The sequence below is a fragment of the Carassius gibelio genome, chromosome A5 (assembly GCF_023724105.1).
Source record: "Carassius gibelio isolate Cgi1373 ecotype wild population from Czech Republic chromosome A5, carGib1.2-hapl.c, whole genome shotgun sequence".
Classification (NCBI taxonomy): domain Eukaryota; kingdom Metazoa; phylum Chordata; class Actinopteri; order Cypriniformes; family Cyprinidae; genus Carassius; species Carassius gibelio.
Window position 1 is genome coordinate 11,363,011 of NC_068375.1, and position 60,948 is coordinate 11,423,958.

At 37.8% G+C, this 60,948-nt stretch overlaps 2 protein-coding genes across 8 annotated transcripts in view; both read right to left on the reverse strand.

Moving 5' to 3' along the window:
* The window catches only part of slc30a5 (solute carrier family 30 member 5), an 11,664-nt gene extending 7,170 nt beyond the window's left edge, over nucleotides 1-4,494 (reverse strand). The window contains exons 1-9 of the mRNA XM_052591716.1: nucleotides 4,097-4,494; nucleotides 3,430-3,552; nucleotides 3,275-3,341; nucleotides 2,486-2,571; nucleotides 2,303-2,390; nucleotides 1,350-1,437; nucleotides 556-632; nucleotides 233-403; nucleotides 1-2 (exon numbers count right to left, since the gene is read on the reverse strand). The exon at nucleotides 1-2 is cut by the window's left edge and continues 287 nt beyond it. Coding sequence (XP_052447676.1) covers nucleotides 1-2; nucleotides 233-403; nucleotides 556-632; nucleotides 1,350-1,437; nucleotides 2,303-2,390; nucleotides 2,486-2,571; nucleotides 3,275-3,341; nucleotides 3,430-3,552; nucleotides 4,097-4,167 — 773 coding nt within the window. The 5' untranslated portion in view covers nucleotides 4,168-4,494. The remainder of the gene's footprint in view (nucleotides 3-232; nucleotides 404-555; nucleotides 633-1,349; nucleotides 1,438-2,302; nucleotides 2,391-2,485; nucleotides 2,572-3,274; nucleotides 3,342-3,429; nucleotides 3,553-4,096) is intronic.
* A 23,800-nt stretch (nucleotides 4,495-28,294) lies between these two features.
* On the reverse strand, nucleotides 28,295-52,504 carry LOC127993415 (phosphatidylinositol 3-kinase regulatory subunit alpha). 7 transcript variants are annotated; one of them, XM_052591718.1, is made up of 16 exons: nucleotides 52,137-52,504; nucleotides 50,446-51,026; nucleotides 40,530-40,625; nucleotides 40,363-40,437; nucleotides 38,421-38,552; nucleotides 36,760-36,961; nucleotides 36,589-36,671; nucleotides 32,035-32,137; nucleotides 31,847-31,945; nucleotides 31,549-31,729; nucleotides 31,324-31,449; nucleotides 31,063-31,205; nucleotides 30,808-30,984; nucleotides 30,613-30,687; nucleotides 30,356-30,526; nucleotides 28,295-30,218 (listed from the first exon to the last, which is right to left on the reverse strand). In XM_052591718.1, the coding sequence occupies exons 2-16, from the start codon at nucleotides 50,774-50,776 to the stop codon at nucleotides 30,029-30,031; spliced, it is 2,184 nt and encodes a 727-aa protein (XP_052447678.1). In that variant the 5' UTR covers nucleotides 50,777-51,026; nucleotides 52,137-52,504; the 3' UTR covers nucleotides 28,295-30,028. The 7 variants fall into 7 exon arrangements, with proteins under 7 accessions (XP_052447678.1, XP_052447679.1, XP_052447680.1 ...); XM_052591719.1 differs by having other exon boundaries at nucleotides 31,847-31,941; nucleotides 32,031-32,137; nucleotides 52,137-52,456; XM_052591720.1 differs by lacking the exons at nucleotides 38,421-38,552; nucleotides 40,363-40,437; nucleotides 40,530-40,625 and having other exon boundaries at nucleotides 52,137-52,454.
* Nucleotides 52,505-60,948: the final 8,444 nt, after the last annotated feature.

Below are 60,948 nucleotides of genomic sequence, written 5' to 3' on the forward strand. Positions count from 1 at the left end.
CTCTGAGGATTTTCAGTCGAAAAAGATCAAGAACTTATAGAAATGTCTGTATACTTTAAAATGTTTATATTAAGATCAATATATTGCAATATGATACACAATTAAGATTGAAAACTGATTTACACTCTCAGGCACTACGTGATTGCCACTCAATTCAGAATTGAAGTTTTGTGGCTTTTAGTCCCAAGTTGAGAACCACTACATAATGAAGAAAGCTTCTGCTGGTCCTTACCTCAGTGGTTGCAGACAGCACTATGACCCATGGCAGTAGAACTACAGCAGAAACCAGGTTAGATAAAGCATAAAGGCGTTTTGTGCCCCCAATCTCCACTGATAATTTTCTAGATGCAGTGTTGAAGGCCACCTTCAGGCACAGAGCTAGAACCAGAAGAACCACTCCACCCTGCTCAGAAAATGAAAGTTAATCGCCATGATCTCACTGATCCTTTATCTGAGCATAACATCAGTGAGTAGATGAGTCTGTACTGCAGTAAACAATGACACAACACTCAGGATCAGCATTTAAAGGTAGGAAAATAGGGATCAAAAACAAACCTTGTGATCTGCCACACCTAAAAATGCAATTCCTGTGAACAGCGCATGGGTAAGAGCACTGTCATGGTGTCCCTCGGCTATAAGAAGTAGAGTTAAAGTCTATACAGTAGTAGATACACCACAAAGTTAAAAGTGCAAAATCCTAGGGGTGTAACAATATATTACAATACCAAAATGCAACAATATGTGTAGAGTGTCTTTCTATCTATTGTGTATAGTTCACCAAAAAAATGTTAATTTAGACAGATTTAATTAAGCATTATCGATTGAAAATAAATTACGAATTAAATATTTTTTAAATATAAAATATGATATACTTTTTTTTAAATATAAGTTAACAGGAGTGTAAGTTGTGTTAAGCTAAGCAGAATCATGAATATTTATATTCTGCTTGTTCATGGTAGAGAAGGACCAAAGTCCAAGCAGATCCAAGTTCAGCCCTGATGTATTACCAAATTTTGTTTAATGTTTATGTCTTAGAAGTAATAATATAAAAATAAAAATGTTACCTCTATTTTGGCTTTGTTTATAACGTATAGTGAGAGTATTGTATTGTGAGATCAGTATTGTTATGAACCAAATCATGACTTGAGTGGACTGTTAACACTCCTATCGAATACACACTCATGATGGTGACTGTAAATGTCATTCCAAATAATAAAAATTCTTATGAAATAACTTGATACATCTCTGAAATGACTTTCCTTTTCATCTGAACAATCTATAATTTTTACATTTTGTCTGCACCTTGGTATAATAACAGTTAAAACATATTTTTAGGTTTTAAAGGATACGGTGCTCTGCCATTTTTGCCATGAGATCATCATTATCAAAGAGCAATAGGCAGATAACAGCAATTATGAAGAAAGCAGCTCCCCTAGTCTATATATATATAAAAAAAAAAGCACAGAAAAATGTTGTGGTTAAAAGTTTGCATACTCTTCGCAGTATCTGCAAAATGTCGATTACTTTACCGAAATAAGAGGGGTCATAAAAAATGCATTGTACTTTTTATTTAGTACTGACCAGACTTTTTATTTTGATAGTTGTTCACGGGTTCCTTTATTTGTTCTGAACAGTTAAACTGCCTGCTGTTCTTCAGAAAAATCATTCAGGTCCCACAAAATTCTTTATTCTTTTTGGACTTGCGATTATTACACAAAGTTAAAACGCTAACTGATGTTCAAGATGGAAGCACAATGAGTGTAAACTTTTGAACAGAACAAAGATGTGCACATTTCTCTTCCTAAATATTTATATTTTTTATTTAGTACTGCCCTTTAGAAGCTACAGAAGATACTTACATGTTTCCCAGAAGACAAGATAAGTTAAATTTAGCCTGATCTACAAATTCAAAATATTTTCACCTCCAGACTCTTAATGCATTGTGTTTCCTTCTGGAGTGTTTGAACTTTTTTTAAAAGTTGCATGAAAGTCCCTCAGTTGTCATCAGTGTGAAAAGATGGATCTCAAAATCACAAAGTCATTGTTGGAAAGGGTTCAAATATGCAAAAGATGCTGGAAAAACAAAGAATTTGTGGGACCAGGTAGATTAACTGTTCAGGACAAACAAGGGACTCGTGAACAACGATCATAAAACAAAACAAAACCAGCTGTTCATCTTCCAGGTAACAACACAGTATTAAGAATACTTTATTTTTTATGGGATGCGGTTAGGTGCTGACAGAAGAGATGAGTTTTAGTTGGATCTTTTCTTTGATATTTATGATTTGTCTAGTATTCTGACCTTAGAAGGTCCCCCTCCAGAGCTGGTGAAGAGAACGCTGAGGAGAGAGATCACCACCAGATCACTGTGCTCAAACAGCAAAAGGGTCCTGAAAGATACCACATCGTTTTAGGCCAAATACTCATTAAATAACAGAACAGAGGGATGAAGATGTTAATTTTTAGATTTAGCACAAAAACAAACCTGAGTGGTCCACAGAGTGTCAACCCAAAGAAACCCAACAGTGAGATGACACAGCTCATGACAGCATGCTTGAGGATTTTAATCCACTAAAATCAGAAGTTAAACAGATGAAATACCATGTTCATAATAAGCACAAATCCACATGAAATGACATTTTCAGTCCTTCTTATTACATGCCTTTTTGGCTGTAACTTTTAATACAATCAGCATTAAATGGTATTAAATAGTTTGTCAGTTGAGAACTTCATGGATTTATCGTACAAAATTAGACCAAGAATGTGTATTAAGTAAACAGTGTCTTATTGCCTCTAAAGGGTTAATTCACTTAAAAATGTATGTTGACATTTAGGACATTTAGGACTGGTTTGGTTTTAAAGAAAAAACTATTCTCGTCTACACTGTGCTTTCACTACATTTCAGAAACATTCTCCGTTCACACTATACCGATGTAAACGCATGTACAACAATGAACATGATGTTATTGTTTACACGCTCGTCAAGGATACGCACAGCAAATGTAGGAAGCCATGCAATCGTTTTAAAAAAAAATCTCAGTTTTGGTCCGTTTACAATGAAATGCAACCCAGAGAGTTTTCACACCTAAAATGGGGTCTGCAGCGTTTTCGAAAAGTCTTCGTTTTCGACCCAGGGTAGTGTTAACGACAGGAGTAACCATAGCAAAAGTTTTCAAACGAAAACACTAGTGTAAACATAGCCGCCCTTAATTTTCACTTTTGGCTGAACTAACCCTTTAAGTGGTAAGAACTTCAAAATTGAAGAACATACTACCTGTCTCTTGGGGATCATTTTTCCAGATGAAAATGGCTTTTGAAAGAAAACCAGTATCACTGCACACCTATGCAGAAAGGGAGAAATTTACATAAAATAAACAATCATGACATTCATGATCTGTAATATATTCATTTTATGATGTCATTCCTTACCCCATTTTCAAAATAAAGAGAAACTGTACAATGTGCACAACTTTAAGGAGATCGTATGACTCAAATATCCCAAAAGCCTTCAGAAGCTTGGTGAAGTAGAGTAATACTATGTACCGGGTCAGCCTGAAAAAAAAAAACAAATCAATAAAAATAAAAAAAAACCTTCAGTTCAAGTAGAAAAGTAAAAACTGTCAAAAACAAGTTGTGCTGCACTTGCCAAAAACTAGCCTACAACGTTATTACAATGTTATTACCATAAAACTACCACAAAACCCATCGAAGCACCCTACCAAACAAAGTAATTGATATAGCAATTGATAATCCCTCAGTACAGAGGAACAAATAAATATTATATCATTATTGCCAACAATATACCATGGACATCCCCAGATAGACTCTGTACTTACAAAAGGTAATATTATCAAGGCAATACTATAATTTGGACATTATCATGATGGTAAAATCACGTTATTCTTTGAAGTAACTTTGTATATACCAAGGTTTATAAATACAATTAATAGTTATCATACATGATAATGCAACATTATGTATCAAAGTAACTTAGTATCAACACATCGTAACATCACTGTAACATGTTACTGCTATAGTACTTGTTGTTTATGAGTAACCTTATTTAGGGACTTATTAACACAGATTTTTGTCTTACCTGGCATTTGGAGCATCAACTCGTCCCAGCTTCCCACCTGAGATGACATTACTGCTGTATTTTTCGTCCATGCTTTTCTGTGCGCGATTATGTCTTAGATATTTCAGTTTATCTAATTAAAGAGCTCATCATTGAGAAACAAAAGCTCTTGTGTCTTACTATGTTAGCCTGTTTAGCTAGTTGAAAACCGATAATAACCGCTTAATTGAGAGCTCTTTGGTGCTGAAATCGCTCAAGTACTTCTGACCCACGGTGCCGAAGCTTGAAACAAAAACCGTTGATTTTCAAAATTCATATTTAATGCAATAATCTGTTTTCGCTAGCTAGCAGCTACATTGTTAAGTGATGTGTTAGTTGAAGTGACGTGACATTTCCCCACATATGGCTTCCATCTGTGACGCTTTTCAAAATACAAGTCATCTTCCTCTTTCCGCTTAGACGTCACATAGAGACATGTATATTTACATTAAATATATTCTGTTAATTATGTTATTTATTAAATCTACTATAACGAATGTAAATCTAAATATATCATCGTTACAAGTCCTCCTATTTATTAAAATTATTTGTTTTTGCGTTGACTTTTATTATTTACTTTGAAATCGATTGTTTATTTGATGCATGACCTAGTGTAGGTGATGTTATACTTTTATTGTCAAATTATTAAATTATTGATGAATTAAAATTATAATATTCATTATTTTTTTGTCTAAGTGGTGGGGATTCAATGGTGGTTATTTCTGCAGGTTATATTATTATACAATATTGCATGTGACTGAGTGAGTCACTGAATCATTGATTTAACTCATTAGTTCAAAATACTATTGTTCTGAGATGCTCAGTGGTCAATTCTGATTTGTCTGGAAGAAACAAATGTCTTTGTTGGAGCAAAATGCACAATGTAAATATAAGTGTTTGTTGAAATGTTGTATAAAAGCACACACACAACAACCGAGCTGTTGGCCCGAATACCAGCACTGCTGTGATTACCTTGTTAGATCTAGCATGACATGCCTATTAGTATTTTTTCTATATGAATTAGTTTGAATATGAATATAGTATGATTTTTAAATCAAATTGTAAATTACATTTAGGCTAATTTATACATTTTTGTCAATCAGGTTGCAGATTATAGTTAATTGAAAAGAGAGAATCATGGTGACTAATAAAATTAAAAGGAAGGCCTGTGTAAACCTTCTGCCCACAATCTCACTGCCAAGTCATCTAGTGCATAAAACAACATTTATCATGTTAAATATATTCCTACAAGGTGAATCATGTGTTAAATGTGTTATTGGTTTAGTACAGGCTCCAGATGGAAGCCATGACGTCAGAGAGTCAGAATGTAAATTGCCATGACCTTTGCATTGCTGTTTGCCCCACTCATATATCTCCATAAAGTGTTCCACAGAAAAGGTCAAGTGAATAAACTGTACCCTTAATGTCTGCAATTGTAACCTGATTTTGTTGCCATGAGCAGTGGCCTTTTAGATATGGCTGGAGGTTTTGGTAAAGAGTCTGCTGCACAGGAAGGAATGGGCGATTTGATTTTTAATAGGTATAATGTATAAATGGCCAGAAATAGGCTACACGAAAATGAAATACACTGAAAAACAGTTAGGGTGATCCTTGGAGTTCCTCAGTGTTGTCTACGTTGAGATGCAGTGGGATAGCATGACTCTTTTTTTTTTTTTTCAACAGGGGTGTAAAAACAATGATTTCTTTTAATATCTTAATCCCTATATTGTTGTTGGTTCATATTGGACTTTATGTTTCTTATATAAAAAATGACTGGGAGATGTGAAGTAGTCTGAAACCCACCCTTTCAGAAGGGCAGTGCATTTATATGCACTATACATTTAAATAAAATAAAGTTTAAACCAGCAAATGCGTAATATTTAACAAAATTAACATAATATTTAGTTCATTTGTTATTTAAATATTATTTATTTTATATTAATAATATATATAATAATTTATGCTATATATTTCTCTATGATTTTAGGTGTTTTATATATATATATATATATATATATTATATGCATTATTATAACAAGTAGATTTTGTAGTTATGAATTGTTTACCTTCTCTTCAAAATGAGTTTATTTAACCAAATTCAAATTACCTCTAGGTGGCAGTATGGTGCTTATTATTTTTTAGATGCAAAACCGGGTTTCAAAACCCCTCTCAAGAGAGCCACGTGTCAATCCATGAAGTACTCGAGGCTGAAGTTAAAATAGGCATATTACTCACAGATTATAATACAATCACTTTTGTTTAATAAACTGCAATATATATAAAGAAAAAAAGAATTATTTATTTTTGTGAAATTTTCATGCTGCAGCTTTTATTAATTCAGGGTGTATTCAGAAGTTTGTTGAACATTATATGCCATCATTAGTTCAAGTCCCCAGCCAGTCCTTTTTGAGCATTCTTGAATGATGTGACCACATAATTATATAAGATTGCAGTAAAACTGGTTTCTCCTGCCAGAAATGCAAGCAAATGGACACTGGGTGGAGCAGCAATGACATCACCGAGTCACACAGCGTTCAGCATGCATGAAGAGGGAACAGAAAAGCAAAGCACACTAGAGTTTGTCAGAGGAAATTAGTCATTTATGGGGAGAACAGCTATATTAAGTGCACGGCAAGACTCTGCACTGAGTGTGACCATTCATGCTTCACACACATTAGCTTTATTTGGCAAGAGCTGCAGCTTTCAGTGCCAAGATGGAAATGGAAAGGAGAAATGAGAGAAAAAGAAGCAGGGGTTGAATATGTAGTAATTATGTTTCCTTCCTCCCTTACCCCCTTTTCCCACTGCTCTGCTTCGTGAGTGACTTTTGGCCACTTGGAACAAACTGTTCAAGCAACAGGCGAGGCCTTTGAAGGCTGGAGGCCGCTATGACAGAGCAACTGTATCAACACATTTCTCCTGCTTGGAACAACACAGAACACATGACAGTCAATTATGTTTGCTTTCTCTGGCTAGGTAAACTTTTTCCAGTGTAGCCGACCAGTCTTAAGAGATCAAACCAGATCAAAAAACATGCAGGTTTTGAAAGAGGGCATGCATCATTATTACTATTGCTCATATTCCTTTTTCAAAATACTCCTAACTAAACTTTACCAATAAACCTGTGCCACACTACAGACATCCTACAGACAAGAAACACTTTTGACACGTGATTGAACTTATGATTGCAACAAAACCACTCATATCTGAGTTAGGGTGGGCTCTTTTGACTGACCAATCAGCAACCATCCAGAAGTCTCTAGCAACTGCCCAAAATGCCTAGTAACTGCAAAGCAACACAGCCACTCAGAACGTCTTAGCAGCTGCATAACAATGCCCAGCAACCACACACAACACAACACTGCATAGTGGCAGTGGTTTCTGCATGGGTAATCAAAAATATAGATAAAGCTGATAGTATGTTCTTTGTATAGTTTTGACTGCAAAGAGACCTGACTGTCACATGACTTTTACTTTCCTTGAGTTACATTATATGCTTTGTTTACACAGATGTCATGCAATGCCACATGATGCTGGATTATGAGCTGATGCTTTCCATGGAAAGAGGGGTGAGGCAGATGAGAGGCAGACTGTGATGTGGTCTGATTTCAGCTCTGTGACAGTTTAAGTATGTGACTATGTAAAGATGACCTTAATCTAGATCCTGCTTTTACTCGCTTCAGTGAACTTCTCTGCAGAAAGAAACGGTTCACTTAAATCTAACAGATCTAAAAGACTACAAGACAGTTTCTCACAGAAGCTTAGTTTCAAAAGTGAAGCATACAGAAATCTTACCCTTGAGTGAAATTTCTTTGAACATAATATAGTTATGAATTGCCAGAGTGCGTTGAAAATGATCACATTCATATGCTAATCTATGATTGCAGAATTTAGTGTCTTGCATGTATCTAAACAGTGTGAGACATTGTTGAGTCCTTTTCTAATAGGCTTTAAAGGAGACACATGCAGGGCTACACAGATCTTTATCTCTGGAGAAGAATCTGAGCAGCAGGACACTTCAATAAAGTCTCCGTTTGTTATTATCTTATTGCAAAATAGCTGAAAACATTGTCAGAAGCTAAAAAAATTGTAACTAGGAGACTCGATGTTCATTTTTTCAGAACCATATGGAAAAGAGTGTAAGGCAAAGTCAATAAATAAATAAATAAATAAAGAAGAAAAAGAAAATCTACGTGCCAAGTGTCATGCTGTTAAAGTAATAATTAGAATAAAGTAATGATTATTTACTCATCGTCCGCTTTCTGTTATGTGCCACAAAGTGAAAATTACAAGCGATGCACTGCTTAGCACAGAATGATGTCAGGAGTGACATTTATATTTGCAAACCTTACTAGAGTATTGGCAAGGTGTTCAGTGAGGTTGCTTCCATACATTACATGAGGAGTCAAAAGTGCCCACCCTCCTGGTCCTCAGTTATGGTTCGGGACTTGTCTTCATTTATTTTGTGGTCATTATGTCTCACAAGGTGAAAATTGTGAGTCAGTCACAATAGCACCCTCTCCTCAACAAGCCACATGATTTCAGGTATCATTCATGTCTGTACCACAAACGATGTAGGACAAGGTTTGTTTAAACGTCTAGCTCCAGGTTTGAGTAACAGCCATAGCGATGCTTGTCTTAGCAAGCACCACTAATGAAATGTTATTCTGGAATGATGGTAAGGTTGGGCTGTTCAATGTCATTTTGTAAACAATAATTTTCATTTAAAATAGGTATGTTTTTATAATATTTGGATTAAGTGTTCGAAATACTCAATCCAATAATATCTTGTTGACAATATCTACAGATTTGAGGATTAGCGTTAATACAGATTTTAATTTTAATTTTTTTACAAAGCTGGTTGAACTTTGCCAAGGTTTTATTTGAAAAACATGAACCAAAGCCTTGATTATATGTGTGTGTGTTGTGAATAAAAGATGTCCTAGCACGGTAAAGCTTTGGAAACAATATAGTGCTTGGGAAATAAGGTGATTTCCAACTTCATGCTATAAAGAGTAAAGCAGCCACAAACACATCTGTTTTTTGTTGTTTTGATCGTGTTGCATGAAAAAGCACATGCTACTTGCGTGTTTCCACTTGTTTTTAACAATCTGTATGCCCCCCTTAATAAATCATGTACATGTTTAACATAAATTTACAAAACACTATTGTTTTTCATATAAAGGTTGATGGGTCAGTAAAAAAAAATAGTGTCCATGATAATATATATTTATTTTTATAAATATATAGGTTATACATTTATTTGTCATTATGAAAAGATTTTATTATTATTATTATAAAAAAAAAGTGATTAATTATTATTAATTAAGATTTTGGAATTTTTCACCATGTTTGCAATAAAATGAATTGATCCAGAGTCACGTCATTGACCCAAACTTTTTCATTCTTTTGGCTGATTTAGAGACTCAGTGGAAGTTAGGATCAATTTTTTTTCTCAGAAGTCTTAGGGTTTAAAAGAAACCCCTAACTTTACATAGGATCAGTGATAACAAAAATGCTTGCTTGACATGCACCACTAAATAAGCTCCACCTCTCCACCATTTGTCCAGATTATCTGATGATTCATGGAACTATCAGCACACCACATTACAGCTGCCAGTGTTTGCTGCAAAATGTTATGTAATTATTTGCTCATTGAGTTTCATCCACTTTTGACAGTTTGTCCTCCTGTAATGTTAACACCACCATGGTCACCATGAAGAGTTGTGCTGTTAAGTGGCTGAAGATCAGAATCAGTCTTGCCTATGGGACTGACAACACTGAGAACTGTTTGCTTACCAATCAAGATGTCAGTTGCACTGACCAATGAGAAATAAAGAGCAAGAGAAAATCAATTAGGAAAGGTTTTCATATGTCAAGGTTTACTGATAATGTAACCTCATATTGGTACATTTCCAAGTGAATGGATCAAACTATTTCATCACACAAATATACTCATGTACAAAGGTTGTGCAGTTACTTTTCACTGATATCTAATGCCATTCTGTCTGCCAGTCAGTTGGCATCAGTTATGGAATAAGTTCCACCTAAGGGCCCGTTCAAACCAAGAATGAAAAAAGATTAGCATCCAAAATATTAAGCTTATTATTTGCACACACTTCAAGTGTATTGTCTGCTGCATTAGATGCTCACATTCTTTAAAGTTAAGTGGATTCTAATTGCTGTGTCAAAGCTGAAAGTGATTCCTGTGATATCTTTTCTCTGTGTTGTTATTGTTATCACTGTGGTTTTGACTTCCCTATTCTCATAAAATAAAAACAATAAAACTTTATAGGTACTGTCACATTGCTATATGGGTTCAAAGCTAGAGTTTCCATTGAGTCACTGATGAACTGACAACCAGACTGAATATTATATATCTGTTATAAATCACTCTCACGAACCTTTTCCTGGACTGTGCCCAGCTGGTGGAATGACCTCCTAATCTCAATTCGTACAGCTGAGTCTTTACTCATTTTCAAGAAACATCTAAAGACTTTTTCGCCAGCATTTAACCTAATACTAGCACTTCTCCTTTTCTTTTAATAAAAACAAAACAAAACAAAAAACAAAAACAAAACCTGGCTATGCGTTCTGTACTAGACTAACTGAGACTTGTCATGGCACTTGTATACTGTTGTTTTTCTCTTGTTGACCTGACTGCTTCTATTGTTGTCATTTGTAAGTCGCTTTGGATAAAAGAGTCTGCTAAATGATTAAATGTAAATGTAAATGTTGTTGAAGTTCAGAGCACTTTTCTTTTCTAGTGCATTTTCTGTCAGTTGTGGTTTGTGAAATGAAGTTTGAATGTGTTTTTGTTAACCATTTGCTGTTCAGAAAGAAAGCAAAAGCCAAGTTAGTCTATGTGGCGGGGGAGGCGTGGTTAAGCAAAGTCTGCAACGGGAGAGCGAGTGAGGAGACAAGCGGTGGTAAGTTGATCAGGTGAAAGACAATTAACACCTGGGTCTCGTTTCAGTGATTGGCGTGGGGAATTTAAGCCGGTGGAGGACCAGCGGAGAACGAGAGAGATGGGGAGCTGCCGAGCGAGAGAAACGAAGACTGCAGTAGTGAAACGTAGAAAGAGACTGTGAAGTGTGCACACCTGGCGCGTTTGTTTGTTTTGTGTTATTAGTATTTAAATAAAGTATCCCACGAGCCCTGTACGCCGACCCCGGTCACCTTCCTCTATATTAGACTGAACATACTACACTGGTGCCGAAATCCGGGAGGAAGAGGATCATTGACATCGCCATTTGCGGATGTCATAACATCGCTTCGTGGGCCGGCATCAGGAACAATACAAAGCCCTGCTGGATCTGCGGGCCAACCATGAACACCGGTTCCAGGACATGATGCAGGCCCAGCAGGAGGACCGCGAGCTGTTCCGGAGCTTGCTGGACCGGGAGGGTCGGATGAGGACGATCTCCCCCAGTGCCGGCCCCACCCCCCACAGGCATTAAATTTAGGGCCAAAAGTATAATGTGGAGGTGGCCGTTAGTCCGCGCCTTCGGCATCCGCTAATCTTGGGAACTAATTGACCAGCGTTTCAGCAATTATTGGGGTGTTTGACAGTGGATGCCGTCGGGGGAAAGAACCGGCTGGGGGGCAGGGCGAGGTGGGAGAATCTGTGCCAGGATCTAGCGGGGCGGTCTCAGTGGAACCGAACGGCGTGGCGAGGTTCAACCTTTCCAGTTGCGATGACTTTCCCCTGGAACAATCCCAGGACGAAACACTCAAACATGCCTTTGAGCAGGTCCGTTCTATCGATGGAAAGGTCCTCCACCCTGAGCGTCCGCTATTCCATCCGTATTTTGCCATTATCAAGGACCGATTGTATCGAGTGACCCGTGACGCTCAGACAAAAGAAGATACAACCCAATTGTTAGTACCCCGGAGCCGTCGGGCACTGTAATCCTATGTCAGGGCACTTTTGGCCAGGCATTCACGAGAACGTGCGCGTCTTGTCGGGAATGTCAGTTGGTAAATCCACCAGCCACCCCAAAAGCGCCATTGCGCCCTATTCCGCTAGTGCAGGTCCCCTTCGAATGAATTAGTAGTTAGAACGATCGGCACGAGGACATAGTTTCACATTAGTCTTAGTGGATTACGCGACACAATATCCTGAAGCAGTGGCGCTCCGCAACATCTCGGTGAATAGTGTGGCGGACGCCCTGTTTTGGTTAATCTCCTGCATTGGAATCCCAAAGGAGATTCTCACGGACCAGGGCACCGCATTTATGTTACGCATGTTAAGCGAATTGTACGGATTGTTGGGCATTAAAGCAGTGCGTACCAGAGTCTATCACCCACAAACGGACGTCTTGGTCGAACGGTTTAATCGCACATTAAAAACCATGATCCGGAAGTTCATACAAGAAAACGCAGAAAAAAATTGGGACCGTTGGCTAGAACCCCTCTTATTCGCTGTGCGCGAGGTCCCCCAAGCCTCCACGGGGTTTTCCCCCTTCGAGCTTCTTTATGGACGTCATCCCCGGGGGGTGTTAGACGTCCTGAAAGAAACTTGGGAGGATGGACGCTGGGATAGCAAAAATGAAATTCAATATGTCCTGGACCTGCGAGCAAAACTCCATACACTGGGGCAGCTCTCTATGGAGAATTTGCTTCAGGCCCAGGACAGACAAAGCCAGCTGTATAACCAGGGGACTAAGCTGCAAGAATTTGCACCAGTAGATAAAGGGCTCATATTACTACCAACATCTAGCTCCAAATTACTGGCCAAGTGGCAAGGACCCTTTGAGGTCACACGGCGGATAGGAGATCTCAATTATGAGGTAGTACGAACAGATAGAGGCGACTCATGGCAAATCTACCACCTCAACCTCCTTAAAAAATGGAGCGCGGAGGAGTCAGTGCTGCTAGCGACGGAGGAGGATCTCAGGCCATAAGCGATTACTAAAGAGAAATCCCTTGCACTGGCCATAGGAGGGGATCACCTCTCGCCCTCGCAGCTCACTGACATTGTGCATTTGCAGGTAGATTTGGGGGACGTGTTTTCGCCCCTACCTGGTTGTACTGACCTGATTCAGCACCACATTGAGACAGAGCCGGGTTTCGTAGTTCTCAGCCGGCCATATATATTGCCTGAACACAAGAAAAAAGTAGTTCAGACTGAATTAGAGACCATGCTGGGGATGGGAGTAATCGAGGAGTCACACAGTGATTGGGCAAGCCCGATAGTTTTGGTGCCTAAATGGATGGCTCTGTGCGGTTTTGTGTAGACTATCGCAGGGTGAACGCAATAAGTTTTATGCTTATCCAATGCTGCAGATTGACGAGTTGCATATGCCGCGGCCTACCTGGATGATATTATCATCTATAGTGGGGACTGGCAGCGGCATATGGAGCATGTGAGGGCGGTCCTCAGGGCGCTGAGACGGGCGGGGCTAACGGCCAACCCGAACAAGTGCGTAGTTGGGCGGGTGGAGGTAAAGTATCTGGGCTTCCACTTGGGCCATGGGCAGGTGCCTCCCCAAATTGATAATACGGCAGCAATTGCGACCTGCCCCAGGCCCAAGACCAAAAAGGAGGTGATACAGTTCTTGGGGCTGGCGGGATATTACAGGAGGTTTATTCCTCGTTATTCTGACCTCACCAGCCTGTTGACTGACCTCACTAAAAAGGAGGTACCGGATACGGTCCAGTGGACGGAGCAGTGCCAACAGGCCTTTACCCGAGTTAAGGCTGCCCTGTGTGGTGGGCCGCTCCTGCACTCTCCTAATTTTTCTTTTCCCTTTTTTTTGCAGACTGACGCGTCGGACAGGTGGCTGGACGCGGTCCTGTCCCAGGAGGTGGAGGGGGAGGACCACCCGGTGCTGTACATTAGTCGGAAGCTCTCAAAGAGAGAGACTAAGTACATCACCATAGAGAAGGAGTGTTTGGCCATCAGGTGGGTGGTTCTCACCCTTCGCTATTACCTCCTGGGCCGGGAGTTCACCCTCTGCTCGGATCACGTGCCCCTCCAGTGGCTCCACCTCATGAAGGATACCAACGTGTGAATCACCCATTGGTATCTAGCTTTACAGCCGTTTAAGTTCAAGGTGATTCACAGGCCGGGGGCGCAGATGGCTGTGGATGATTTCCTCTCCAGGATTGGGGGGGGGGTGTTGGGGGTCTGCAGGCCGGATGGCTCCCCGGCCTGAGTCGGGCAGTGGGGGTATGTGGCGGGGGAGGCGTGGTTTAGCGAAGTCTGCAACAGGAGAGCGAGTGAGGAGACGAGCGGTGGTAAGTGGATCAGGTGAAAGACAATTAACACCTGGGTCTCGTTACAGTGATTGGCGTGGGGAACCGGCATTTAAGACGGTGGAGGACCAGCGGAGAATGAGAGAGACGGGGACTCGTTGGAGTAAGGAGCTGGAGAGCTGCCGAGCGAGAGAAACGAAGAATGCAGTAGTGAAACGTTGAAAGAGACTGTGAAGTGCGCGCACCTGACGCGTTTGTGTTATTAGTATTTAAATAAAGTATCCCACGAGCCCTGTACGCCTACCCCGGTCTCCTTCCTCTTTATTAGACTGAACATACTACAGTCTATACTTAAACTCCACATGGTTAAAAAATGCTGCAGGACTTCAGGACTCCAGTTAAATAGAAAATATATTTATATATTTTACTTATTTAAGGTTTGCATGGGCTAGAATCCTTCTATATTACTAAATTACTGATGCCACACAAACCTACAAGGACTTTATGATGACCAAACCATAATTTTAAAATCATCCCTTTAAACTAAAAACGTTATAACTAAACAAGTGTGTTAATCTACAGTCCAACTTCCCATGCATTTCATGCAATGTAGAACATAATTCTGGGGAAGTATGTGGTGGATGACGCATTTGAGCATAAAAACTTAAGGTATGCATATGCCAGCCATGCAGCTGACAAAGGTGATAAGACAAAAAAAAAGTGATAAGGAAATAGTTGGTCAGTTTCTGTGAAAAGTACAGATCATACCAGACCATACTGGTTTTTATCAAAGGTGGTTTTAGGAATGTGGTTTTTGGTTTGATTCTTTTCTCATTTTAGCACTAGCTCCAACCAGCTTGACAAAATTCTTCTAAACTGAGATGAGTCATCAAGATATCTAGATTGGTTCAAGAGATAAGAAAAGAAGTAGCCAGTAAATCTAGGACAAACGCCATCATTCTAGCGGCTGTCATTCTAGTCCATACTAGCTTAATATTAACATACATTACACAGTAAACATACACATTCACATTGGTCAGAACTGGTTAAGTTTTTATTTTTTAGCTCAAATTTGTTTGTTTTTTATTTCTAATCTCAACCTGAGTAGCAGCAAGTTCTCTATTCAAATGAAGAGCTAAATCATATCATCCGAGCTCTTAAAGTGGTTAGCGATAACCAAGACACTAATTCAAAGTGTAGTCCAAATGTAACATCCATGTGTTTGCTAATGCATTACCTAATTAAATACTAAAATTGCTTCATATATGTGCAAGGATTTAAGACTTTTAGCTCTGAACAGTAAAAATGAGCTATAAAATACATGCCACTCAAAGCACTTCCTACTAGGGTTGATATTAGATGACATCATAGGGACACATGCAAATCTTAACAGAAGTGTATATGAGCTTCTGTGCAAATTATACGAAATGTGCAAAGTCGTTTTTTATGTTATGGTGTCATTTTGATTTATAGCCCTTAATGGCTTTCATGGAGTCACTGCAGAGTTATGGTGTTGCATATTTAGTTAATTGCTCTTGTCAAATATATGGATTCCTCTTCTATTGTTTTTCACACCAAGACGTGAAGCAATGTGATCACCACATGCTAATAGGATTCATAAACAAGAGTAAGAACATCCAGATGAAGTTATTTTAATGTCATGACATTTAAAGTCATTCATGTTGTCATTCAAGCGCAGCTAGAACACACATAGTTAGATTTTTTTTTTTTTTTGCAATTAGTCTTTTGTCATCCCTGCTTTCAGTACAAAACTTGTGGTTTCAGCCATATGCATTTTTTTTTTTGATGCCACAACACAAATTCTAATAAAGACTAATGAGTTTCAGTTCATTACAATGTAAAGATCAAAACATACATTTTATAGACTGTGTGCTTATAATACACATTTTAGTATATGACAGGTGCAATGAATGAGGCTTTCAGTATAGTATGAATATGTGACACTGGACCACAAAACAAGTCTTAAGTCGCTGGGGTATACTTTTAGCAGTACTCAAAAAAACATGGTATGGGTCAAAATGATCAATTTTTCTTTTATGCCAAAAATAAATTTCCTACTGTAAATATATCAAACCTTAATTTTTGATTAGTAATATGCTTCACTAAGAATTTATTTGGTCAACTTCAAAGGTGATTTTCTTAGTATTTAGATTTTTTTTGCACCCTCAGATTCCAGTTATTCAAATAGTTGTATCTCGGCCAAATATTGTCTGATCCAAATAATATATTTATTCAGATTGATGATATATAAATCTCAGTTTGGAAAAACTGACACTTAAGACTGGTTTTGTTGTCTGGAGTCACATATGGGTAGTTAGTATGAATGAAATTCATCTCATGGGATAGTAAAGTGTCACTCCAGTGCACCATCCAGAATCTCATTGGAACTTGGAAGTTGTAGGTCATCCAGGAACTTATATTTTTCTTCAATACTCTGAATACGGACATACTTCCATTTTCGCATACTGTTTTTCACCAGCTATATAACATATAGCAGTATTCTGTATAGAAGTATTCTGTTTCAGATGCACCAATAGATATAAAGGGATCCAGAATGTCACGTCAAGAGATTCGGAGTTGGGGTCTTCTAGCAAAATCATAGCAAGCAGTATTCCACAACCAACTAGAAACGGCCAACAACAACTTTGGCAATACCTTGGTGAGCATCAGTGATGTTTAATTATGTTTAAAAACATGATGTCACAGTAAACCCTGCTGAACTCTTTTCAGGTATAATCTGACATAAGTGCCATGACATCATCCAGTCTGCCATTATAGAAAGTGACATTGCATAGTGAGTTAACTACGGGACTTCCAATGGATGAAAAAAAGATTAGAACTCAGTAAATCCCCCAGAAGTCCCTCAAAGGCCCTCAAAAATCTGCCAGAGTGATCTCATATTCTCAGATTTCTAATGTGCTAATTTATTATATATTATCTATTTTTTTTCTTTATTTAATTTTCTTTATTTATTTATTGAAAATGTAAAAGGAACGACACAGAAATTCAGAAAATTAAAGAAAAGAAACCAAGACTTGTATCCTTGAACACTCCGTATTCAGATGGTACAGATGTCCTTGTGACAGCATCTGCTAAATTATTCATAGCTTAGTGTTCCCTGATAGGCTGCACTTTTTCAATTAGGCACAATAGCCCGGTGCTCAGAGTATTTTTATTTTTTTTAGTCTAAGTGAATTAGAAGCCCTACAACCTCATCTCCAGGGATATTAATCTCATAATCTCTGGAGGGCACTGAACTCGATGTGCATTTTCTGAGCCCGCTTGCCCATGTAATAAACATAGATTGAACTCTGAAATCATTGACCTGATTTAACTTTTTGACCATATTGCCATGATGTTTTCCCCCCATTAAAAATCAAAAAATTATTCTATAGGATTTTATTTACAGCAACAATTCTAGACAATACGCTACACACGACTGAAAGAAAATTTCAAATAATTTATAACAAAGTATTATTCTGTATCACATTTCACAGATTCTACCACAAGGTATAGGATGTTCTTAGGCACAATGCAAAACACAATAGTGAATAAATTATAATGTATATGTGACCGGATGAGCTTTATCATGGTTTATGGATTCCATCTAGTATCCGTTTCCATTTGAACTTCTACATATTCCCAATGGGAAGACACGCCCATTGGCATTGAGTGAAGCCTTGTCATTGATCACATGCTGTTTCTCACGCTGGCTTCATCTACGGCTGTTTTGAAGAATACCACCTGATCCTACAGTTTCATTGTCCTCTTGCATGCAGCTAACAGTGGGCCATCACAGTACTGGACTGTGCACTTATATCTACAGGTGAATGTGTCGATGGAGCTGTGATACTGAAGCTTAATAGAAGGGAAGTGTATTTGTTTCTTTTGCTTTAATTTCTTTTTGGGTTTGTCACTTGCTTCTAGATTTGTATGCAATGATTTGCTGTGGGGTTTGTCCTTTCTGTTAATGGTAAAGCACGGTCTCTTTTTAACTGTGGGTATTTAATTGGTAAACTGTTGCCGAGACCATTCTTGAATGTTTTAGGATCAATGACTGTCAAATTAAACTTTTTATCTGGGTAAGTCACGTCTCTTGCTCTCTTTAGTAGTCTCGAACCTGTTTCCTTGAGTAGCACCTGCGGGTGCGTGGTATTTCCCTGAGTGGCGTAGTCGTCTCAATATGGTTTCTGTTGTGTGACGTCACATTGCTACATATAAATAGTTCAATACATAATTAATAAATTATAGTTTATTAATAATAACTGAATATCGGAATAAACATCAGACAAACTGCTTATACAGTTGGCAAGTAACATATATAACATATATAGTGCAGTGATGACACACATTTGACATTTGTAGGCCAAACCCCGGAAATGATTTAGCATTTTAGCACTTTCATAGTCTAAGTAAAAGGCTTTTTTGAATGGGGTTTTGGTTTAATGCCTGAAATAAGGTCTGTGGTTAACAAGCGATTCTGGTACTATATTTATGAATGCATGTATGTGCAGTACAGACCAAACGTTTGGAAACATTACTATTTTTAATGTTTTTGAGAGAAGTTTCTTCTGCTCATCAAGCCTGCATTTATTTGATCAAAAATACAGAAAAAAAGAGTAATATTGTGAAATAGTATTACAACTTAAAATAATAGTTTTCTATTTGAATATACTTTAAAAAAAAAAAAAAAAAAATTATTCCTGTGATGCAAAGCTGAATTTTCAGCATCAATACTCCAGCCTTCAGTGTCACATGTAACATCCAGTCTATCACCCGATCATTTAGAAATCATTCTAATATTGTGATTTATTATGAGTGTTGGAAACAGTTCTGCTGTCAAATATATTTGATGAATAAAAGATTAAAAAGAACTGCATTTATTAAAAAAAAAAAAAAAAAATCTAATAATATATATTCTAATAATATATTTTTACTTTTTATCAATTTAACACATCCTTGCTGAATAAAAGTATTGATTTTATATAAAAAATTACTGACCCCAAATTACTGACCAGTAGTGTATATTGTTATTACAAAATATTTATATTTTAAAAACATAGCTTCTTTTTTATTTTTTATTTTTTTATTTAAGTATCCTAAAAAGTATCACATGTTCTGAAAAAATATTAAGCAGCAGAACTGTTTCCCACTTTGATAATGAATCATCATATTAGAATGATTTCTAAAGGATCATGTGATAATGATCCTAAAAATTCAGCTTTGCATCACAGAAATAAATGATAATTTAAAGTATAACAAATTGAAAAACAATTATTTTAAATTTTAATAATATATCACAATATTATTTTTTTTTCTGTATTTTTGATCAAATAAATGCAGGCTTGATGAGCAGAAGAAACTTCTTTCAAAAACATAAAAAATAGTAATGTTTCCAAACTTTTGGTCTGTACTGTATATATATATAAGGCTTTTTTCAGCCCCACACATTAAATCTAACTCCAGTCACAAATCAGTTAGTATGATGTATCAAAATTGTGTCATTGTGTCACTTTTGCAAATTAAAAATTGTTAACGCAATATGTATTCATAACAGCATTGCTTTAAATGAAGGTTGTGTCTTGTGTTGTCATATAATATACAGCGAGGACACGTTGCCAAAGACAAGATGAATCATTCAACTTTAAGGGAATTACCATGACATATAGCAGCAGGGTTACTGAAGGGCATGACTAAAAGAAAAGGGAAAGAGAATCCTTTTTGAACACTTTCTTTTTCAGTTCATGGTTCTTGGTACTAGCGTGGAAGTTTTTGCACCTTTATTAAATTGGGAAGTCTGTAACCTCACAGGCTAAGCAAAATCAATGCCTTGTTCAAGCAGAAAACAGCAACAAACTAAATCCTTTTCCTAGAAGCAGCTTTAGTGGGTTGCACTGGTGTAATGATTCTCATAGAGCAGGCCATGGAGTGATTTTCACTGCTTATTAAATTAACAACATAACAACATGAGCGTAACATACACAGAACTGTTAGAATTAGAATCAGAATTAGAAAATATTCCAGATGTGTCAAGTTTTCATTTACTGAAGGCCATATGACTTTAATGTATTTGCTCAGATGGTATGCTATTTATTAACTAATGTGTATATTGTGTTGACGACTTTGGGTTAGTTCACACAGAATACAAGGACAAATCCTGATGAATGCACTTTTAAATAGAATAAAAGTAAATGGAGACTTGGGCTGTGAGATCCAAAATGACAAATAAACTCCTATTGCTAGTGCTATTTTCTCACACAAAGATAATAGATACCTTCAGAACTCCTGGAATATATTGCAAAATATTCATTTTGGCCATCTTTGTCACTTTCATTCATTATATGGGACTAGTTTCAAAGTTTCAAAATCATACTGTTTTGAGAGTGAGTATGCTATAAACTATTCCTTTATTCATTTTTGCTAATTAACCCCCCAAATATACCTAAACCCACAAATTTCTAGCTTCATCCATTTCACAATTCTTCTTACAGATACATTGAAGGAGCAATACTTCAGTTGCATAGATATGCCTGGCAAACCATTGACAGCTTATTGCATAAGAGTAAACTAATGATCTGAGCTCTTTCAAGCGTGCACTTTAAACCTTTATCTTATCTTCATAACACACATCAGAACCTGAGGACCCTCAATCGAGTCAAAAGCACCCAATCCATTCAGTTCCAGTAAGAGTCAATATTATAAAATAAAGGGGTAAAAAAGAATGCATCTAATGCATCTTGGCGCATTAAATTAAACTACTATTGATTTGACATTAGTTGCTAAATGATGTTTGAAGTAGGCTAATTGACAAGTAGTTCCAGAAGTTGGCAAACCTTTATTTGAGACACGCATATTGATTTTGAAATTGAAATATTGTTATAAATGCTATTCTCAGCATTCTAATCAGATTTGTATTTTAACAGAGTCAAAAGCGTATTACTTGTGAACCCGTGGCAGGGTCATTGCCATTTAGAAGATTAGCAATGTATCTAGGCCAACAGGTGGAACAGCCAGGGCCTACAGGTGATATGTGTAGATGCCTGGGGGCCCTTTAAGGAGATGTCAATGTAACTGTTTTACTATGGTTACACTTACAGCCAAGTAAATATTCTGTGTTCTCCATTGAAAAAATATGACTGGCACAACGGCCAGACAGCATGTTGCAATATATGCAAGCAGACGTGCATGGACCTCATTCTTTGCAGATTTGAGATGCTTTCTGTGTTTCAAGCATGTTTGGACTGCAGAACCAGCCCTTCTGTTGCCAAAGGCTTGTCATGTTTTCTCAAGAATGATCTGGGTCACAAATTCAAAAGCTGTCAGTACAAAAATGTGAAAAATCAGCAAAAATGCAGCCAATTAATTCGTCAAACTTATCTACGTACTAAAGATCTGGAATGGAATGAGATGTGTAGTCATTGCTGACCTGTTTAGTTTATTACATACTCATCAATCAATTCTCCAAACCCAAAATATTGTTAATACCCCACAAACCCTTCGGCCGGCTTGTGAACAGCAATAGCAGAATACTGTGTGTTTTCTCGCATTATGACCAGGACCGTAAAGAGTAACAAAAATCTAAATTATTCAATGCATAGTTCCAATCATGGATGCTGATTGGCCAATAAATCATTTTAGCTGAGCTAAAATGGATTGTATAGTAACATCTACACATCTACACATATGCATGTTGTATAGCACTTCAGGCTGTGCTGTGTTGTGAATTAAGTCACAGATTATGAATTCTTGTTTTTGACACTCTCTCTCTCTTGTCAATCCCACAGTCCCCTGTGCAAGCCTGTTTGCAAACTGAGCCGCCATAGAGAAGGAGTTGTAAATGCTTGTTCAGTTTTTATCACTACACTCCGGTGTCCATATACAATCAGAACAACTAACTTTAGCAGTATATTTTACTTTGAAAGTAGACAAGAAACAACATTCTCAACTGATTTTACTTCCATAATGTGAAGCAATTCTAAATGAAACAAGATAATCCAAAAGAAATAGTGTGGCTCACTGACACCCATCAGTTGAAGTTTAAAGGGAAAGTTCACTTTAAATTTAAATTTTAAAATCTCATTAAACCAGTACCAGCTGACGTGCACTTTATGAATCACTAAGGATCACATATTCAGCTAAAAAAAAAAAAAAAAAAAAAAAAAAAAAAAAAATCATTTTAGGGTAAACCACCTGTTTAACTGGAATTGGTGACATCAGCTGGAAAATAAGTTTGTAAAAAAAAAAAAAAAATGAAAACAAATATTGACTAAGTTTTTTAGACACTATATGATGTATTGCTAAATAAAACATTTGAGTTGGTTTTAGAAGCTTATATATGCTTCGGATTGATCAGGCCTTTTCAAGCTTAAAGTGAAGAGCCTGCCTTCCAAAAGTAGGTTGAGAGCTACCAGGAAGTGCAAAGTCTCTAATGAATATTTACCAGTGAGAGATTACAGCTGGACACACTGACATTCAATGCACTCATGCAGATCTGAGCCTCTCAGCCTTACTAACAGATCAGGAGCTTAGCATAAGATACATTACAGCAGACCAACCCTGCAAATGAGATGTAGAATGAGCTCCAAATGTTCAGACGTCTAGTTTAAATTCTTCTATTTTGTACTTTACTAATTTTGTACAATTCTAGCAGCACTAGTCAATGCACAAAAAATAAACAAATAAATAAACATTCTGTAAAAAAAAAAATTGCCATACTAAGACCTTATTACCAAATACACTTCACGGGGCACACAGTTTTGTTTTATTATTACTATTTATTTATTTTATACATTACCGATATCATTGTATACTGCATTGTTTTCACTGGAATTAATGCTCCTAGCCAAACTCATAAATCAGAAGCTGAAGTCCAGACATTTGTCCATTTAGTGTAGTCTGTATGGTAAGAATGTTGGTGTAAAGGTAAGATATAATGTCCACACCCTGTTGCTTCTGTGAAAAAGATATGACACAACATGCTATATTGACAAACACAGATGGCCTGTGTACGTGTTGCACAAGTGATGAAATCTGTGGACTTTTTCTGCATGCCATTCTGAACCTGTGTCACAATCTGCATGCTATGGTGACAAATGTGTGGTATGTATCTATATCGGACAACTCTGTAGCTGTGGAGTCGTTTTAATGACGAAAGAGCATGGTTTTACACTCTCCCCTTTTCCTGAGAACAGTGTGTTTGACGCTATGCTAATGTCTGTGGTTTACCGTTTACATCTTACTTCTCTTGCTACTGAGCGTGTTAAAGAACTGCACGGTCAACCAAATCCTATAGTTCAGCAAAAAAGTAGTCTCCAAAGTAGGTTACAACTTTTAAAGCCACTTCTCAAGCATTGCAATATCGATGTTATTCATTTTTTAAGCAGTTCAAATGGTAACAGTTGCAAAAATCTTTGCCGTTTTGATGTCAGTCACATTTGATACCCGGTTTCAAAAGGTACACGCTATTGTAAGAAGGCGCACAATGCAGTGTGTGCTACATAAAGTCTTTCTCAAAATAGTCCCTCTTTCAGCAGTTCATCAATTTGACTCCTGACTTCTGAGTACTCCAGTTATGCAAGAAGTTATCTGAGACTGTTTCTGCCATTATGTGGCATACGGTTGTTGTTTTTTTTTTGTTTTTTTTGCCAACAGTTTAAGTGAGGAGAGATGTCTAACATCAAACGTGATGACAAAAAGACAAAAGAAGTAAATAAGAGAATGAATACATGAGACCTTTGAGTCATTGGATTTTTCTAGAAATTTGTCTTACATTTGTAAAAATAAAAATATAGTGGTGGGTTTCTGTTTTGATGGTGTCATGGGCAGCAGGAAAAATAAAATAATGTTAAATTGCGGTTACATCCATCAATAGTGACTTCCATAGTATTTTGTGTCACTTTAAATTAGGTGTCTACTTAAAGGGGTCATATGATGTTTTTTTTTTTTTAAAGATCATTATTTTGTGCATTTGGTGTAACAGAATATGTTGACATGCTTTAATGTTCAAAAAACACATTATTTTTCAAATACTGTACATTATAGTAGGTCCTCTATGCCCTGCCTCTCTCAAAAGCATTGTTTTCTACTAAGTCCCTCCTTCTGACAAGCACAGTCTGCTCTGATTGGCCAGCTGACCCAGTGCATTCTGATTGGCCGAACATTGCAAGCACTCATCAGAAATGTAATGCCCTTTTCCCTAATCGCGAGCTTCATCTTTCAAAATAAATGTAAAGACCATTAATAACGTCCTTAATTTTACTGCCAGTTCAAGTACGAAATGGGAACAGAGTCGCGTGACAGACACAGTGATGAAGCTCGTATGTGTTTGAAGTACGCAAGCCATGGGTGGTTAAGACAGCTGACTCCACTGTGTGACCCTGTCTGTCTGGCTCTCTCTCTCTCAAACACACACAAAATGTGCAAAACTCCACATTTGAACAGTCAATAGCAAAAACTTAAACTAATAACAGAACATACTTACAGCAGCTGATTCAGAAGCGCCATATTGTCATAGCAAAGTCAGAATTACCTCCTATCCTAGGTTCACGAAATGGTCGTCCATAAAATGCATTGCTGTTCTGTTGTAAGCAATCTTAAAGATTACGAAATTAATCTGCTTTCGGAAGGCCAAATAAAGTGCTTTTGCTTTGCCCAAATACACACAACATCTCCCTGACATGGCTGCTTCAACACTAACTGCGGTTACTGAAACCACGCCTTTTTTTATTTGCATGAACATTTGGGCGACATTATGCAAATATTTCCACATAGTAGGTGCGTTCCATTCGACAGGGTCCCTACGCAGTGTTCACTGCTCCCTACTCCCTGAGCACGGTATATCAGTTGAAGTGGACTTCACTGACAATAACCGCTCATTTAGAACGCCCTGCAAATGTAATCAAAGAAAGTCGCCGATGGGGTTGCGCAGATTATGATATAAATATATAAGACTACATTCATATTTTAATTTTTATTTACAATCACATTTAAAATATTTACACTATACAAAAAAAAAATTGAGTACTATATAATGAAAAACGTATGTTTATTATACACTTTAATTGACAATTGCTGCTATTACTGGACTATTAACAGAATTGAAGCCCTGCTGTCATGCAAATATGAAAATAAACTTTTATTTGGTTAACTGTATAGCCTATATGTGTTTTTAATAAAAGGTCATATAATTGCATAGCGGTCTCGTGTGCCTTCTTCCTGCGCACAGCTGTATAGTAAACGCTGAGGTAAATCAAGTAAAATGAATGAATGAATTATAATGAATATGAACGAAGATGGCCGTTCTGACCATAGACAGTAAAAGAAATGGACACAGCGACCCCATTGGAACTCAATTGAGACAAGTGAAGCCCATTTTTAGCATTTTTTAGCACTTCCGTCTCTGACGCGCAGACTCAAACGAAGCTTGACGACATCAGCAACCTGTCTAACAGATGTAAATCTTCTAAGTGGCTGTGCGTGCAAACTGCCATCGTTAATCTTGCAGAGACGGCGAGCTTGAGCGGGGAGTTCTTTGGCGTGAGTGAGCAGGAGTAAGTATTCTGATTAATTATTTTGTATAGTATTTTAAAATGTAACGCCAGTACGCCATATTAAGTTAATTGCCTGCGAGCTTCTCCTCCTGTCTGTACGGTAATGCGACAGAGAGACGAGTGGTTATGACGCAATCGTTAGCCTATTTTTTACAAAAACTGTTTATACGGGGCCATAATTTAACATAGAGGGTAATGGAGCCCTTTATACATTGTCGTGTATCTTTAGAAATAAATAATGGACAAACGGAGTCTTTAAACGCCTCAGATGTAAAGTTATTCGCTGTCAAAGTGACGCCAAAATGAATGGGAGTCAATGGGAATGCTAACGCAAGTGAAGTTCCGCTAAAAGATAGCAGCCCCCACCCGACTTCAACTTCCGGTCGAGTTCCTTGCCCCCTGGTTCTGACTGGTGGTGACGTGCTGCGTGCAATGACAGTTGGGGGATAATCGCTCTCCACTTCCTGTGAAGTGATGTATTGATGTTCCCTTATTCCCTGTGCCATGCTCAGTGCCCTTCGAACTGAACATGTTCGCTCCCTTCAGATTGGAATCTCACTTCAGATGGCGGAATACCCTGTGAAGTCCACTTCGCAGTACACTTACGGTCGAACGGAACGCACCTCGTGACTTAGACATGTGGGGGAGTGGCAGAGTCTTAACTTTGATAAAGAAAATCTCTTTGGATTTGAGACTTTAGTCTTTGCAACTTTACAGATCTTCTTCATGCACCAAGAGCTTGTAACACTCCAAAGAGAAAGGAAAAACTGAAATCGATTAATCATATGACCCATTTAACTACTAGCGTATGTACTTACTTTAAATTGTAATTACATTTAAACTACACTGAAAATTAATTTAGCACATTATTATAGGCATCTTTAACTACTTACATTATAAAATTTTGCATTTAACACAGTACTTATTGTATACATTTAAGTACCATGTAACAATATGTACTGTATGTAAAAATATTTAAGTACATAGAAGTTAAAGACATCTAACTTTCAATGTAGAAAGTTAGAAAGAACAGTGTTGATTTAAAATATTTTTTTCTAACAATGTAAACGTCTTTATTATCACTTGATCAATTTAACGACCCCTATCTGATAAAAAAAGGCTAAGTAAAAGCAACTAACTAATAGTGTGAACCTGTTGCTATTTTTAATGCGAGAACATGAAGTTCTGTAACCTTCAGATGACTGACATCAATGCCGTGCCATCATATCACGCCACAACATTTGCATAACCTCAAGTCTCTGAAACAGTACATGGAGTTCAACAGTCAACTGTCAAATTCTAGACATCTATAGAACAGACCAGATCACGACCAAAGACTTTTAGTCTCCAAAACATCATTTTATTTATCTTTATAAAAAAAATTAAAATAAAAAAGCCAATACAGAACTGAAGCATTTTTTCTTTTTTTTTAGAACTGGAACACACTGGTTAATCTCAATTTAAGCATTCTGGTAACAATGTCTGTAAACTAACGTTATACAATTTCATAAAGAAAAAAAATGCACGAAATTCTGAGAACAGGGGCTGCATAAAGAGGACTACCATGATAATGTGAAACACGGAAGTCTGAGGCTGAAAACAAAAGTACAACAAAGAAGAAGGGGAGACAAAAAGAAAAAAAATGCCCCAGATAAGTTACCATGAAAGCTTTCTTCATTGAAACTGAGTGTGTAGGTTTAGAGTGACATTTGCAGATGCACAATAAAAAAGCAACAACAAAGAATTCGATTGGGTGAATTCGATTACTGATTCTCAGACTTTCAAAATCACAAGCAGTAAAATTCAAAAATAATAATTGGCCTGTGAATTCACATATTTATAACCACATTCTAGTTTGCTCAGCAAAAAGGGGACTCAGAAAGAGCCCTTCTTATCATTTGAGAACTATTTGCAAACTTGTTGGGTGAAATCCAGGCTAAAGTCTTAAAATCTTATTAGGAGATAGCAAGCTGCAAAGTTTGATTTCAACCATTCATTTCACTATGACTTCAACCTTTGGCATGGCCTTACTCAGTCAATATTAAAAAGATATAAAGGTTATATTTTCACAGAATGTTCTACATCTTTATGAAGGATGATTTTATGTAGAAAACGGTAAATCACAAATTTTTTTTACTTTAGCTGGATTTTCACAGGCAGGGTCACATAGTGTAGGACAATTGTGCGTAAAGACATGGCAGAAAAAAACGCAAGAATTGCCATTCCTCTCGAAAATCTTATATTAAAGACGTTCAAATATTCAAGAAACTCAAATGGAGAAATTCAACAGTACTGTCTGCATTAAAAAAAACAAAAAAAAAAACTACTTATTTTAAGGCAATAAGGCCTAGTTAACACAAGGAGTCAAACAAATTCAAAATATAGGAACACAAAGTTTGACCAACAATAGTGAAATGAAAAATTCCTTTATTACTGGTGTCATATTGATGTTTATTTATGCAAAACACCAAATGCATTTGCCAAGTGTAACTGCAATGCAGACAAGAGGGGAAGGCAAAAGCAATACTGATATACTGATCACTGAATACTGTAGCGAACTATGAATGTCAAGCTGGTGGATTCCCATAACTTTGTTGCAATCAAGTAATACAATTCTGATTTCGATAATGTGGCCCAAACTAGAACATCGAGTACGAGTCAAACTAAGTTGATCCATCTATGTGAAAGCTATTAAGGATTTTCTGATACAGAAAAAATACTATGTTGAAAAGGAATGAGAGGGAATTAAGTCACCGAAAAAATAAAATGCTTTTTTCCATCATTCCGGAGGATCAAATCAATACGCTCTTGATTATGGGACAGATATCGTAAAATAAACCTCTATACTGGTTTGGGAACCTGCAGTATTGTGTTAATGACTTTAATAATTCAGTTGCAGTTATTTCAAACATCATGTTTTTTTTTTGTTTTTTTTTTCGTTAATGTTTGCTCTAGTGAAAATATTAAGATATAGATCACCATTACTGTAGACAGAAGCAGCACTAATGTCCTCCAGGCTCTGCCCAAGAGAAAATCAGCTCCAAGTGAAAAAGACTAATAAAATACTCTCTCTTTAATATTACCAGCGGCTGATAAAGAAATATGTAATAAAAGTACTTTTTCCTCACTTCTTCTGTAACTGAAGCCACCTTTCTTGGCATTTTGACACTTAAAATATCCTCTTACCAAAAAAAAAAAAAAAAAAAAAAGAGAAGACTTTAAGCAATAAAAACAAGTTTATATTATGGTTAGCAACATGTAAAATAAAACTCACAACTTTGCAGAGAAGATGGAAAATACAGAATTTGCATAGCATATAAGAATAAAACTGAGAAGGAGCTGCGCTTTTTTGGTACAATATGGTTTTGTCACATAGCTTTAGATGCTATCTGTATGTACAGTGTGAAGTCCATTTCAGTTCCTTTCTTGCCAGTCCATAAAGCAGAAATGTATTTAGAGTCTGTCACTATAATGCTTAACAAAAGAAATGCCAAGCATCTCATTCGTTTCTTGTTGCGTGGCTCCTTTCAGACGAGACGTGTCATATCAACGTTCATGTAGGAGTCTCTTACAGGAAAACTAACAGATACTGTTTTGAAAAGTGCCGTCTTGCTACATTTGATCAGCTGATTCCATGGTCTGTTCGTGAAAGTTTAACACATCATGTTGAACATCCCGATAGCTTTTAGATTCTGTGAGTTTTGGTCAAATCACATTCTCTCGTACACATACAAACACACACATACACCCAAGTGGGGACCTGAACTGAGCAGGTCATGGGTTAGAAGAGGTAAAAAAAAAGAAAAAGAAAAAATGGTGCTCTCTACAGGTCTAATCAATGTTCCACATTCCAGCAGCGGGTAAAGCTTTGAAATGAACAAGCACCATTTGGAAAAGGCCTCCAAAGTCCTCCATTTTGGGAGAGTGAGTTACATTTGAGCAGTTTCAACTCAATAAAGAAAACTACATTCAGACTGGCTGAAATGTTCGTTTTGGGTTTTGCTTTCTTGTCTTTCCGACATGGTCGATTCAAGGCAAAAAGCAGCCCTCGGTAGCAGCCTAACTGGAGGCGTCTCCGTTCAAGGGGAGGCCCTTTCTCAACTCCCGTGTTCGCAACGAGTCCCAAGGGTGTGTTCACGAGTCCTCACCGCCTCTGGTGTGCGTAGACTGGGTATGCTAACGTGACATTCAAAGAGTCATTGTGCTGAACCAGGGACGTATGCTGGTAGTGCAAGACCAGTTCTTTCAGAGAGCTGTAAAGGTTGTAGGGCTCAGCGAAGCCATATCCTGTGGGTGTCTTGTTGATGACGCAGTGCTTGACTTCACCATCCACACTGCAAGACGAAAAAGAGATGGTTTTAGTCATCAGTGCCTTTTGCAATTTCCTATTTCAACATGCACCCTCAAAAAATTTGCACAGAGATTACGGTAATAACAACTAGCAACTCTCCAAAAATAAAATGATACGTACACAACACTACAGGCATAACATCCAGGTTTGCTGCTGTCCCTGACCAGGAATGTCCCGTCCCTCTTGCCCCGCAGAAGGGTCTCTGCCTGTTTCCGGTCAATGTTACCAAGCTTCCAGGAACGTTCGTCATGGTGTGGCAAATCCTCATCGTCATCCACCATTGAGTATTGACTAGCGTAGAAGTGCAGAGTGTGATTTAGTAACCAGTACAACTTTTAAATATCAAATGGCTATAATGTGATAAGCAGAATACTCACTCGTCCTGGTTTTCGTTTTTGATTCCCAACCATTCGTTGAGTTTCTTCTGTCGGACCCCTTTCTGTGTCAACCACCTGCACAGCAGCAACAACAAAATAATTTGTTATATTACATTGCGCTCCATTTCCGAATGCAACATTATGTCTTGTGTATTAAATTTGAAGAGCAGAACTTATGGAGTATGAGCTACTTACATGAGGTACTGATCCCTGGTCTTTCTGAGCTGGATGAGGTCAGGCTTAATGCTGTTCATCCGCTTGTCAATCTCTCTGTAGTCTGCCGCCTGCTTCTTCAGATCTTCTTCGAGACGTCGTTTGCTGTCCACAATTTCACTGATGCGGGATTTTAACTTCTCATAGTTGACCATAATCCTGTGTTGAAACATTGCATTACACTTCTGAAATGCTCCCCAAACGACTACTTTGGATGTTCTCAGCTTCAAGACTCACCTTTGGATTTCCTTCTCATTGCCTTCTCTCCTAAACTTCTCTATATATTCTTTGCTGTACCGTTCTTGCGTCTGGCACTGCTCTTCGAAGATCTTTATGGTCTCATTAAAAGCTTCAATGGCAGTCCTTTTCATTTGTATTTCCTAGTGAGCAAACAACAGCATGTCAGAATGCGAGCTTTCCCCTGAAGAGCTTTTCTCGAGCTCTGTGTGTGAAACACATATAGGCAATCATCTACTATACATGCATTTAAGAGCACACCTGTGATGTTCTAGTGTATTCCTCATAGAGTCTGTCGTACTCTCTGTTCTTTTCTTGGAACTGCTGGTGGTATTCGTGCAACTTCTTCCCAACAGCATCAATGTTGTCCTCCTTTACTACCTGATCCTGTAAATGCATTAAAATAAAAAAAAAAAACATATCAAATAAAATGTTTCTGACTGAAACGTGATGATCTACAGTGAAGTTAAATTAGAGGATGATTACCTGTTGGTGCTTGGACACAGGATATAGTAGTTTCACATCTAGTTTGGGGTTGTACTGGGCGAGAGACTCGTGCCGATAGTGGTTGATCAACTCAACCACAGAGTTGAAGGTCAGGGGGTCTGAAAAGCCGTATTTTCCATCACGATGGAAGATTTTGATCAGCTTGTTGTTACCTCCTTTCCTATATGGCCAATAAAAAGTAGCATTTAGACCAATCTTTTGGATCAATCCAGAGTCAAGGCCAGCACCCTAAATGCAGAAATGCAGACATACTTGGGTTTTACAAAGGAGAACGTACCTCAGTGTCAGTGTGTAATCCCCATGCATTTTAGTGGAGGCATCTCGGACCAAAAATGTACCATCAGCAGTGTCCCGAAGCTTTTCGTTGACCTCCTCCCTGCAACAGAAAGGGAGTCGAACTTTTACATGAAGCAACATTTTTTTTTAATGCATGCTTATCTGACCAAACGTTTCATGAGTACTTGCCTGGAGATATCCCCCCAGTACCATTCAGCATCTTGCAGAGCCATGTTGTTGTTCATACCGTTGTTGGGGACAGACGTTGGTTTCGGTGGCTTGGGAGGTAGTGCTGTGAAGAGAAAGAGAGAAACTGGTTGATACCAGAACTGCTGATGAACCAGCAGCACTCAAGGTCATTTACACAGACATCATGTGCAGGCATGCTCAAACCTATGTGTCGATACAAAAGAACAGTTTAACTAAAGGATGCTTTAATCCGATGAGGAGAAATGAAAACCCCTAAGACATCCTTTGGTGTTTTCCTGTCAAGTTAGCGATGTATGTTTCCTTCCAACTGTAACAGTTATGTTTTCAAAGCATACAGTGGTTACTGCAGTTTTCTAGAATTCTTTCCTCCTCCCCTTCCAGCGCTTTCCATTTCATTAAATGCAGCTGAGCACATGTCTCTCGAGCACTCAGCAGGGAGTCGGATTCTTTACTCAGTGAGAACACATTTCATTGAACCTTCCAAAACCTTCTTCATTTCATCACCATTTTCTGATCTGGCCAGCATTATACCAAATAAACTGTTCCCGAGATTCATAATTTCATGCATAATTCAAGAAGGGAACAAGGACCTTTAATCTGGATTTGATGATATCAGTTATATGAAACATTGCTTGACAACAAGTGCTTCAGAACAGAATTAGCACTGTATCTAGAAGCAGTGACATCTGACAGCATGCAGAGACCCACTGATGGGCTTTTTAAAGCATTGCAATATGCACATTGATGCCAGAATCCCTAACCATTGAGAACATGTTGCTTTGCTGGATAGAGACAGAGGTTGCATCTGATTGGCTGCTGGGCAGAATGACGAGAAACAGCGGGGGCAGTGCAGTCTCCGTGGAGCATGAGGCAGAGCAGAAGCGGTGGGCTATTTTTATCTTCCAACACCCCCCACCACAATCTCATGCACACTCACTGTCTCTCCTTTGTTCGCTTCAGTCACTATCGTCACTAATCATTTTCTGCCTAGTGCAATCAGAGTATGAAACATGCAGAAAAACCTACAAGAATATAACCAACAAATCGTCCAATGCTCTGTGATACCTAAAGCAGATGCGTCCTCTATGGTAAGACACTCTTAAATAATCTACGCAAGATAAATGTATCTTTCACCATGAGAACAAGTCAATCGCAAATGTTACACCTGGTTTGAAACAAAAGCTTACATCCAATACCACGGACAGACCAGTCACCCGTCAAATTAAGCCATAAAAATGACACGTTTGGAATGCACCAACTTCAACAGTTACCTGGTGCGTCTATTTCTATGTAAAACAGCAGGTCTGATCCAGCGTCAAGTCTCAGGCTCTCTAAATCTGCCATGCTTAATGGTGCATTGCATATCCGGAAGGACTCGCATACATTTCTCTTGGCGAACCTCCTCTGAATGGATATAATAAATCCAGGTTCATCTTGCTCGTCGCTTTGAGAAAATTTTCCGAAAAGCCTTGGAGAGTGGGATCAGTGAAAGCCATTACATCACTTACCCCAGCCAATGGTGCAGCAGGACTGTTGCTGGCCACTCCTGCCTCATCACCTGCTTTTATTTCTTCCAAGTCCTGAGTGCAGTGATGTCATTGCAATAGTGCTTTGTCCATTAAAAAGTCAACAATGCAAAAATGTATCAAGAGCAAGATTTATCTGCTCCGAAGTTTGTGATCCAGTCCTTTATCCACGCAGAACATAAGCGTCGTCTGAGCTGTTTCAATGCTGTCAAACGCAGGGAGGTAAATCACAGACAAAGTGCGCTGCAGCACAGCATCTTTCAAATGAGGTAAGGAACTGAAGCCTGACTGTCTTTCTCTGTCACCCCCTCCCTTCCTGTATCTGTGATGCAGCTTTGCAATGCCCCGCCTCTGAGCAGAAGTGATCAGTATGGCCCCTCTGCTGGTAGGCAGACAAAAGCAGAGCACTGATCACTGCTGCAGCGGCACGTAGGCAGTCCCTACGTCAAACACAAGGCCGGGTCAGGAGGCAGCCATGGCTTGGAAATACTTCTTATAATCCCCAAATGCGACTCACGGAGGACTGTAGGAGGGGAGAGATCAGCTATTTGAGCTTGAAATAGCCGCAGTTCTAAGTAGAGTTAAAAACGGCCCAAGGAACGTGGACTATTGTCATGTTCAGCACTCTAAGGACAGCTCAGAAAGGCACTTCAGCTGGTCAGTCCCACAGGTGGACAAGTGTAACAGACCGCTTCCAACATTAACATGTATATTTTTTGTTATATCTATCTATATATAACAAAAAATAAATAAAAATGAAAATTTTAGTTTTACATTTAAGTTGACTTCTTGCGTTTTAAAGACATTCAATACCCTGAATTTTTTGGAGCCGATGAATAATACAACACGTTCACCTCGCGTGTTCAGACATGCCAGTGTCAGTCAAACAGGTTAACCCACTTTTCGTAGCAGGTTGCACTTGTGCTAGTCTTGACACACACAGGCAATAGCCAATTGCACAGTGGAGAAGCAAGGATATTTAGTGAAAGAGCTAGAACAGGACACAAAATAAGACATCTGAGAAGAGCCACTATCTTGCCCTCTGAAAAACCGATTAACTCCCCGAAGCGACTTTTATGCAATTTTGAGAAACATAACCAATCATTACACCAAACTTCCTGACAAACCAAAACCACACACTTACATTGCAGGTTGTGCATGTTCAGCAGAAGCCAAGCAGCCTTTTGTTCAGCAAGTCCGTCCGAGAAGCATTTCTTGTAATTCTTGGTAAATCCAAGAGACAGTCCTTTTGAAAAATATTCCAACTTGACAGGTGCAGACGTCTAAAGAAATGGGGGCAGTTTGAAGAAATCCAACAAAATCCAAGTTGACAAAGAGAAGCTGAGTGCGACAGATTGAAACCGCAGAGACCGAAGAAATAAAGCAGATCTGAGAGGGGTGGAGAATGACTCCTGCTCCGGGATGGCTGGGTTAATGATTGCTGGGGTCGCACTGCTGCTAATCAACTCTCTCTCTCTCTCAGCTCATTCACTCCGTCTGGCTCCAAGGGTTCAGTCTCATGATTAACTTGCTCAGGTTCGAATATTGCTGAGCTGTGCACCCTTATGTTTTGGGAGGGGAATGAGGCACAGGCAGGAGGGGGCCGGGGGGTGGAGTAAAGTCCTCGGAAGTGTGTGAGAATGCATGCAAGACAGAACAGCCGCCATTGCAAGCGAACAAGAGAGCTCTGTGGAGCAAACCGCACTTCAGTCCAACCCAATCCAAATGGGCCTTTTGCCATCAGCTTAAAATAGCCACCCAGTAACTAGGAACAGGCACACACTTGCACTCAAATTAACACACATCTACTGCTACCCAACGCCACATGTGCAGGAATCGTGTATGGGCAACAAGTTTAAAAGTGGCACTTGTGTGATTCGTGTTTGTGTGAAAGCTTGTACAGGAAGAAACTGAGCTGCCCAAGCAGAAAGGAGGCAAGTGTGGTTTTGAGTCTGGGCTCGCCCAACCCAGCCTCCTGCAGGTGCAAATTACTGACAGCTGAGCTCGCTCCATGCCAGGGCAAGGTATAAATAGGCCCTAACAGGTAATAAAACATTTAAACAGTCACACAGCCAGACTTGGGGCCCCCGGCAGCCTGAGAGAGATAGATAGATGGATAAAGACAGGGAGAGAGACTAGTCCTATAAAAGTCCAACTAGACAACTGGTCTGTGTTCAGGGCAGCGTACACACAGCAGAAGTGTCTCTGTGGTCTGTCCCATCTCTGAATGAACCGGACCCACAAAAGCAAGGGAGCGGAATGCAGATTTTTCCACAGAGCACTCTCAGACATTAAACATTCATATCAAAGTGCTATACTGCAGCCAAGATTACACAATGCTGAAGTAAAAGGGCACAGCTATATCAAATAAGAATAAAGTAAATCAATGCTATCTTCCTTTTGCCGCAAAAAACACATTGGGTTGACTATCTCCTTTTTATCTCTTTTCTGCACAGCAGTTCTTGCTTTTTGATTTGATGCACAAGTGTGAACATCAGACTGATCTGTAGACTAGTGGACAGCACTAACTATTAAGTCAAGGTGGCCCATGCAGCAAACCCAGGTGCCGGCCCATTACATGCAGTTTATGAGTTACCTGCCCAATCTTCTTCCCAGTGTTGCCAGCCCTTCACCTACTCTGATACTTTAAATAAAGGTGCATATGTTTGAGACACTGAGCCAAGGTACTCTGTATTTGGCTCAATGTTTGGACAACATTGGTTTGAATCCAGCTTGCGATCACTATCCTTTTCCCCCACCAATGACTTTTGTCCTGACTAAAAGAATAAAAGTTTACACCCTTAAAAGTACACATAACCTTAGAGCAGTGTGTCTCAAACTCAATTCTGCCTATCTTCAATAACACCAATTAAATATGACGTCATAAGTGTAAATATTTACTTTTCTTTTAACTATTTTAATTAGGATTGTTAATTTAGCTAAATGACTTATTGGTTGAGAACCAGTGTCTTAGAGGGGTTTGTAATCAGCATTATAGTGTATTTACCTGGAGCTGCCTGACTGTCACTCCATTCGCTGGTCACCAGGACTTCAATTATCCTGATGTGTGCCTCTGGGCTGGGCTCACAGCTGGGAAGAGAAACAAAACATCAGGTTTTTTTCTAACAAGCTAGCATTGACAACAATGTGATTCATTAGCACATGTGTGAGGATGTACCTGGTGGGCTGTTGTCTGAAGAGTGTCGGGCTGAAGATCTCAGCGAGGGCACGAGCACTAAGCAGGTTGGCTGCTGAGGCCTGACATACACGGGAGAAGTGGCGCAGCAAGCTGTGCAGGGTTAGCCAGTACTGTGGAGGAAGTGCAGAGGAGCTGGCCACCAGCCGCAGGTGATGTGCACATTCGTCTGTACCTTGCACTTCTGAAGAGGCCGAGAGATAGAAGACTGTTTGAAAAAATGCCTCTCACACGCTCACATCCATACACTTACAGTGTCGTCACAAGACTTCCCTTGACCTTTGTCTCAGAGCTATGTATTTATTGTGAGCTAAACATACCAATAATCAGCAAGGACATAAGCAAAAAAAAAAAAAAAAAAAAGTGAACATGCAGTCGTGTGGAAAATTGCGCTCAGCGTGCAACTAACCGCACAAGATCATAAGCGAGACAAGTGACACAGTGAGTAAGGTACACTGAGAGGTGATTGGTTGACAACGCTGATGTCGCAGATAAGTTTCAAGTTTGCTTTAGGCCTATTAACCACAGATATCCTGTTTCCAGCCACGTGACTGTACACTACCCAAAAGAGTACTGCAAAGTAAAAAAATAAATTAAAAAAAAGAGTTCTCTCTAAATCTGGATACGTGCTAGTAGTTTATACCGGCTACAGTTTGTTTAGCACAAGGACAGAACGTTCAGTCACACACGAAGGCAGATAAAGTTAACACCCTTAAGCCAACTACCAATACAACACCTGGAATACTTTTTGCTGTAGATTCGGCTGGGGTTTGTAGACACAAAATCAGATAAGAGTTGGAACATGTGTACTCATAAAAGCACGCGCTGTGATGATACAACCACACGATCTTGTTAGAGGAGTCTGCTTTCTGGTTTTAGAATTTCATGGAACTGTGCAGATCTTTCTTCTTTTATGAGGACTCCTTGTGTTACTTATTACCATTGTAGGCGGCTCGCCATCTGGCTAACACATCAGAACAATAGCACCACCCTGTGGCTCTAATAATGAAACGAGAACAATAAAAAATGGTCGGTTTATTCCATGTATCATTTGGTTTCAAGGCCCTTAAGTTTAATCAGAAGGACCATGGGAGTTCTGAGAGTAACCATATAATGAACCAGACCGCTTATGTAAAATGAACAGGAGATATTATAACTCTGATGACTGTTGAAAAGATCTCCTACATTTCAACTGAAATAACTGAAAGCCCTTATTCTTAAATGTGCAAACCTGATTAAAATCCTTTAATATATATATATATATATATATATATATATATATATATATATATATATATATTTTTTAGCCTGATTTGACCTAAAGAATAATTAACTTTAAGCTATTGTATCTGTGATATTTGATAGATTACAAAAACAATGATCCTGTAACATAAGATCTGTACTTACATAGCTAAAACATTGAAATGAACCAGGTTAAAAACTACTTAAAACCACAGCATTTCATGTCAGTTTAAATATTACTTTAGGGGCAAGCTGAGAATTGACATCTCATCCCAGAGTAAATCCAATGACACACATGGCTGTATTAAATACGGATTATTATTATTATATCATATAAATCCTCTGAGAGTTGTAGGGCTGTTGGTCTAATATTGATATGGAGTAATCCTATGGAAACCCACCTTGAGCGATGCGTATCATCTCACTGTAGACCACAGAGGGAATGACAGGCTGAGGTAGATCTTGAAGATACCTCCTCAGACCGTCACACAACATCTGAAGGTCCATCTGATCAAGATCCACCAATGCAGCGTCTGATTTAAAGAACACAGACTTTAGTGAGCCAGGAAGGAATGACGAGCGATAGAGACGAGCGATAAATCTTTTTGATCAACTGATTCTTGTCATAACCAGCTTTAGCTACGATAATCAACAAGACTTTCCACTGATCTATAGTAGAGAATAATAAATATATACATCAGTCAATAGAACTCAGTATAATCAGTGATGCTGTCTACATGGATGCGTCAACATAAATCCCTGACAGTGACTGTTTATTATGTGCTGACACAAAATTCAACTGTTTTCAACAGTTTCGACGTGTCTTTAGCTGATGCGTCACCGCACGACAACTTTTGTGTCTGGCGTAGACACTGTGTAAAGAGATAATTTGTAAAATGTGTTGTGTGTTCTGCTGCTCACTAGGATAAACATAAAACATGTGATCGCTAATCTCGAAAGTGATAGTGAAACTAAAAAAAGCAATCAAGCATTCTAAAAGGGGCGGGGCTTCACGATGCCGGCGCAACATCGTGATATCTATCAGCCATCGGCGATGGACGATGGCATCGTGTATCGGCCCAACCCTATTGCCAAGACACTGACAATATGAAACTTTACCAGTTTTATCATTTTCTGGTGAAAAGTTGCTTATACAACTGACAGAACACCTCTTCTCAAGAAGCCCACGTCTGTAGCACAAACTGTTGAAGATGAGCTGTCAATTGTATTACTTTAGGTTGGAGATTTAAAAAAAGAAGCAATAGTAATATCAAGCTGTGATTTTGCGCTCAGCATCGACTGTAAAGTAGGGCTGCACGTTCTCAAGTTTTTCATTAACCGTTAACCGAGGCCCTTAGTGGTTAATACTCGGTTAACCATAGTGTGCCATAGTAACCATAACCATAGTAATTTCCGGACATTGGCCGAAAAAAAAATGGAATGTCCGACAAAATTTAATCTCTCCGGTCAAATTGTCCTATTAAAACTGCCTAATAATGCCGCCCATTAACACAATCTGAATTTGAGAATAAGCCTAAAATGTATAAGGCAAAAGGTAACAAGCAGACTCCGCGGCCGCCTCGCTAAGGCTATGACTATGATTATGTTTGACACGTACAATATTTGAAAATCGATAATTATTTATTTCTTTATTTAAATTACATTTATATCTGAATTTATGTCAACCTATAGACTTTCAAATATCAAAATGTCATGAATTAATATGTATTTTTGTACAAAATGACATATAAACATATTTTCCTATTATACTTTGCCTGGAAACGCTTCCAACAAGGCGTCGGTTCTATTTCTAGCATGCACGCGTCGAGCCGCGCCTGAGCCGCGCGTCTCACGCAGGCAGTCGGCAAGCTCTAACCTGTTAACATGGGAACCGAATTAAAAACAGACAAGCCACGCAGCTGAGATGCTTTCGCCACGCATCCAGTGTGTCCTGACCGGCCTAATGATGCCCGGGTGTTGGCTGTTGAGATTACAACAACGAGGTTGTACTTGAAGTATATCTAAGCACTGTATTGCAATACTTGCATTTTGCCCCGTCACTCGTATTAGCCCGCTTCATATTAGAAAAATGACTTCTTCTTGTGGACATTACAAATGTCTGGGAGCGCTCTGGCGGTCTCTGGTGGTGCAAAAATGTATTACAACTAAATTCAATGCACGCTATTGACGTCACTTCACCGAGCAAAATGTTTCACTCGGTTACACAATTTTTAACGGTTAATCGGTTAACCGGTTAACCATGGACACCCCTACTGTAAAGTATTGGTCGCATCGCACCAGTCAGCTGCCAGTAGCAACTTGCTAATACAATGTGTCACTCACCACTATCAAAGCATTGTCTGACATCCAGGCCTCCTCCAGCAGTGAAGTTTCTGTAGAGCGTAGGGTTGTCTAGACCTGTACAGAGTTTTATGTGAGTTAACATGTAGAAAATGCAGTAATTACGGCATACACATGACAAGGAAATATATGCGATGGCTTCTATTCACCTTTCTTCTCGATGACCTCAAGGAGCTTGAGCAGCACTGGCGGAGCTATCTCTGGAGGAGCGAACTGCTCCGTCAGGTCTAAAAGAGTGCTTGAGCCTAGAGGAGAGAAAGTTGAACGCTCGCATCAAAAAGCCGCCAGGTACCTTTGAACAACTACTAGCCTTTCATTGAGCACCAAATGCCATAATTTCAAAGCCTCCAATGAAAACAAAACTTGACACCATGACCCAGTCCACAGTCACTTAGATCAATAATGGTCTTCATGTATTTATGTGGTGCAGCAAGAAGCATATTTGGACGGCACATCTAAGTGTGGCCTTGGTGGGGGTTTCAGGGCTGGTGCTGACCTGTACGATATGTTTAAGTGTACAGTGAAGGTGGACAAGACAGCTAAAACAAACAGACCGCAATATGCAGCTGCTGGAGAAGGGTGGAGGGTTACTGAGGTACAGGCATGAAAGGCCTGCGGGACTGGCTTGAGCTTTATTTGGATTCGTTGCACAGCATTTTAAAAGGCTTGGATTTCTAAAAGACTTGACTGTTAGCAGCATCCAAGGCCGCAGATCATGAATGGATTCCCTTTACGGAGTCTTTTTTCATAGAGGTATCAAGAGTATCTTTACAGTTTGCAGAGTTTCTTAGAAGGAGTGGCTCAAATTAAAAGTTTGGAGGCTGCCTAAATGGGGAAAAAAAATAACCACACATGAGGAAATGGGGGTTTAGGCCATTAGAAATAATGGTCTTGTTTAGTCCCAAGGCTCTGGGACTTTTTTTTTTTTTGCTAGCCTGGAAGATAAGCAAAGAAAGTTCAGCTCATATCACACCCGTTCCCTTGAACTTACATTTGAAAGACAACAGGCATCTGGGGTCCATTACATCGAGCATAAGGAGAGTCATTCATTTTCTGAGAACTGCTGAACTCGAGGCAGGGAGAGTGAACGAAAGATTCCTCATATAGAGATTTGGAGTGTAGTGTCACTTTGGTACGCTGCGCCGAGACAGACACCTTATCCAGCCCACTGCTTCTTAGAATCCAGATTCAAAGCTCTGGGCTAAATTTACCTTCGCTCAAAATGTTCTGGTCAAAGGTGACAAATATGGCCTTTGAATTGAACATATATGTGGGAAATGTAGGCATGTTTGGTGAAATAGCTATGCCATAAGATTGAAACTGGCTGAGTAACACTATAGTGGTCTGGAATCACATAAATAAATATAATTAAAATAAACATAAATAAAATAAATAAATGTTATGACGCACACACCATTTCACAGTTGAACTGTGTATTCCAAGAGTCTTGTGTTTATTTACATGTGTTGGATGGGCATTTCCACGGAGACGCGAGACTTAGAGGGAAGGGGGGATTGAGTTGCTTCTAAGTAACTTTGGGTGATCTGATAGCACTGGCCTTTTGCGTGGCTGGATAGAATGACGTTCAGGATTGATGATAGTGGAATAGTCCAAATGTTTTGGTTCAAGGTTCCACTATGTCCCTGAGAGAGCTTCTCCAAGATCTTTGTGTATCTAAAGAGGAACTGAACTTAGATGCAAAACAAAAGGTCACAGGTCAAAAGAGCCCATCCTAAAGTTTCGGGCTGGGTGAGTTCCTCAGTGTAATTCAATGAGATTTTTTGGCTATTATTATTTGTTGGAAAGTGTAAGTCTGACCACTCTCTGTGTGATGTGTTACATGCAAAGTATAAGCAAGTGACACTGGGCAGTCAAGCAAGAGTGGCTGCACTGTGCATTGAACTCATGCAATATTATGCTCACGCTAAGCTCTTCAACCCACTGAGAGTAGCAAAATTGGGAACTTAGCAAAGTGTGTTCCTGTGAACAATGCTCTAGAAAGATCCACATGAAAACGCCTTCTGTTTTCAACTACTAGGCTTAATTTATCCCAGCTGTGCAGTTGAGATCACGCAATCACCGGGAAATGGAAACAATTTAAGATGCATTCACGACATGCAAGTGCTGTAAGACTTTACGGGCAAAGGGTAAACATTAGCAACATTGGTGAGTGAAAAACAGCTTAAAATGCCTGTAGTTCTCTGCTAGCAACTTTTAAAAACAGAAAACAGACAAAGTAGCCCAGCTCAGATGCAAAAAGCCAATCATGTGGGCTGCAGATTCTGATTGCCATAGCAACTTTTAGAAAAGGGAGTCCATGTGCATGTCTGAACACGCGTAGTGTCTGAATGTAGAGGTCCTTTTGTTTCTATGCTATGGGATGCATTGTTTCCATTAGTCATCAGCTGCTCTGGTTACTGTGAATATTTGTGCATATAATATTATATATGGGGGTGGGGGGTTTGGGGCTCTTTGACGATTCTTTCAAATATATCCTTTCGGTGTCCCCCTACTCTCAATCTCATGTAAAGGTAATCAATTTTATTCATTAAATCTTCAGTAACAGTTACACACAACTAAAGAAAAAAGTTTGCAAAATTGCAAAATTATATCAATGAGGAAAAAGTCAAATGTGTATAAAACAGTAACAGCTCAAATCTTCAGACAAAATCAAGTTTTCAAACAAGCCACTTCTAAAACTGAAAAACTTGAGACAAAAAGGCACTTGTGCTGATGTTTTGAAACATCTACTGTAATAGCAATGTCAGATATTACAGGGGTGAACTCTCAATGTAAAAGCAAAGGGGCCCTGTGTGAAAACGCCCGACCTCAGGAAGCACACATCAAACGATCACAGCACACAAGATATATCTCGGGCTACTAATTCAGGGTTATGCAGAAAAAATAATGCTGTGACACAGATGGGCTATTTCTGTTTTTAATCTTCATGCCCTGAAAACAGCACAAATTCATGGTGATCTTACATGAAGATAACAAGTTCTTTGTTTTTTCCTGTTGCTTTAAGAGCTTGTAACACTGTCAAACCCCTGGAGTGAAAATCCTTTTATTTCTTTTAATGAGCTCAGTGTTTAGGGTTTAGTTTGCATGCAGGGTTTAGCTGTTCAGTGCCTGTTCACTGATGGCAAATCAATATTTTATCAGTCAACACAACACACTCCTGCTGCAGACCTGCTGGCAATAATGAAAATCAACTACTTAAGTCAGACCTTAAATACATAATAAATATGGAGTAATTTGGAACAGTCCAGTAAAATGTTGTGGTGTCCGATTAAAAAAAATTATAATGTTTTTATAAACAAGTTTTAAAGCAATTCATGACCAATCACTTCACAAAGCTTATGTAAAGGAACTAAATTACTCAAATTAACTTGAATTTGCATTTCAGCTCTATTACATGGGCTTAAAAAAAAAAAAAAAAAAAAGATTTTACATTACGCTGTGGGATGTTTAGTTTGTATTGTATACAAACACATGACTGTTATGTAACACATAATTTTATCTTACAGAGTTTTTCTTGCTTTAAAACAGTGGATGTGTAATGGCTATTCCATATCCTGGCAAACGCAGTCAACTGTATCAGCACAAGTTTTTTTTTGCTAGAGCCCTTTTTCGCCGCCTACTCCACCAGCACTTAGAGATGATTGTACTGATTGGTCATGATGCTAAATGTGGCGACCGGGCACAAACTGTTCAAGCTAAGCCACAGGAACGTGCACAATTACGCCCACTGCCACAAACCAGTCCTGCCCCGGTTACAACCACGATGATCTAATGAGTACCATTACCCTGCCTAGGAACAACGTCTTTAGCAGGGAAAGAAACCTAAAGAAATAGCAGGATGCACCTCACTAATTTGTTTGGAAAAAATGTCCTGTGCAGCATTCTAAACAAAGCTGGTCACTTCAGAAGATACATTTTTAATTTGTTCAGAGTTACACATAGAGTGTAAGTCTGTGGGAATCTGATGTTTAAATTTGTATAATTATTATTATTATTTTTTTAAATACATCACTTTATAATTTTGATGACATAATAGTATCTAAACAAATACATTATTAAACAAAAAATATATAAATTAAATAGGTTATATTACAATCAGTCCCTCCAGAAAAACGCGAATTTTTTGTGTGATTGTTGCGGGCAGAAATCCTTGATTTTGCGGCATGTTTTCTTAAAAAATGCGATGGAATATGCGGGATATTTTTGCAATTTTATGCGATGAAATTGCGTGAACTTGCAAAAACTGCGGTTTGATGAAAAAGAGAGAAAAAGGTGATTCCCCCAACACCGTTTTATCACTGGGCTACTACCTTAATGTAAAGAGTAATTTCTTATTACTTCCTATGATAAGCGAGCATACTTAAGTAAGTTATCTCTTACTGCAACGTAAATTATTTTACATACTACTAATATAATTACAACTAAGTTTTTGGTACTGTTCTGTAACAAAAAAGTGCAATCTTACAACTGTAAAGTTGCATCAACTTCTGAATGAAACTACAACAGTGTAAGTAGCCTAGTGAGAAGGGGATGTTGGGGGAATCACCTTTTTTTCTCTATTTCATCAAACCGCAGTTTTCGCAAGTTCTCCCAATTTAATTTAGCTCCACTGTCAATGAACAAATCAGCAAATTGCTTTGGGCGTTTTTTTGCTGTTAAATAAGAATGATTTGCGCGCTTCAAGTTTCACCGCAGGGTTTGCAGATGATGTTCACGTCACGTAATTATGTCACTTCATAAGGTTCTCATGCCAATAGGGGGAAAATGCTTTCCTTGTGTGAATTAAACGCAACAATTTTCAACTTTCTGCTAATATATATGTGAGTTTTTTGCAACGAAAGTACAGGGATTATGAAATCATGCTAGTCCCGCATATTTTGCTTTCTGAAATCGGCAATTTATGCGGCTAAAGAGCGTCGTATTGGAAAAAAATGCGACCCCGCATAAATCAGGCGATCGCATAATCGCGTTTTTCTGGAGGGACTGTACAATACACATTTTATATATTCTTTTTATTTTATTTTTTGGTACCTTGCCATTTTTATTGGTTTACTGCTTGGTAAGGGGAAGTACACATTCTTTATAAAAAAAAAAACAGCAACAGTTCTCCCTCAGAGCTGCACCGTTCAGCAGATGTTCAGTCGAGCACTGAAGAGGCCACCGAAAAGGAGAGAAGCACATTATCTCAAACATCAGCAAAGCTTTCCCCCAACCAGCTCACACTTTCTGTTAACTGCCACAGTTCTCCCTGACAGTTTTCACACATTTTTTTTTTTAAATAGTTAAATCATTTGTGAGGTCCTGAATTTTTTTTAATAAACAAACACAACAACCACAACAGATCTGTACCTAAGATAGCATCTCAAAACTGAACAAACACAAACTGCACTTTCGCAATCTCCTGCTAAAAGATTGCCATATCTCATGAAGCACAGAAATGCGAGCCTTGCATGGACTTGTATGTACGAACCAGTAACAAGTTTTGGTCCAACTGTGCATGGAAGATGTCATATTCAGAAATATCAAGCAGATGGATGTTTCATTTATTCTTTTTTACATGATGGGTCTTAAACATAATTAACACAGTAAACCAACTAAAAGCTAACAGCACTGCTAAAATATCCAAGGTAAAAAAAAAAAATTGCGCTAATCAGTTTTGGATGACTAGTCCACTGTCGTGACCAGTGTAGCTCAAATGTATTTAGTTATTTCTGAATATTTATTATTGAATAATATGTTGGCCATTAAAAAAAATATATATACAAAAATTCTACTGCTACAGTAAGTCAACAAAAAACAGAAGTTGTATTCATCTTTCGTATACCTTAGTGAAATGGCTTCTTGAATTATAAAAATAAAATTACACAAATCTAGTGTGGTTCTTGGTTCTTTGGGAATTGATTGGATAATTTGGCTGTTGTCGTCCACTATTGTTATGAACACATGTGAGTAGGGATGTAACGATTCACTCAAATCACGATTCGACTCACGATTTTTATTTTACAATTCGATTTGATTCGATTCACAATTTATTTATTTTTTTAACAAAATTAGATTTAAGACAAATTATAAATTAAATATATCCTTTTATTTTTGCTTGGACAAAATACTGCACATTTTTTTAACTGAAAAATAACACTATAATAATATACTTATATAGCACTCACATATTATTTCTCTTTTGTTGGATTTGATTGCTTCAATTGTCCTCATTTGTAAGTCGCTTTGGATAAAAGCGTTTGCTAAATTACACAATTGAAATAATGTAAACGTGAATAACAAAACTAAACAGAAATTTTAAAACAAGCCCTAAATAAAATAAACAACACAAAATAAATACCTTCATATAAACAAAATAAGGCTTTGTAGGTGCTCTTTCCATTTTCAAATTGGTTTCAAAATTGGTTTAAAAAAAACTGTGTTAAAAATATCTACATAAAACAGTGGAAAAACTGAATGAGATACAGATTCACTCTCTGCCAGCAGGTGGCACTTAAAGTGTTTCCTTGTTTTCTGCTGTAAACAAAGCAGCGCTGCACCTATGAACTTTAATATGCATTATACAGAGGCGAGATGAAAATAAAAAAATACTATCTAGACTTTTCTAAAGACAGTAAGTTCCCCTCCAACATGGATTGATATAAACTCCTACTCCTAAATTAATCGTGATTAGTTTAGCATCTCAACCGTCATATATTTGAATCTATTCTCAACCAGCTCACGGTTAATCATTACATTCCTACATGTGAGTGATAGGTTGTCCCACCTTCACACCACACGCTATCAGAGAAAAGATGTCGTTGTAAGAGGGGAATGTACTTTTTTAGTTTTACTAAGATTCTTTTTTTTTTATGATGCGCATGGATGAATGATTTATAATAAACACTGAAATATTACAGAAATAAAAAGTACATTTTGATTTTGTGGGAACCAAGTATGCTGGAAAGTACTTATGAACAAACTGTATGTATTACAGTTACTATCATTCTCCATGCAATAAAACAGAACAGTAGTGGATAAAGAGGAACTCTAATTTACATAGTACAGAAGACGTCAAAGCCATAAAAGATCTCATTCCCTGTTTGGAGTCACGCAGAGAAAAATTCCAAGGTCCAAATTGGAATCCAAGTGAAGGAAAAACTGAGCAATACATTTTGTGGACCTAGCACAAAACGTTCCAAGCTTTAGCAAGAATGGCTTAACTTAAATAAAACAAGGAATAAAAACAAGAAGCTGGGCCGGGCACATACGGATCCTCTCACCCCAGAGGCCCACAGAAAGGAGCATGTTAGCGTTATATATAATAAAAAATAAATATATATAAATAAAAGCCTGGGAGCCAGAGTGGACTGGAATTCCACATCTGCTGTTCTCTGAACAAACCGTGCAGCTCAGAGAGAGAGAGAGAGAGAGAGAGAGAGAGAGAGAGAGAGAGAGAGAGAGAGAAAGAGAGAGAGAGAGGCCCAAAGCTCAACACTTCCCCTTAATCTCCTCTGTCAGGTCTGGCCCCAGAAGAATAAACCAAAAATTCAAAGAGGAAGATGGAGAAACAAGAGAACTAGGGAGGAGAGAGATCAAGATAAATCTGGAAGACCATTCAGTGGCGGCTAATAAATCTGAAACACAGTGAGGAACTGAGAAGTGAAACCTGGGAGCCTTAAATACATAATGCATTCATACTGATTTCAGTTCTGCCTTTTAATAGTATGGAGGGGACACCATTTAGAGAAAACACCATCATGTTAACACTAAAATAATTCAACTTAAATGTAAGCTGTCACACAAAGATTTCTGAGAATGTCAATTTATGGGTTTTCCTCTGTAAATGATCAGACTTGTATGTTTTTGGTGACTATGATTTTTATAGTTTTTGGAATTGAAAAATATTTTACAGTTTCTGGGAGTAAAGATGCAATGGTTCCGATTACACATTAAATCACAGTCTAGGCTGTTATAATGGACACTAAAGAGGGAGAACAAGTTGCTGAATTGGTTTACAAGACTTTTAAGGTTTTTTTTTTCCTTCTCAGTCTTAAAAAAAAAGAAGAAGAAAATTAGTTCAGCTTGCTCTGGAGTTTCATTTTCTATTTGGATTTCTCTCTCTCTCTTATATATATATATGGCTAGGCAATATAAAGTTTGTACAATATATATTTAATAGGCACATGGTATGAGGCAATTATATCTATATCGATATACAGTAGTTTGATATGAACGCATATGAATAATAGCAGAGGACACGAAGTGAGCTACTGTGAGGAAAGTGCATAGTCCAGTTTGTCCTAAACATGAGACATACTTTATAATAAGGACTTTAAAATAACTGGTAAGATATAGTTAACACTTACTGAAAAAAATACTATTTAATCATATTTCCCAGCACTACCAAGAATAACATGTGCCAGAATGACAAAACACCACAAGCATCAATATGAGAACCATTTTCTGGCATTTCACTTCTCTCTGCATTGATACTTTATGCAAGAGTTATGCAAATAGACCGACTATGGGAAATTCATGAAAAAAAAAAAAGTTATAAGTAAGTCATTTCAAATGAGGAAGAAAAACCAGAGAATTTCTTACTAAACGTATACAGTGTAAATCAACCTCAGATTCTGTCATTTGAATAATCACTTCCAAGTCAAAACTCCTAGGTTTGAGAGCTGGAATTTTATGTGGATTTATTGGTGGTGTTTCTAGTGTGTGAGAAGCATAACGCCATCAATTTTGACCATCATCCAGATCTGCATACACATTTAGTTGGGCTTCATCAAACAAAAATAGCTCTTGCCAAATATAAAAAAAGAAAAAAAAAGTGTTTTTATGCATCAAACCACATAGGACTAGGAAGTAACACACACGTTTGCCACTACTTTTCAACAGCAATGACTCTGATCTATGTTCCATAACCTTAAAAACAAATTGCTAACTTAGCTGTCACCATAACAACCAAGGAAAAAAGTAATAAGAGGATACTGACTGTGTATGGGTTCAATTTAATACACTTTGTTTCAATCTGCTTTCTGTGCCATTTAGCGTCACCAAACAGAAGAGCAAAGATACGGACTGTTGACAAACATTTCCACGCAAACTAAACTCAAATGAATCAAATGGAAACTCGTCAAATGGATTTGGGTCAACAGAAGCTCAAGCGTGAAAGTGTCCTTAGAATCCGTATTGTATCATGTACAATAAATACACAGATCAAGCCTTTTTAGAAGTTGCTGGTCACATCACTAGAAAATAAATGTCATAGCTGCCACAAAAGACAGCGCAGACCAAAACTACAGAATAAGAGAGTTAAGTGATATGTTAAAGGAGCCATGGGGACTCTGAATGCTCATAGTGCGGCTGTGTGAAAGATGCAGCCACGCCAGACAATTACAAACTACTGTGTGCAGGCCTTCATCCAGATCTGGGCTTCCTGCCATGTTTGCAATTATGAACCATAGACCAGTGAAAACCTTACATTTACATTTATGCATTTAGCAGACGCTTTAATCCAAAGCAATTTACAATACAGTGCATTCAGGCTATACATTCTATTTTTTATCAGTATGTGTGTTTCCTGGGAATTGAACACACAACCTTTCGCGCTGCTAATGCAGTGCCCTATAACTGAGCCACAGGAACCTTAAACAGCCTTATATATTCAGGGGAAATATGAGGGCTGCAGCTATAAATCCAATCTCTTGATGAAATGGTGGTGTAAAATATGGTCACATGTTACGAAAATGGAATAAGTGGCGAGTGGGTATTTTGAGAGAGGCACGTGGGTTTGGCATCAGCATGAATGGATCTAGTTAAGAGGAAGGAGCGTTCGTTAAAACCAAGCAACTCTGGTGACCAAATATTAATCTAAAGGTTAACAATATAGAGCTTCTGTGAGCAACTATCTAAAGAGCAGCTTGAAATGGTAGACAGATAGTGTGTTTGAGACATAAGCATTTAGAATTTTGTTAGCAGAATTTCCTGATTCCTCAATGGGGCAAAAATGCTGAAAATAACATTCATGAAAATTAAATAAATATATAGCTCACTTACTTTGCTCAGAGTCCGAGTCTGCCCTTGCAGGACTAGGGGCCACTGGTAGAGGCCTTGGGGGCCTTGGTTTGGGAGTTGGTGGTGAAATCTTTTTCTTGCCAATGAACTCCACGTACGTACCAGGAAAGTCCCCCTTTTCCTGAGTGCTTTCATTAAAGCCAGGCAACCATCCAATTTCCTCTGGTCTCTCCTCTATCCCCTCAGTGTAACCAACTGAAAGTAGTGCACCTTTATTGACTGTAAGAATGTCCCCGACATGCAGGTCAATATCCTCCTCCCTCTCTTTTTTATAGTCATACAGCGCTCTGTACTGATATCCTTCTGCACTCATTTTGATGGCGTCGTCTCAAACTTTTGGTGTCACAAAAATGATAATGATTGCTCACAAAGGTTCTTTGAACCAATATTTAGATGATAGGCAAGAGTCAAAAAATTATTATTATTATTGTTATTTTTCCCACAAAGAGTGGATTATGTGAAACTAATAGTCCAATGATTGGGTGCACCTTCAAGGTGCTTCATACACACTCTTCCCATCTGTGTAAGGCCTTATCCTGTGAATCTCACAGAATAACTCGAACCTGCAACACAGAAGAGAAGCTCTTTTACACACGCCATACAAAAAGCACTTCGATTACACAGACTCGACTTCCAATGGAAAAACAATGTACATCTACATTACACATTATGTGCTCAAATAAAAACAAAAAACAAAAACTAAAAAGTGTGCAGCGGTTTATTGATTTATTTGTTGTAGTAGCTTAATAGTATAAACAACAATAGGCTATAAATCTGCTACCACTTTAGAGCGAATGCTTGTTTTTGTTTTTTAGCAATTTTATGATAAATGTAGTCTTACTTAACATATAAAAATGATTTATTTCCAGATTATTTTTCTTTCTCAGTCATGAAACGCTAAACTTCTTAAAACATTGTAAACAACATATGCCTAAAAAAACTGACAAGTCGACTGAGAAAGCGTCAAAAGGATGAAACAACACACAAATGTAGATACACACTGTTTGCACAAATGAGAATAAAAGATCAAATGGCGCAGAAGAATCTCCAAAGAGTCGCAATGCCGACCGAGCAAAAACTCTCGATTAAGTGTCATGTAACAGATTGCGATTAATAATCGGCGCCACATTGAAATAAAATGTAAACAAATTAACTAAACATAAACTAACCCATTGTGGAAAAATAAATAAATAGGTGAAACTATAATTTTAAAGTGCACCGAATACCACAACCAAATCGGATACAAATCACACACCGCGGATACATTAAAACAGAACTGACTGTAATCTCATAACATGTGGCGTTATAGAAGACCCTTTTATTTATAGATTTACATTAATCTTGCGTGGTCGGGTTTAGCATATTTGCTAACGTTATCCTTAAATAATTTAACAGATTAATTTTAAGAGCGAAACATATCAATTTATACGCAAAATAATCTTAGAAACCGTGCGACTTCAATTACAACGCTAAACGCACAGTGGCGGTAGAAAATAAATCGCCAGTGTTAATGTAAGGTAAGCGGAGAGCCTATAATAGGATGCAGTTGGGACACGCTGTACTGGAACAATCGACACCGCAAAAGCGATCCCTCTAAACCTCCCTTAATATCAACATTCCAATACATACCAATCCTAAATGCATTGCATATTTCATAAAACATGCATACTTACCGGGGAATAGCGAAAATAGAGAGAATCTGACGTATCTCTGCGAACTTTAGTAAGTTGTAAGGGGCCCGTTCATGAAAGCCAGGGCCGAGAAAATCTCCTTCGCTTCCCGTAACTCCAGTTTAAACAGCTCTCCACCAAATCCACCCACCAAAACCGCTATAAAATACACCTTATACGACGCGTCTTCGGGGAAATAACATCCAGTAGTAGGATAAATTACAACACGCTAACTGAGCGTTTTTTAAATACTTTAACTTAATGATTGAGCTCGTTTCCCGACAGTAAAGCCGACTCCGCCCGAGTCACCGCACACAGAATCCTCTCAATGGCAGGAACGCCAGAACGCAAGCCACGCCTTCTGGGTTGCGTCAGTGCCAGTCCCCCTTTCAGGCCCCGCCTCTCTAGGTAATATGTATAATCTTATGCCAAAGCTGACATGCGTGGGTTGTTTCTAGGGCAAGATTAGCTGCGATACGATAACCATTAGAAATTAAACTATAGCTGCTATCTTAATGTAGCTAAAATGTGTTTCATAGCTCTGACAAAAAGTTACTTAGATTAGTCCACGAAATAAATCAGTGATCAGATTATATTGTCACTTTATTTGTAGCGATTATATATAACACTTGGTTATCTGATATTATACCAATGTAATACATGTGAAATGTTATGTTATGGTATGGTTTCTGTTCTTGATATACAGTTGTGGTTAGTAAAAAAACATGCATGTTATCTTCTTTTTATTTAGTACTGACCGAAATAAAATATGTTAACATATAGTCCACAAAAGAAAAAAAATAGTTACATTTATAAAAATGACTGTTTAAAAGTTTACAAAAACTTGATTCTTAATACTGTGTTGTTAATCGGATGATCCACAGCTGATTTAATTATTTATTTATTTTATAGTTGTTCATAAGTCCCTTGTTTGTCCTGAACAGTTAAACTGCCCCGCTGTTCTTAAATTCAATTTACCCTGATCTTCTAGTTCACAAACTGTACACCCCAGGCTCTTAATGTGTTTCCGTCTGAAGCATCAGTGAGTGTTTGAACTTTTTGTAATAGTTGCATGTAAAAGTCCCTCAGTTGTCCTCAGTGTGAAAAGATGGATCTCAAAATCATACAGTCATTGTTGGAAAGGGTTCAAAATATGCAAAAGATGCTGGAAAACCAAAGAATGTGTGGGGCCTGAAGCATTTTGCTGAAGAAGAGCAAGCAGTCTATCTGTTCAGGATGAACAAAGGACCCATGAACAAATATCAATATCAAAAAAAAAAAACACATCCCAGCAACAACACAATCAAGAGTATGTAATGTAAAGGTTTTTCATTTATATAAATTAGCTATACTTTTCTCTTGTGGACTGTCTTTTATGTGAAATATTCAGATCAGTATAGTGTGCATTTTGTATGATCCCTCTTATTTTGGTAAATTAAATAATTAACATTTTGCAGATACTGCAAATATGTAAAATTTTGACCACAACTGAATAACGAGGTGCATGAAAATGGCAATCATTCATTACCATGGAAAAGAGTGCCCTAACTTTGGTGCTTTTGTGTGTATTATTGAAAAGGCCATTTCATGTGATTCACATTTTAAAATTGTTTATTTTCCAACGGTTTTGTTATCATGTTTGCTGCATGCAGTCTATGATGCGTAAAGAAAGATTGTAAGCATACAACATTTTCTCTCTAACTCCCTGTTCCGTTTTCCTAATTAAATCAAGCTGAATTTCTTTCACAGTCCCCCTGTTTCTCAGTACTGGAACACTTAGCATTCTCAGAATGGAGCAGGAAATGTCCTCAGTGTATCACTGAGGATGCTGTGAAGCAGTGATATTGCAAAAAAAAAAAAAAAGAAGAAGAAGGGAAAAAAATAACTGGGACACATTCGTCTCAATTAAGGCACATTTTCCTCATAAAATACACAGTAATGAATTTCAAGGAAAAGACAAGAAATTGAATTAAAGTGCAATAAAATTTTAAATACCATGCGGTGTCTGTGAAAATGGATAAATGCAATGTGATCTTATCACCTGATTTCAACTTTGATTCTAAGAAAACTTTCTTTCTCTTTTTTTTCTTCCTTTTAGCTTTTTTAAAACTTAATAAACTTAAAGCAAAATAAAAAAGTTAATAATTGTTATTAATGCTATTGCATTTGTTACCACTAATAGATGATTGTTTTCTTTTAATATATAAATAATTTCTTTATAAAATAACTACATGAAGAAAAAAAAATCTACTTTTAGACTACTTAGATGTAAAATTTTCTCTGAAAAGTATACAAAATGATATTTCCTTCAGTCTTTTTATGGCAAGTTTTGTACAACATCCACAAAATCTACAGTATAGTGCTCCAAGATAAGTGTTCATATTCAAAGCAGGGGCCATTTCCTGTGTTCCATTATTCCCTGTCAGTCAGGATTCAATAAGGAGTACACTGGACTCATTTAAAAGGGCCAATCCCAGGCACATGACTGTGAATGTGGGTGGCCTGATCATGGGGGAGGTTAACTTGCAGAAATCCCCTGGTGTGAGTGGCTTACCATCCAAAGTATACAGAGAGAGCTCACAGGATTCTGTCCTATAGAATCATTTTAACACATGTGAAAGAATTGCAACTAATGTTATTGTGGCATTAGAATGTAAACAATAGATTGATCAGACATTGTGTACACACAATACTGATGTGAAAAAAAGTTCTGAATTTAAAATTATCTTTAATACTCCAGAAATCTGATTATAAATTAATAGAAAGATGTGATTAGTACTGTTTTCTGAGTAAACGCTTTGATGCAAGTGTCCCCAGATTTGAAACCTGTGCAAACAAAATTGTGAAATCAAATGTTTATCCCACCTGCATACCTCTGCTATTCTGTTTGAATAGCTGCGGTTTCCCCCTTGATGCATTCCCATGCACACCACATTTCTGCAATGTTTTCTGGTGGTGAATGGTGAAAATAATGTAAACTAGCGTGAGTGCCAGCACAATACATTGGATTATTATACTGCTCATTCCTTTTGAATTATATTGCATGATCATAAATTAGCCAAACTCATTTTGACATACGATATCCCTCAGAAGCAGGCAAAAGGAATACAGCTTTCTTCCTAATGGAACCGTGGTTGGCTGCATTCCAGCCCATCAGCTGCAGGCTCTCAATTCAATCCAGACACTGAGTCGCCCAGAAGCATCATTCTGCTGATAGTATGACTTGTGGAACAGTTTGTCCTGAAATGCTGCCGCTGTGTTTTGCATTTTCACCTATAACACTCTTTAAAGAGATGTATTACGCAATGTTAGATAGCAAGGAGTTACTGTAGTTCACAAAACCTGAGCAACAACATTTACACACTGTACAAGGCTTGACTTGAGAGCTAAGCAGAGAGACCTATGTCTACAGGCAATAAACAATTTCAAGTAATTACACCTCTATCATTCTATCCACAGTGCTGAGCTTCAGGGCTGAAGCATAATGATTTGAATTCTTTCTGTTTATTAACTTCATTAGCTGTTGTACTACCAGCTCACTCTTTTCATGTTTTATGTACCTACAAATCATGTTCTTCAGAAAAGTACTGTGGTGGTACCTTGGTATCAGTTATCAGGTATCATGTTTATATAGCATATCACTTCATATAATTATGCTTTTTATGGTCCACCAAGGTGCTTTTAAATAATGCCATTTAAGCTGTACTGTACATGTCCAAAAAGGTAAAGCATGGTACTTTTATATCTGCAAAATTACTTTGAGCATTGTCGACCACCTTTTGCTTTTTCATATGTGCATCACTTACTTTTCTATGATCTTTGATCAAAAATCCTGTTCTGCATTTCATTTACTTCATATATATATATATATATATATATATATATATATATATATATATATATATATATATATATATATATATATATATATATATATATATACTGGTTATTTTACACTAACAATTTACCATAATTTACTGACTTTCATGATGTTCCAAAACCCCATACAGGAATGTGGTTGAGAACAAATTAGTGCCTCAGTGCTTCAAAGCAAGTTCAGACATGTCTAAAAAAGTAAACCCTCATCATGTTGCTAGTTGTAATCCCTGTTTTCTCTATTTTCTCCTTCGTGTTTACCACCTGCATAGGCATTCTCACTGAATGCATTTTTTACATAAGATGCATAAGGAACTGTATCTCATTAATAAAATTATGTTTGCAAGAAACTTTCCACGCTTTCCAAACTAAATAACACCTCCCCCAGTTCACCTATCATTTTCTCACAGGCTGAAAGCAAAGTAAATCAGTCCTGTCCACAGATTGTTGCTCTTGGCTCTTGCACGTTAGTGTAGTTTCAAAATGTGTTATATCAATGCCTGTACAGAGGGGTGTATAATAACATTCAGTGTATGCATGTTTGACACTTATATATACACAGTACTTTTGACAGGATTTTGGATAACAGTGAGTGAACTGTTCCAAAACCTAACCAATTTGGACTGGAACTGTCAGCTAGTCTTTTGTTCTTGCTGTAGATTAGTTATGCTGAGGCTACAAACCTATGTGTGGCCATCTATAAAACTGGGGACCAGGAATCTCTGAAGCGATGGCTATTATCATGCTAATCAAACATTGATATCAAAGCAGAGGTCCTCACAGACCACCAATTGGAAATGGGAAGCAGGGCACACTGTGTGTAATACCAGCATGTTTGTATGTATATATATATATATATATATATATTATAAAACCTGAAATATATAAATTAAATTATCCAACACCTTAGCATTTACTTATATACTTATATTAGTATATATAGTCAAATTGTGTGGCTTGTTGAGGAAAGGTGTACTGTTACTGTTCTAAGCAATTGATGATAAAAGGGTATAAAGAAATCCCATAGTTTTATGGAATATAATAAAGACTTGATGGGGTTGGTCTATTTTGATTTGGGCCACATGTAACCACACAGACATCACAGAACATCCTGACTTGAACAACCTGAACTGAAATTGAGCAACCACTGTGATATGGTGATTGCAATCAACTGTAAAGTAAGTATGTGCTAATTTATGACATAAGTTGCAAGGTAGCATGTGTCTCAGTAGTTCTGAGAAATGAGAGCCAAGTTCTAAGTTTGCCCTCATGTGTAGAACATATCTTTTGCAGAATTTTTTTTTTTTTTTTCTAGGTCTGACTGAATGCTGCATAGGCAACAAAATGTCTCTCTGCACTCCCTCAGTGAATTTCTAATCTACTTTTTTTTTTTTTTTTAAATCACTTTGCACGAACTGGGCCCCCTAAACCTTTACCCATTTACTGCTTACTCCACTGCTGATGTGAGGGGTCTTTTGACTGCCTCCTTTCATTTTGCTTCCCATTCACTGATTCTCCCACTTTTGTGAGCAAGCTGAGAATTCTCACACAGTCTACCCCATAATACCCAGTGACATAAGAGGAACCTGTGAAATGCATCACCCACCAACGCTTACAAAACTGGATATAGAGCCCTCTTTTTTTGCTATGCATCTCTATCTATTTCTCTCTTTCTTTCTCCCCATCAAACACTGCTTTACTGATGATTATTCATGCATGTCATTGGAAAAGCCACACTGTTGTAGTCACGAAAAGTGCAGTTATTACTTTTACCAGTTTCTCCCTACTGATCAGCCCTGAACAGACAACACTATTTGCAACAGCATTTCCCTCTTTCAAGCTGGCAATTAAATGACGCTGTCTAGTCTCATTGTTCTTAAGTGTACAGTGCAAACATGATACTTTAAAACAAATATCACTAATGATTTGCAAAAAAAAAAAAACGTTAAAAGCAGGAAACCACAGTGTTTTTAAAAAGGCTCATAACAACAGACTGTGAGACGCTGTGTTTAAAAAGACTCATTGGGAGGTGCCGGTCTGGAGGGAACTATTACTGATGGATCTGTTCTGCTGCCCAAAGGTTTTCTTTGTCAACTGAGGAGGGAGAAAGAGAATTTGCATCATTGATTGATGTATAGCCAAGGCTGCCATGCTTTAAATAACTGTAAGTCCTAAACTCCTCCTAATCCTGTCAGGGGAAAAGATGAAAAGAAGGGCTAAAAAAGTTTAATTTATTTTACTTAAAGGTGTCATATGATGCATTTTCAAGTTTTCCTTTCTCTTTGGAGTGTTACAAGCTGTTCGTGAAGAGATATGGTCACTAAAGATGCGAAAACTAAAGTCTCAAGCACAAAGAGATATTCTTTAGCAAAGTTAAGACTCATTCACGCCCTCCTAAAACACCTCATTTAAATACACCCCCACATGTCTATGTCACTGCGTGGGAAAATTTGTATAACATCAACCAAATGTTCACGCAAAGAAAGATGACGTAACTATTATTCTTGCTGTATTATTATTGCCTCCGCCGTCCTGGAGGCACTTTGTTTCATTGTGAAAGCCAAACTACTTTGTTTGGTCCTCCAAAATAGGACACAATTAGAAATCAGTGGTGAAGCTGTATTCACAACACTGTTCCAGAACAATTCAACCCATATATTCAGATGTGTGCAATGCATTTTAATGGAGGACTGCTTCCTGAATCTGGGAGAGTAGCCTACAATGCCCCGGCTTTGCACAAATGTTGTTTCTATAAAGTGGGACAATTCCAACTTTGCAAGGACAGTCTGGAGCTTCTAACTCACAGCCTGAACGTACATTTCATATTTAAAAAAAAAATTCAATTCAATCGCGAGTTTTGAACAGTGTAGCGTAGCGTTTGTTGTTTGTCATTACTCCGATCACAAATACAGACATGGTTTTATGTTTATGCAGCGTGTAATGGGATTCATTGGTTTTGTCTCATCATGCTGGGACATGGCATCACAGTATGGTAACGGGTGTAACATTTCTGACACACGCTTGAGGTATTCGGCCAATCACAATGCACTGGATAGGCAAAAAACTTTCACTTATAAAAGGCATTATAAAAATCATATTTTCTATAACTTTTCTTCATTCATTGGTCTGCGTAATGACCAGCTATTCAGATAAACAGTGGGTCTATTCAAGGTTTGAATATAAAAACATTTTAATGTCACAGACTCCAAGAACATCTTATTATTTTTTAGAAGACCATTACTTATGTGTCATAAAAGACTGTAACTAAGGCCAAAATACGTACCTACTATTCATTCTCAAAATTCATACTCATACTATTAGACCATCATGCCATCAGATGAAACTACTGGTTCAATAATATTTTGAGATTGGCTTTACAATTATAAAGGTGTGATTAGACGTGTTTAGACTTACCAAATTCCCACATGTAATCGTGAGATTTTGGCACGTGAGGCTTCTTGAGCAGTCATGACACAAGACAAATGTGGCAGTACAAGAAATTAATCCATGAAAGACATGAAATACGTGTTTCTAAAAAGTTGTAATGCCTGTTCATTCTGTTATGACATACAAGCCTTTCTGAGCTGAATCTGTGGGTACATAATGTTCCTTACAGTGTAAGCAAATCTGACTTTTATAAACCTGCATTTGTCCAGATGACGAGCATATGTGTACTTAATCAAATCAAAACCACCTGAAGCTAATACACGTACTATTTACTTTTCTCATAGTAGTACATGAAAATATGAAAGAGAAAAAACAGCCTTTTTTTGAATTCTCTTCCTGTCCTGTTCTCATCTTTGACTTATCAAAGCCAACTCCTGTTGCTTTCATTTAATTTCAGTGGAAAAAAGGTTTGACACATTGACACTCACACACAAAATAGGCAGGATTTACAAAATAATCATAAGAATTATTTATGAACATGTGGGGCTCTGTTAAAAGATTTGGGCCCATAATTGGAACCCATTAGCTTCTGAAAATGTGGAGGTATAGAGGGAAAACAAAGGTTTCCCACGATAACATCATGTATCATGAAAAATGTAATTCTCATCAATTTAAAAATCAGTCAGATGTATCAATGTTATATAAAAGGACACTAAACAACGTTTTGTACAAAATAACAATTAATTAAACTTATGTTTTCAAAACAAATGTGGCTTGCCAAATGTCCATATTTCTGTTTTCTGTAGAGAAACAAAATACACTTGCAATTTTCTGACAGGAGATCCGTTAATCAATTATTTTTACATACATTTCCATTGACCCACAACCCAAAGAAAAGCAAAATTCAGGTTAAAATCCTAAAAATATATATAATAATAATTATTATACTCATACATTATTTCATATTAATACAGTGTATTGTGCCCTAATTACCTTTTTATTTATTTTTTTAACTGTGCACTTCCAGGACACATTTCTTTACAGAACTAATAAAGAAATCTAAATGTAAGACAGAATGAATAAAAGGGGTCATGAACTGAGAAATGAGAAATGTGGAAATTTAATCAATCTTAAAACAAAACAGAATGTAATGTGTAATTCAAAATAAGGATAATACTTCTTTCATATTAACATGGAACACTGTTTTTTGAAGACTTTAGTGTATTAAAATTTGGACACACATTCTGATTAAACGTAACCCTGTCAATACAAAAGACTCACTAATTCCAAAACAACATCAGCTGCTTGTCTCAGTTTCATCTGAATTGATCACAACCCTTCTGGTCTCTTACTCTGCCGGCAGACAAAATGCAATGAAAGGAATGGTAGCAATAATCTTGTGCAGGAAATAGACTCAGGGATGTATAGGCAAGGGAAGGACAAAGGGAGTAGTGAAGGGGTTGGGTCTGAGTAAGAGCCTGGAGAACAGAGCAGCATTTTCACAAGCACACTGAACTGATCTGGTTGATCCGTGAAGAGAAGGGCTGACCTA

Excerpts from the sequence above, each read along its gene's own strand:
- LOC127993415 (XM_052591718.1), bottom strand. The coding sequence starts at position 50,776 with ATGAGTGCAGAAGGATATCAGTACAGAGCGCTGTATGACTATAAAAAA. Across the intron at positions 31,450-31,548 it reads CTGTGTCCAAGCACCAACAG|GATCAGGTAGTAAAGGAGGA; the intron begins GTAATCATCCTC and ends ATGCATTTACAG. Across the intron at positions 30,527-30,612 it reads AAAAACGAAAACCAGGACGA|TCAATACTCAATGGTGGATG; the intron begins GTGAGTATTCTG and ends CTTCTACGCTAG.